This window comes from Pleurodeles waltl, chromosome 8 (assembly GCF_031143425.1).
Source record: "Pleurodeles waltl isolate 20211129_DDA chromosome 8, aPleWal1.hap1.20221129, whole genome shotgun sequence".
Lineage (NCBI taxonomy): Eukaryota > Metazoa > Chordata > Amphibia > Caudata > Salamandridae > Pleurodeles > Pleurodeles waltl.
Window position 1 is genome coordinate 9,358,066 of NC_090447.1, and position 72,089 is coordinate 9,430,154.

Here is a 72,089-nt window from a genome sequence, read left to right on the forward strand (position 1 = left end):
GTAGCTCTGCAATAGACTGGTTACTCCCTTTATCATCCACTATATGGTTACTTCCCTGTGGGGATGTAAACCACCCTGTTTGAAGTTTTTTAGCTAAGCAACAATGTGAAGATGTATTTTCAGAGTTTCTATCAGTAAGTTTTAGTTTAGAGCAGTGGGAATTGTTCACTGAACCTATTTGTAGTGATGGAAATGCCAGACAGGGATGCTGTCTCAGTAAAGCCATAGCTGGGCAAAAACTTTGTCCATATGGCTGGAAGAGAGAACAGGGATGCTGTTTCTCTTGAGTTGGAGCAGGGCAGGGATGCTGTCCTATCAGCTCCACACTAGGGCAGGGATGCTGTCCTAAGTGTTGTGAGGCAGTGCAGAGTTTCTGCACTAAAGTTTCTCTGGGCGGGTTGGAGGGATGCTCCATGTTAACTAAAATGGTGCTCTTTTTCTCACCAATGTTAGTTATCCCACAGAGAGGTACTTCCACCTCAGGGAGTACAGTTTTGCCAACTGATGATTCCCTTGGAACAGGTGCCACCCCAGGAGAGGTTTCTCCCACCACAGGAATGGTATCCTGAATGGTAGGGTGGTTAGGGGATACTGTGATACCCTTTTTACCTGTTGATGGAGAGGGTTCCTGAGTTTTCAGGCCTTCTCTCCTTTGCTTTTTCATTTCACTTGAAATCAGAGGGAACAATTCCTCAGGGATGCCCAGCATGGCTGCATGGGCATAAAACTCTACATCAGCCCAACCTGAGGCCTCTAGGTCATTACCTAAGAGACAGTCTACAGGTAAGCTAGGTGATACCACCACCTGCTTAGGGCCAGTAACTCCACCCCAACTAAACTGAATTATAGCTAAGGGAAGAAACTTAGTGGAGTTATGGACATCAATAATCTTATACTGTTGTCCAATGATGTGTTGTTCAGGAGGCACTAGGTTTTCAGTCACCAAAGTGAAACTGGCACCTGTGTCCCTGTAGGCCAAGGCCTCAACACCATTTATTGAAACTGTCTGCCTGTACTTATCCATAGTAAGGGGACAAGCAGCCAGTGTGGCAAGGCCAATGCCACTAGGTGTGACAGAAACTGTCTTGGGACTGATTACATCAGTTTCCACTATGGACCCATAAGTGAACCCAACTACACCCTTTGCTTGACTGTTGCCAGCAGTCCCACCACTAGTACCACTACTGCTAGGGGCACTAGAGCTTGATGTATTAGTGGTGGTAGGCTCAGGGGGTTTACCTGGACAGGACTTATCCCCTGGCCTATGGCCTCTGTTTTTACACACAAAGCACCAAGGCTTTTTAATGTGTGCAGGTTGGGAAGAAGAGGAAGAATTTGTTTTATCCCCACCCTCTGAAGAGTGTTTAAGATTTGAAGTGGGATCTTTGGTTTTACCCTTATCCCCATGCTTATCTTGAGATTTTTCACCATCTTTCTTCTTATTGCCATCTTTGTCACCCCCTGTATGAACTTTTCTGTTCACCCTTGTTCTGACCCATTTGTCTGCCTTCTTTCCCAATTCTTGGGGAGAGGTCAGATCAGAGTCTACCAGGTACTGGTGCAACAAATCAGACACACAATTATTAAGTATATGCTCTCTCAGGATTGTGTTATACAGGCTTTCATAATCAGTAACTTTACTGCCATGTAACCACCCCTCCAAGGCCTTCACTGCCTGGTCAATGAAATCAACCCAGTCTTGTGAAGACTCCTTTTTGGTCTCTCTGAACTTTATCCTGTACTGTTCAGTGGTTAAGCCATAACCATCCAGGAGTGCATTCTTAAGAACTTGGAAATTGTTAGCATCATTTTCTTTTACAGTAAGGAGCCTATCCCTACCTTTTCCAGTAAATGATAGCCATAGGATAGCAGCCCACTGCTTTTGAGGGACATCCTGTACAGCACAGGCCCTCTCAAGTGCAGCAAACCACTTGTTAATGTCATCCCCCTCCTTGTAAGGGGGAACTATCTTATGCAGATTCCTGGAATCATGCTCTTTTGCAGGATGACTATGGGGAATACTGCTGCTGCCACCATGGATATCTAAACCCATTTTCTGTCTTTCCCTCTCTATTTCTAAAGACTGTCTATCCAAATCCAGCTGTTGCTTCTTGAGCTTCAGTCTGGTTTGCTCCACTCTCAATCTATTGAGCTCCCTTTCCAACAATCTGTCATCAGGGTGGGTGGGAGGGACATTTCTAGATACAGAGGTATGATGGGAATGAACAGAAGGAGACCAGTCCCTTACAGAGGGCACCCTAACAGCTTGGCTACCAGTATAATGTGAGAGCACATCATCAGTATGATGTGATTCAACCTCTGTACCAACTATGCTAGACTGTCTAGTAATGGGCAGGCTAAGAAGTTTCTTTCCTGAACCTTTTCCTGGGGGAGTCCCTGGATCAGATTGAGAACCATTAGCTACTTTTTCTACAGATTGGGCACTTATGGCCTTATCCTGTACTCTAAGCATATTAATTAACAGTTCTAAGGAAGGATTCTTCCCTACACTCAAACCTCTCTCTATGCAGAGACTCCTTGCTCCTTTCCAGCTAAGGTGATCATATGCAAGTTTGGACAGTTCAACTTTTTGGCCTGTGCCAGACATTTTTAGAGAGAGTTAAAGTGATAGACAAAGAGAAAAAAGTTTTCAGAACTTTTTGGAAAGACAGAAAAAAAACTTTTTAAACTTTTAAGAACTTTTTGAAAGTTTAGAAGTACTTTTCAGCACTTAGAAAAGAGTGAAAAGAGGAAATGCAAAACTTTTTGGCTATGTGTATATACACTGACCTTGTTTTGTATATTTTTCTCTTATGAAAAGTACAATGACAAGAGTGGTAAGTAGTCTCAAAGCACTTATCCCACCACTGCACAACCAATGTAGGAGGCTGGACTGGCTTGTAGTGAGTACCAAGGGGTACTTGCACCTTGCACCAGGCCCAGTTATCCCTTATTAGTGTATAGGGTGTCTAGCAGCTTAGGCTGATAGATAATGGTAGCTTAGCAAAGCAGCTCAGGCTGAACTAGGAGACGTGTGAAGCTACTACAGTACCACTTAGTGTCATATGCACAATATCATAAGAAAACACAATACACAGTTATACTAAAAATAAAGGTACTTTATTTTTATGGCAATATGCCAAAGTATCTTAGAGTGTACCCTCAGTGAGAGGATAGGAAATATACACAAGATATATATACATAATAGCAAAAATATGCAGTATAGTCTTAGAAAACAGTGCAAACAATGTATAGTTACAATAGGATGCAATGGGGAAACATAGGGATAGGGGCAACACAAACCATATACTCCAAAAGTGGAATGTGAACCACGAATGGACCCCAAACCTATGTGACCTTGTAGAGGGTCGCTGGGACTATTAGAAAATAGTGAGAGTTAGCAAAATAACCCTCCCCAAGACCCTGAAAAGTGAGTGCAAAGTGCACTAAAGTTTCCCTAAGGACAAAATAGTCGTGTTAGAGGGAAAATGCAAGGAAAACACAAATCAGCAATGCAACAACGATGGATTCCTGACTGAGGGTACCTGTGGAACAAGGGGACCAAGTCCAAAAGTCACAAGCAACTCGGAGATGGGCAGATGCCCAAGAAATGCCAGCGGTTGGTGCAAAGAAGCTCTTACTAGGCTGAAGAACTGTGAATACTGCAGGAACGACAAGGGCTAGAGACTTCCCCTTTGGAGGATCGATCCCACACGCCTTGGAGAGTCGTGCAGAAGTGTTTTCCCGCCGGATGGATGCCAACAAGCCTTGCTACACGCAAATCGTGCGTTTGGCGTTTTTGGACGCTGCTGGGGCCCAGGAGGGACCAGGAGGTCGCAAATTGGACCTGCAGAGAGAGGGGACATCGAGCAAGACAAAGAGCCCTCACTGAAGCAGGTAGCACCCGGAGAAGTGCCAGAAACAGGCACTACGAGGATGCGTGAAACGGTGCTCGCCGAAGTTGCACAAAGGAGTCCCACGTCGCCGGAGACCAACTTAGAAAGTCGTGCAATGCAGGTTAGAGTGCCGTGGACCCAGGCTTGGCTGTGCACGAAGGATTTCCGCCGGAAGTGCACAGGGGCCGGAGTAGCTTGCAAAGTCGCGGTTCCCAGCAATGCAGCCCAGCGAGGTGAGGCAAGGACTTACCTCCACCAAACTTGGGCTGAAGAGTCACTGGACTGTGGGGGTCACTTGGACGGTGTCGCTGGATTCGAGGGACCTCGCTCGTCGTGCTGAGAGGAGACCCAAGGGACCGGTAATGCAGCTTTTTGGTGCCTGCGGTTGCAGGGGGAAGATTCCGTCGACCCACGGGAGATTTCTTCGGAGCTTCTGGTGCAGAGAGGAGGCAGACTACCCCCACAGCATGCACAAGCAGGAAAACAGTCGAGAAGGCGGCAGGATCAGCGTTACAGAGTTGCAGTAGTCGTCTTTGCTACTATGTTGCAGGTTTGCAGGCTTCCAGCGCGGTCAGCGGTCGATTCCTTATCAGAAGGTGAAGAGGGAGATGCAGAGGAACTCGGCTGAGCTCATGCATTCGTTATCTAAAGTTTCCCCAGAGACAGAGACCCTAAATAGCCAGAAAAGAGGGTTTGGCTACCTAGGAGAGAGGAAAGGCTACTAACACCTGAAGGAGCCTATCAGCAGGAGTCTCTGACGTCACCTGGTGGCACTGGCCACTCAGAGCAGTCCAGTGTGCCAGCAGCACCTCTGTTTCCAAGATGGCAGAGGTCTGGAGCACACTGGAGGAGCTCTGGACACCTCCCAGGGGAGGTGCAGGTCAGGGGAGTGGTCACTCCCCTTTCCTTTGTCCAGTTTCGCGCCAGAGCAGGGGCTAAGGGGTCCCTGAACCGGTGTAGACTGGCTTATGCAGAATTGGGCACCTCTGTGCCCAACAAAGCATTTCCAGAGGCTGGGGGAGGCTACTCCTCCCCTGCCTTCACACCATTTTCCAAAGGGAGAGGGTGTCACACCCTCTCTCAGAGGAAGTTCTTTGTTCTGCCATCCTGGGCCAGGCCTGGCTGGACCCCAGGAGGGCAGCTGTCTGTCTGAGGGGTTGGCAGCAGCAGCAGCTGCAGTGAAACCCCAGGAAGGGCAGTCTGGCAGTACCAGGGTCTGTGCTACAGACCACTGGGATCATGGAATTGTACCAACAATGCCAGGATGGCATAGAGGGGGCAATTCCATGATCATAGACATGTTACATGGCCATATTCGGAGTTACCATGGTGAAGCTACATATAGGTAGTGACCTATATGTAGTGCACGCGTGTAATGGTGTCCCCGCACTCACAAAGTTCAGTGAATTGGCTCTGAACAATGTGGGGGCACCTTGGCTAGTGCCAGGGTGCCCTCACACTAAGTAACTTTGCACCTAACCTTTACCAGGTAAAGGTTAGACATATAGGTGACTTATAAGTTACTTAAGTGCAGTGTAAAATGGCTGTGAAATAACGTGGACGTTATTTCACTCAGGCTGCAGTGGCAGGCCTGTGTAAGAATTGTCAGAGCTCCCTATGGGTGGCAAAAGAAATGCTGCAGCCCATAGGGATCTCCTGGAACCCCAATACCCTGGGTACCTCAGTACCATATACTAGGGAATTATAAGGGTATTCCAGTAAGCCAATGTAAATTGGTAAAAATGGTCACTAGCCTGTTAGTGACAATTTGAAAGTAATGAGAGAGCATAACCACTGAGGTTCTGGTTAGCAGAGCCTCAGTGAGACAGTTAGGCACCACACAGGGAACATATACATGCACACCTATGAGCACTGGGGCCCTGTGTGACAGGGTCCCAGTGACACATACATATAGGCCACAAACCTATGAGCACTGGGGTCCTGACTAGCAGGATCCCAGTGACACATAACAACCATACTGAAAACATGGTGTTTTCACTATGAGCACTGAGGCCTGGCTATCAGGATCCCAGTGAGACAGTGAAAACAGTGACAAACACCCTGACATACACTCACAAACAGGCCAAAAGTGGGGGTAACAAGGCTAGAAAGAGGCTACCTTCTCACACTCGTTTAACTTATTTTTTGCTAAGAAAAAAATAGCTAGTGGAACATTAAGTTTGTGTCTGATTTATGCTGCCCCACCATTTTCTCGCCACATCATAAGTCTGGTCTGATTGGAGTTGGGCCAGTGTGCAGTGAAGAAGGCTCCACAATTCCTTCATGACACTGGAGACAATACCTGCCTCCCTCGCATGCCTTTCCCTTTTTGCATCACTGTCAGGGCTGCCCCAGAAGATCATTGATTTACAAGAGTGCCAATACTAATTCCAATGTGTTGCCTGTGTCAAAGATATGAATGTGTACCTACCCATGCTTGGACTGGAAGAGGTAACTACAACTATTGCACCAATGAGTGAGTGATTGTGAGTGGTGATTGATGAATTGCAATGTTTGGTGCCTGATGGGTGATCAGTATTCCAGAAGGTGATTAGCCTTTACAAGCTTAATTAGTGAAAGTCTGCCTGTAGTATCAATGCCTTTTTTCTGGTTCTTCAGAGACCAGATCAGTCACTTTAGTTAACAAACACAGGTCTACACAAAATACTTCTATTCCGTCTCTCTTCTTGTTCTTCATCATCAGTGCTCTACAGGTCTGTCTCACTCGGGTCAGGACTTGAACTGAGTTACTTCGAGTCAGGAGAAGTATGAAAGGACTCAGGGCAGGGCTTCCTCAAGGGCTAGAAGAAGGAAATTATCAACCTCAAAAGAAAACCAGGACTCTGAGGACCTGTACACAGCGATGTGGAATCGAGAGGTATGTTGATTTGGGAAATTCTGCTGAGTGTGTCTATTGCACTGATGACAAACGTGAAATTATACTTGATTTTGCTCTACCTCTGAGTCTTCTTGGTGCCGTCCGCATGAAGCTTACCTTCCTTCTGTCCTTTTCCTTGACTCTACAGCATAGTTTCTGTTTTACTATCTGCAGGCCTCCTCCTCTCCTGCATGAACAGAAGGCCAAGGGTCAGCTCAACACTCCTGCTTACCTACTTGACCAGTTCAGACAGGCACCCAAGAGTGACAGACATTCCTGAGGAGAATGCAGATGCACCCCCCAATTTGGTAATACATTATGATTTTTCTTTTAACAGTCATAATTTTTTAGAACTGGGTGTGTTCAAGTAACTCCTCAATAATTTGACTTTTTCAAACATAGATGACAGAACATTAAGATATCCAATAACATGGGTCTCTGGGACAGAAGGACTGAATGCAATGCTTGAACAGTGTCATACTCATTCCTTCGTTTCCTTTCACAATAGATTGATGATGATGTGCTGCTCATCGCCCTGATAAATATTGTTCTTGTGCTCTGTTTGTTTTTGTCACACTTTCCCAAAATACCCTTCCCATCAATTCATCAAACCCCTTACCCTCTTACCCCAGGCTGTGTGATTTTTTTTATGCCACCAAAATAGATCACACACTTGCTGGGGCGGATGTAGTTAAATGCACCATACCAACTCACTGCGGGATCTTCTACTACCTGAGCAATAACACATACCAGTCCCACAACCTCATTCCTCAACATCATCATTATGGCCTTTGTTATGCCTAACCTTGTTCACTACAGAGCACAGACCTTGAGTACACTTTTCCTGACTTTAGGATTTTGTAACTATGGTTTTTATCAAATTCCATGCTCACCATTGCTGAGAATAACTTACTATTGATTGTTTTTGTTATGAAATGTGGTATTCTTTGAAGTGTCATGGTGATAGTAGTCTGTCCTCAGTCTTTCTTACATATGTATTACCCAATAACTCTGTGATTTTTTTCAGTCTAGTTGCCTGTGATGGATAATCCTTTTGATTGATCATGCAGTTGGACATCTCCTAGGTGGGAGTGGGACCTCGCTTGTTGTGATACCTTCTCTGTTAGCGCATTACCACTACCATAGAGAAGGCACCTTGGGAAACCCTCCAGTAAGGTGTTGAAAGATTGACAGAGGAAGCAGACGCCAGCCATCACTTCATTTATTCAGGTAAGAGAACTATTGGTTGAAGTTGCCTAGTTTCGTTAGTACATAACTACCTTTTACTGCAGATGAGATAAGTAATTGTTTATCTAGGCTTCTGTAGCCAATAGATGGCAGCATACCCTCATAACTGGCATGCACTTTGAGAAGTAGACTAAAAAGACAACCTGACCTAAAACGCCTCAGTGCAAAGCTAAAGTAAAGCACAAAAAGAATTTACAGACATACAGTATATTTCAAGTATATCCCTTTATAACATAAAAAACTAAACCCATCCTCTCCACCCACAACAGGCACACCCCTCACCCACATCTCCCCGATCCCTGAACAATGTCCAAAATAAATATAAATGTCCAAAAAATGCACACAAATGCCCTGCCCAAATTCCTACCCTCTCCACCCACAACAAAACTTCCTCCCACCAAAGCAAAAAATTAAAAAAGGGCTAGAAGAAGGCATTCTCGATGAGGTTCCTCACGTGTTGGATCGGACCTCAAGGCATATCACTCCATGGCCCAAGTTCACCAGCTCATGCAGTACCAGCGAGGGTATAGCCAGTCTGAAAGGGGTGCGGCAAAGGTGGAATGGGGTGGGGATGAGCAGCTCTAAGCTGCTGATGGCGGTGGCATGGCCCCGAGGCTGGAGGTGCAGGTGGTTGACTGGTGGAACTGAGCCTCTGAGGCCCTCTGAGGCATGTGCCTGGCCCTCCTCATCCACCAGCTGCTGGTAGTGGGACCTGGTGGCCTCCAGCCACTGGAGCTGGGGCGATATCTTGGTGGAGGTGTTGGACCAGCAGGAGTAACTATACCAAGTAAGAGAAAAAAAATAAGCAGACAACTTATAAAGAGTGCTCTGTGCAAACACTTATTTTTTTAATTATACAGTTGCACAGTATAAGTACATTGCTGGTCCCCCACGGCTATTGGAATTTTGATGCAATTAGAAAGGTCACAGGGACATGATTTTACCAACACGTGCCTCGCGTAAAAGCACTGACTGGCTGAGAGAAGGCAGCATAAGATAAAAAACAGAGTATTTTTTTGTTTCATAGAATTTCCTAAAAAATTTAAACTGCACAAACAGTGTGTGGAAAAAAGAAAAATAACTCTGGCTAATGAGTAAGGCACTATTCACTTTGGAGTACAAGTATTCTATTCTTGTTGTGCTAAAAATGACAGGAAGTGTGCGAGCTAGTGCATTCGGTACAAATTTGCTGCTCTCTGCAGCCTGCAGCTGGGGCAGCTGCAATGGACAAAAAATTATCTTTGCTTCCAATGGCCCTGCTCTTCTCCGAATGCCTTTCAATTCTACCCTCACTCCAAAGAGGCAGATGGTTAATATGATTAATATATCACACACGTCATCTATAACGTGGATAATCGATATCCTGTCTGCCATAAGTAGACTGTGGAAATAAAACGGTGGACTGCAGTACAGCGAAAGGAACAGGATATTTAGATTTCATTAGGCATGGTCGTGACAGAGTATCCCATCTACAAAACACGAAATCACAGATACTTAATCCCACTTTACTTTCTGGGCTCACCCTCAAACACAAATGATTTCAATCAAACCCATCAAACCCATTTGTGTGGCGGTAAGGGAAGGAAACTATGGACTTAGATTTTGACGGACCTGATATCCGTCTCCGTCGTGAAGGAGTAACCTGTCTCCAAATATCTAAATCAGGCTCCTAGTCGGCTGCAGTAAGGTAAGGTACAAAGGAAAGGTGGGGTAGATACAGTAAAGAATTTGCTACAAAAAAGTGTGGGTGGGGTGGGGGTCACTGATGATCTGGCTAAGTTTAGGCTTAGTCAGTCACTGTAGTTGAAACTGAAAGGGAAACATTTGAACAGGCATAAATTCATTAGGAAGCCATATGCCCACTTTTCCCATGTGGCACATGCCAAAAATGATTTTCCCAATGTTTTTGGTAGGCTAGGACAGAACTTAGGATGAATAAAGGAGTGTGGTATTAGGCTGTGACTGAGTGGGCATTAGGAGGGAAGGTAGAGACACCTTATTTTAATTTTGGTTTGCAATACATTGAAAGCTTTGTAAATGCCACTTCAACAGAAGCAGACATACACTGAACAGAACCATGCTGAAGGCTGGGTCATGGCCCAGGTGTAGTGAAGTCCCATGGGCAGGGAGGTCATATTTGATGATGGGCAGGATCTGTCTCACGTAACAAGAACTGTTGGTATACTTGCAATTGCCAATAAACAAGCAATGTGACTTATCATCACTCGTCCCTGCTGCCACAGAGACTCCCTTCAGCTACCGCTTCATCTGGCTCACTGGTACTGGCCCCAGCATTGGGGTTCTGTGCAGCTAGAAAAAACATTACACACTTTAGATGACAGATACACCTCCTCCTTTTTATTTTGTTAACACAATATAACCACAATATATGACTACAGTTCAGTTTGAAGTACCTTCTCTCCATCTAAAATATCACTTTGGACCGACTGTGATGGAGGGGCAAAGATGTGATGATGACTGTGAGCTATTTGAAGCACAATTAAGGGGTAGAATAAATTGATCAATGAAGGACATATGGTTTTGGTTGGCAAATGCAATACTACTGTTGTCATACTACTTTCTTGCATCGAAACTGCTAGGATGCTGAATATTAATACCATAACCATGACCACTTGCTCATCATTTGAGCATGAGCAAGAAATAGAAAGCTTTCTCAACAAACAAGCGTAGAAGAGCTTACATTAGTCTGGAAACTCTGCAATGTTCACAGTAGACTACCTAATCTATAGTGTTAGTCTTACAGTACCAGTTCACAGGGCATAAAAGTCTGGGTAGACGGACAGCATAATCAAGGAGAAGAATGCCAAGTTTAAGCTACAGATTAGTACAAACAAAACAGGAGGAAGTTAGCTACAGAAACAAGAAATATAGAAAAAAGAATTATGCAGGGAGAGATAACAAGAATAAACATTAAATAGAATGAAGAAGATTTGAAAAACAATCACAGCATAAGGGAAAGAATGAAAAAGTATTGTAATGAGGAGAAGTAAAATAGAGAAATAAATAATAATAACAAGAACTTACTGGGGGCAGCAGAGCCGTCAGCCATTGCGTTGGTGGTGGCGGTGGAACTTCCATCCACCGCGGGACTGGCGGTGGAACCCTCCTCGGGCGACCCTCTGATGCCCTCTTCTTGTCCTTGGGTGCTGGTGTAAGAAATAAAGAGATTACCAAAGTAGATCAGTGGTGCAGTTAATCTCCTAGAAAATATTTGGAGAGGCAAAGGCAAGCACAGTAATATGTTGACATTGTACTTTTCTGAATCTATTCCTTATTTCTGATACCTCACCTAAGCCCAATTCCAAATTTCCTGAACTACATTTGGAAATACTAACCCATTGCAATGAATGACCTTTGCTTTGCAAATCGCAATCCCCTTTGATGGGCCAACTAAGTCAGTTTCCCTTTTCAATGCATAGATGCATACTACACATCACTGGGAGATTGCTTGGGACTGTATAAGCTATATAAAAAAGAATCACATAGGGAAGGCTAACTCGCTAGTTATATTACTACAACTACCACACTACCACTATCTTAGTGACAGGAGAACAGATGAGTCAGCATCTTTCTAAATAATCAGCCCAAGTGAGTGCCTACACCAATAAGCAGAACTAGATAACATCGAGCACCTGGCTCGCTCAATTTGGATCACATCATATTCATAATGTTACGTGAACTTAACTTATCTCTGAGTGTGAAAATAATGGCATTGTAGGACACAGCAAAATTAGTAATGATTTCTAGTACTCACCAAGCCCAGCAACCAGGACTCCCAGCCGGTTAAGCAGCTCGTGCTCCAGGTTATTAGCCCAGCGGTGCATCTGCTGCCACTGGATGATCCAACCCCCAGTACATCAGCGAACGCAACAACGCACCCTCACCCATAGTAGCTGATGCTCCTGCATGCCGTACCGACTCCCAGGCAGAGGGATGGTGGCATTGCATGGAGAAAATGTAGCATTGCACAAAAAACTAGTGTGGCCACCTTCTCCTCACTAACTATGTTGTGAGGCTACACCTGCTTGCCACCTCTGCCATGCTCTGGCATGGCACTGGGCAGGAATAATAATAAAAAAGAAGAGAGGAAAGAGAAAAAAAAGAGAGGAAGAGACTAGGAAGTTAGAAGAAAACAGAAAAAGTCACAGAAAATAAAAAAGGCAAAAACGTTAAATACACCAACACAAATACACACACTAAGGAAATCAATGTACAACAGGAGAGGATAAGTAGAGCAAAGTAAGGATGACAAAGATATAGTATAGACTGAAAAGCAGGCCCAGCACCATGCACAGAACAGGAAAAACAAGATGGGTGCATGCACGGGTGACTGCGTGGTGCAGTTAGCACTCATGTTGCACCACAGAGAGCACTACTCGCATCAATCAGCGAGAATGGGCGGTTGAGCACAACTCCACTCGTTTGTGTGGAACGAGGTGGAGTTTGTGGAGTTTTTTTACACTCTGCGGATATCTGCATATTGGAATTCTGTGAACTCCATCCACCCTTCTGCATTTTATAGTGTGGGTACCTGTGGCTTTGAGCACACAAGCTTAAACAAAGGAACAAATGTCAAAAATGTATAAGTACCAAAACAGCAAAATAGGAACTGTAGCACAAAATAAATCTGACACCAGTTTATTAAAAAATATCTTATTTTTGTTAAGTTTTAGTCCCCAAAACAAACAAGTACACCAGAGGCTTCTGGAGATATAGATGTTTAGGTACAACTTAAATTACTCAGAAAGTCAACAAGCTTTGGCAGCTGAAGCAGTTAGCAGAAATTACGGATTCCTTGTGAAACCTTTAAAAAGTTCTACTTGGGGACCCCGGCCCACTTTGGGTGACCAATTCCACAAGGAAGCAGGCCAAGGAGTCCAGGAAGGATTTATAGAATGGTTTCCTTGTCACTAAAGCAGTCTTAAGTCCAGTTCCAGGCCTATGGGTGAAATGTCATAGACATCAATGGAATGGTACTGATGAAAGGTATACAGGATTTTGAAGATGCTGTAGGATGCTGTGTGGTCGACAGGGGTGTTCCAGGGGCGACTCCTCAGTCCACGATCTTGGTAGGGTACTGGAGCTTTGGTCATGGGGGGCGATTTCCCATAAAGTTGTGTTGGGCCCAGCAAAAGTCCAGTTGGCAACTGAACAACTGGGCTTCGGTGACTACAAAACTTTCCTTTCCCCTTGGTAAAGGCTAGGGTTCGTTTAGGGTGACGAAATTGCACTTTGTTGACGCTCCAGGGTCCAGCAGACTCAGGTGCACCTTTTAAGCATTGGGGCTCAGTCTCCCATGCTTCAAGTTGTTGGTCAGTAGTGGTCAAGACTAATGACTTGCCAAGGCAGGCTTCTTCTTCTTCTTCTGAAACTGTAACAGGAAGTCAGCCAACTGTCTCTTGGAGTCATCATTGCTGTCTGGGGCTCAGAAGTTGAATTTTCCATGCAGTGGGAACTACAGACACAGTCCTCTCTTTGCTAGCTTGAGGAACAGCAGGAAAAGCAGGTGCAGTCCATTGGGGCAGCCTTTCTTGCCAAGTCCAAAAAACAGCAGGGCAGCCGTTCTTTGTTCTTCTCACCAGTACAGATGTGATCTGAGATCTGTGTGCCACGGATACCATATTTATGCACAGAAAGTGCCCTCAGGGATGTGGCAATTACTAGCCAATGGGCCACTAGGTACCTTCCCACCTGATGACAATTTCCTGCAATGTGTGGCATCTAGCTATCCCAGGGTGCACTAACCTGCTTGTTCCCAAAATGGCAGAACCCCTATGTCTGTGTAGAGATTGGAAGCCCAGCCTAGAGGTGTGGTTACCTGATGACATCATGCAGAGGAAATGTGGTTTGGCAATTATTTTCCTCCTCTCTGTCCCTGACACCAGCCTACCTATCAGATTATAAGAGCATTCTTTCATCTTTCATATTTTAAAAAGGGAGTTTTGGACTTTGTCATGAGTTTTAATTGTAAATTCGAGTTAGTAGTAACAAACTGTTCTACAAGTGTGCAGTGGCAGTCTGGGAGACATGTCTTATTGTGTCACACTCAGTATGGCACAATAATATCTTATGCAAAATGGGTATAAGCCAATCAAATATACACTTTTAGGGTCTGAGCACTGGCACTGTGGCACTGAGGTCTGGTTAGGAGGCTATCTGTCCAAGACTTTAAGGGTGATTATGTTCAAAAGAGTCATTTTGTTACGGTTGGAAAAGTAAAGTTTGGAGGAACGATGGAGAGAAGGGGCACTAGGGAGAGGGGCGGGAGTGTGTACTCTGGTGATGCTACAGAGGGAGAAGTGTTAGAGGTGAAAAAGGGGATATGGTGAGTGGGAGATGGAATGGTGTCAGAAGTTGAGTGATAAGGGCAACTGGGGCTCGATGGACATGCAGGAAAGCACCAATGAACAAACGAAAGACAAGAGCACAACAGGGCAGCAAGAGATAAGTGCTCCAAGAGATCTGAAAGCTTCAGGAGGAGCAGGAGTGGGCTGGAAAGTGAGTATCCAGATAGATGGGTGTATCTATGGGGACACAGAGAGTACATGAGGGATGAGGTGAGTGGAGAGAGGGCCAGAAACATATTGAGGCATCTAGGGGTAGTGGAGACTTTTGAGTAATAAGTATGTAGATAGTGTGAAGCGAGATGTGGGAGAAAATAAAGTTACTAGATCACAGGACGATGGAGATGGAGGATGTGGAACGAGCAAAGGTGAAGGCAACAAGGAAAGAGATGGGTAAAAGGGTGGCAACACAGGGGAATAGTGGCATGACAGTGCAAGCTCAAGAGGTGGCAAGTGGGGGAGGAAGACAAATGTCCAGTAAGCAGGACGAACAATGAAGAAGAACAAAAGGGAGTGACAGAATAACATTGGAGAAGAGTGACAGACAAGAATGCCGAACATGGGTGTGGCAGACCCAATGGATGGCACCTACCTAGGACCACAAAAGACAAAGTTTGGGTTTTCAAATATGTAGATGTATTTAAACTAACACGTAGGAAGTGTAGGTATAAGGAGGGGTCAGAAGCTGAAGAATATTAGATAGCCTAGCAACGAAGGGTGGCAACAAATATGGATACATGGATAGCAGCATTTCCCACTTACACGTGCATAATGTGCGTAAAGTTTCCTATGTCAGTATGGCAGGGCAGTTCGACAGGCTGCCCATGTATGACTTGATTGTGTCACCATTGGGGGTGACACCAAAGAATGCAAAAAAGAGAATTCTGTCTCACAGAGCTAGTAAGAAAGTGTGAAAAAGGGGAGAGCTGGGCAATGCGGACATCTGGATTTGGTACTTCATCCCAAAGATTCTCAGGTGGCAGGGATCCATTTTGAGGGACGTTTCTGTGTGAAGAAGGCAAGTCTGATGGGGTGATCAATGTCCTGTGCCATATTCAATAAGTTTAGCTTTTTTTTTAGAATTGCTAGTAGTTAAATTGGATCAGCTGATGTTCTACTTTGACAATTTCCTGGTGGTAAGGAGGGCTGGAGGAACAAATGAGTCTAGAAGGTTGATGAAAGCACTCCAGATGGTGACCAAGATGTTTGGCATCCCTTTGACTTCAGAAGAGTCTGAATGACTAAGCAGATGTATCACATTCGTTGGTATAGAGCTTGATTCAGTTGATTCAGGTGAAATGTTGTCGAGATAGTTTTGGAAAGAGAATAATGAGACTCTTTCAACAGATTTTGAGCCACTTAAATTTTGTGTGCAAGATGGTGGACCCAGGACAGATTTTTTGCCGAAAACTGACGCTTGCCATATAAAGGGCAACAACGCCACACGAGAGAGTGCAAGTAACTCAAAGAGAATGGCAGGACTGTGAATTCATTTTTTGGATAACGACAATGGGTGGACCTTGTAGCTGCAGAATAGTTGGGCAACATGAGCAGTGGAAGTTTTTTCATATGCGGCAAGAAGAGGAGGATATGGGTTACTTTGGGAACGTTACTGGCATGTGGCAAATGACAACATGAATGGAAGTGCAGAACCAGCATGGCATCACATTTCTGGAAGTTTTACTGGTGGTGGTGGCGAGGGGGCTGCAAAATAATAAAGTGACCTTATTAAGTGACAATGAGGCAGTGGTGAATGTGATAAAACGATTGATGGCTTATCTGTAGCTGATGTGGAAATTGGTGCTAATAGGCTGGAGTTGAACACAGTGTTCAATTTGAAATGATGTCCTGTCACCTTGGCTGTCATTGTACCAATGAGGCTGCTGGATTTGGGTGGCAGCATCCTGTGAATTGTGGGGAACTGAGTTTGATCCCACAAAATGTGAAGACTGTCGGCCTAATCCTTTTCTGGCCAGCTAGCAGTGCCTCACCATTGCCCAAGAGCAGAGATGGTTTGTGGCAACCGGTCTCATGACACATGACATTGTGACTTCTCAGGGAAATTGTGGTGAATTAGATCTCATCCTTTTCACTCAGTTACATTTGTTTCACACATGGAAAGACAAACAGAAGCAGGGAGTGGTTCAGTAAGGTATGTTGAATCCACTGCATCTTAGATAAAATAATATGAACTGCAATAATTAAGATGAAAAAACATACTAAAAGCACGATGGTGACAAGAAAAGTGAAACACAAGAAAAGTTCTACTGTACTGTCACTATCCGAGATGTGTTATTCCTACCTATGCCGCTAATGTTTTATATTAGGGCACAGCAGGTTAAACCTTAATCTGCCCTGCAGGACCTCCCCAGCAAGATATCATACCCCATACCTGAGTATGACAGTAGTGAAGGAGCCTGTCGTCTATTAAGACACCATTCCCATATAGGCCAGGGAACCGGTAGTCTTAATAAGCAGCTGTAACGAAATCAGACAGCATGCGGTTGTGGTCATCCGGCAATCCTGTCTCATCACAGTTTAGAAGAAAGCACAGAGTGCAAACATGTCATGCTAACAAATATAAATGCTTTCCTAGGCAAAAGGACAGCAAGATAAAGAAAAATAAAACATCACCACAAATGTGATTGTTTCTAAAAGAATAAAATAAATTAAAATGAGACATAACTAGGCTAAAGGGCAAAGGCAGCAGGCCAAGTTGCTAAAATAACATGCCAGCACACATTACGAAAATGGCTCCACAACAGTCCCAGATGTAGTAAGCTTTTACGTTGTCTTTGCATCACGCATGGTATAGGAAGCTGGCTCTGTATATACTATAACAAAATGAGATATAGTGTACACAGAGTCCAGGGGTTCCCCAGGGGCTTAACAGAGGCTAAAGTAGATAATACTGATGCTCTCTTTTGTGGCAGTGTGGTCGAGCACTTAGGCTTATCAGAGGGTAGTGCAAAGCATTTGTTGTATACACACAGACAATAGAAGAAGCACACACTCAATGACTTAACTCTAGACCAATGGTTTTTATAGAGAAAAAATTACTTTTCTTAATTTATTTGTAGAACCACAAGATTCAAGTTGCAGGTAAGTACTTTAATAGATTTGTTTTTATACACATATATCAATAATACTTTGTTTGAAATCTATAAGGTATAAGGTTTTTGAAATATTGGCAATTATTTGTTTTAAAAGTTGACAGTGCAATTTTCAAAAACAGTTGCTGGAGGAAAGAAAAGTTAGTACGATTTACAGGTAAGTACTTGACTTACAGTTCCATTCTCTGGGGGTTAGGAAGTCCACAGGATGGAGTTCAAGTTAACCCCAAACATCCACCACCAGCAACATGGGGCCGGTCAGATGCAGAGGTCAAAGTTGAGGCAAATTTGACATGGGCCCCTATGGAGACTTGGGGCACTCGGAATCAGGCCTGCCTGCAGGTAAGTATCCGTGACTTCGGAGGGCAGACCTGGGTGGTTTAGAGGTACACTGGGGGGGCACACATAGGCACCAAACATACACCCTTATTGGTACTGGGACAGCCGGGTGAAGGGCACAAACAAGGCATTGGGTTTCCGATGATTCTCTATGAGAGGACCCCAGGGGTCACTCAGGAGCTGCAGGCGAGATCCAGGGGGTCGACTCGGGCAAACCACATGCTGGACAAGGAGGAGAACTGACTGCCGAACTAAGCTGCACCGGAGGTCGGGTTCTCCAAGGCCTGGGGGCTGTGGGTGTAGTGGTCTTTTAGGCATCAGATATCTTCGTCCGGAGCTTTCACTGTCGGGGGCGTCCTTGGGATTCCCTTGTCAGGTGTCATCGTGGAGGAGTGAAGAGGCCAAACCCAGGGTGGGCACTTGCTCGCAATTGCCTGAGGATCCTCTCTAGTTGGTTGGACCACCTGGACTCGGGCCGTGGGCATTGGGTGCAGAGTGGTCAAGACTCACGCATTCAGAGTCTGGAGTCCTTGGGTGTTGCTTCTTCTTGGACAGGGCTGCTATCCACTGGAGTACATGGGCCTTTTAGGGGCAGGACAGTCCTCTGGAGACTGGCAGAGGTTGCTGGTCCCACTGAATGTGTCACTGTTCTTTTGCAGGTTCTTTGAAGCAGGAGACAGGCCAGTAGGGCTGAGGCCAAGTCAATTGTCGTCTTCCTTCTTCTCTGCTGGGGGTTAAGCTAAGCAGTCCTTCTTCTTTCTTGTTAGGTCACCAGGAATCTGGTGAGCTGGGTTCAGGGAAGCCCTTAAATTCAAGATTTAGGGCCGTTACAGGGGTCAGAGGGCAGTAGCCAATGGCTACTGCCCCTGAGGGTGGCTACACCCTTTTCCTGTGCCCACTCTCTTGGGGGAGGAGGACACAAACCTAACCCTATTGGTCCCTACTCTCCAAACCAAGATGGAGGATTCTGCAGGGAGGGAGTCACTTCAGCTCTGGACACCTTAGAGGTGGTCCCAGCTGAAGTGGTCACTGCTCCTTGTTTCCCTAAGTTTCCAGCCGAACTTGCTGCCAAAAGTGGGGCTTTGCCCGGGGGCGGGAATCTCCACTAGCTGGAGTGTTCTGGGGCACTGTAACATGAGACCTGAGCCTTTGAGACTCACTGGCTTGTGTTATAGTTCCTGCAGCGGGGAGGTATGAAGCACCTCCACCCAGTGCAGGCTTTGTTTCTGGCCTCAGAGAGTACAAAGGCCTTCACCCCATGGGGTCAGAATCTTGTCTGCTAGTGGCAGGCTGGCATAGACCAGTCAGTCCTACACTAGAGGATTAGGTAAAATACAGGGGGCATCTCTAAGATGCCCTCTGTGTGCTTTATAGAATAAATCCACACTGGCATCAGTGCGAGTTTATTGTGCTGAGAAGTTTGATACCAAATTTACCAGTATTCATGAAGCCATTATGGAGCTGTGGAGTTTAAAATGACAACTCACAGACCATATACTTAATATGGCCACACTGCACTTACAATGTCTAAGAATGGACTTAGACACTGTAGGGGCATATTACTTATGCAGCTATGACCTCACCTGTGGAATAGTGCACCCTGCCATAGGGCTCTAAGGCCTGCTAGAGGGGTGACTTACTTATGTCACAGGCATTGTTTTGTGGGCATGGCACCCTGAGAGGGATGCCATGTCGGCTTTGCATTTCTCTCCCTACCAACACACACAGCCTGCAATGGCAGTGTGCATGTGTCTGGTGAGGGGTCCCTTAGGGTAGCACAACACATGCTGCAGCACTTACGGACCATCTCTGGCTACAGGGCCCTTGGAACCACTGGTACATTTTACAAGGGACTTGTCTGTGTGCCAGAGGTGTGCCAATAGTAGACACAATGGTACAGTTTTAGGGCAAGAACACTGGTGCTGGGGCCTGGTTAGCATGGTCACAGCACACTCTCAGTCAATTCAGCATCAATATAAGGCAAAAAGTGTGGGGGGTAACTGCAACAAGGGCCAGTTTCCTACACATGGTGACAGAAGGACAAACCTTCAGGCTTCAGTAAAATTTGCAAAGCCACTCAGGGGTGGCATGGCTTTGTAACAAAATGTAACACGATGCATTACATTAGAGTTGGAGCTGGTGGGCATGCCATTGGTGGAACATGGACGTTGCCATTAATCCAGTCACGGATTTGAAGCAAAGGTTTGTAAACCTGGGATTGCGTCAGACTAGTGCATCTCTGAGAGCATTTCATAAGAAGGAGAAAAATATATTTTCTTCTTGTTATTTCCTCTTTGGAATGCTTTTGTGTGGGAAGTTCACCTTAATCATGGTGCAAGAGTGCCTGCATTCGATTTAGGCAGCACACAGTGTGCCAATGCTGGAGAGAGCAGAAAGCTCTGCAAATATGGAGCATTTCTGTTCTCTCTCTTTAATACAATCCAAGTTCCCTTGTTGCGCTGTGTTTCATGAAATATCAAATAATCCCCCAAGTGTTCAATACTAAGGGTGGGGGATGGATATGTAGGGATATGCATTAATGGGAACAGAGATTGGGCTACTAAACATGCCTTGTCCCTGTACACAGATAACACAATGGGGTATTAGATCAGTCCCACTGTTTTCAGTGCTGTATGTGCTGACTATTCTAGGGGATTTTTGGAGAGGCTCCATGGATTTTGGAGAACCCAACTAAATCATGTATGCTGCCCGTGGGAGGAAAAGATGTGGTGCAGGATTGTTCATACTGACGATGGTCGACCTCAATGTATGAAGTGTGTCAGAGAGGGCTCATTCTGGGTTGGGCGTTCCTGCTCTTAGGCAGGACGGGGGACCGTGTTGAAGATGATCCTGCCACCTCGCTGTGATCAGATGTCTTTCACTGCATTTTTTGAAAGTTTCAAGAGAGATTTGGAAGTATTGAGATAGTTTGCCTACTTCACTAGTCTCGGTGAGAAACAGACTGCAGTCAGATACCTTGAAGCTGTCCCATCAAAAGGAATGTTTGAGTCAGACAGATTTAGGGTGATATTACATATGCTTGTAGATGTCCCTAATCAAGAGAACCCGCTGCTGTCCCATTCCCAAGGAGCAGCTAAACTGTGCCATTTGTTGATGCCAAAGTGTGATTTTGACCCTGAGGTTTGCTCTTTGGCTGTACATTGTTTAATACCTAAGAACTGGCCATGTCTACGATTCTGAAGAGCATCCCGTTCGTACCACATACTGTGAGTGTACACGTAATGCCCGATGAGGGCCGCGGGGGGAACCTCAAGGCCCTCACAGTCTCAACTGACTTTCCGTATCTAGCAGGAGCCGGCATTGCTCCTGCCTATAGGGGGTAACTAAAACAGGCTGCTCCATGTGGGCAGGAGCACTATTTAGATACGTTTCCCTGCCCGCAACGCTGCAGGCAAGGAAACAAATCTAAAGTCCTATCCCAGCGGCAGAAACATTTTCATTCTCCTGCCCACTGGGATTGGACTTTGTGTTTGCTACTGCTTGGCAGCAGATCTGAAATTGCTCCCTCCAAGCGAGAGCAAACACAGGTTTCCCTGCCCATGCCAGTGCAGGCAGGGTATTCTCAATGTCCCTGGGGTAGGCACCCTGGGACCTAGCATATGATCCAGCCCAGGAGGATGGGCTCCCAAGGGCCATCAATGGCTCAGGGAGGGGGCTGATAGAGTATCTTGACTGCCTACCTAAATATAAGTGTACCTTGACTATATACCTAGAGTACAAGGGTACCTTGACTACGTATCTAGAGTACTAGTATACCTTGACTACGTACCTAGGGTACTAGTGTACCTCTATCTATTTACCTGCAGTACAAGTGTACCTTGACTACATACCAAGAGTACTAGTATACCTTGACTACATACCTAGGGTGCTAGTGTACCTTGACTACATGGGAGGGCTTGAGAAATCAAGTTCAGGTTAGTCATTGACTCAGGTGCTACTTACTCTCAACTCTCCCTTCTGTTGCAAGATAAAATTACCACTACTTCCAATCCCTGGACTGGCTGAAGGACGGTTGTATCTATTTGGACCACAATTGCTTATATGGTGGATGTTAGACATGTGAATTATTTACCTTTCAGGTGTGAAAACCCTAAGACTGTTATCTTCATCTCCTGTAAATCTCTTCAAGGTCTCACTAAACCCTCCAGAAGGAAGGAAGCACAGATCTCCACTGGCTAAAGGCAGCTTGGAAAGGACATACCCTTCTTGAGGTGATGGTAGGACAGCTGCTAACGTGCAGTTCTGCACCTGTCCCATCTGAAGAGGCAGTGAGGGTGGTAAGCCCCATAACCTCTGTTTCTATACAAAGATTCCATGAACTTGTAGGTACTACACGGGCGTCCTCTTTGCTGCCTCCAGCTGCTGACAAGTTCCACACAGTGGAATGAAACTGTCCTACCTGTCATCCCTGGTGACTGCTCCCAACACTGCAATTACAAATATTGGGTGTATTTTCTAATCTACATTTCCTTATGTAAATGTTCCTGTCTTCCAGTACAGTGAACAAAGCAGCATTTCTTTGAAATCTTTCATCTGTGATGTAAAAGGGCCACTGTTCCCAGCAGGACGGAAATGTGGAGGTTTCCATAGTTCACATGAGCTACATATAGAATATGGAATGTCAAACCCAAGGGTGTTCCCGTATTAACCGGATGGTGAATCAATCGTGCTCGCAGCACCTCGCCTAGTCTTATGAAATTATTGTTTCCCACACTCACATGGCCTTCTGGCGTCTTCCACACCTGCAGCTCTCACGCATGTTCCTGGTGGAAAGCTGGTCCCACCCCATTCTTGGACAGCACTTCCTCATTTATGATGTACACACCCTATAAATGCGTGTCGACCTGCAGACTCCCAGCACCTGCTGAAGAAGGCTGGAGAGCGAGGAGGTGGACCTTCATCACATTTGGATGGCTCAGCCTGAGCACAGAGGTACAGTACAGGAGAGGATTCTGTTCCTCCAGTGACCAGGATGCTAGATCTTGGAGTGCAGTGGTATCTGGTGTGTGTACAGGATGGTCCATTGTGTAGCCTTTTCCTGACATTGAGTTCAAGGTCACAAATGCATGGTTGCAGCCTCTGATCTACTAGAGTGGAGGTCACTATGAAGACATTTCAACATCTACAGGTAGTTTTGGGTGTCCATCCCTGAAGGGGGATACTTTTTCATACTGCATTACTCTAAGTTAGATCACCCCTCTTGTAGATGAACTTAGAGATGGCCTCATCAGCTTGCTTGTTGTTTCTCTCAGACACAGTCCAGAGTCCCTGTATCCATGCTGAACTGTCTGCTTAACTCCACCTTATGTCTACCCAAGAGAGTGCTCAACCACCACCTTTGAATTCATACCTCTAGCCTTTTTCTAAATGTTTGAGCCTGTTCACTTTAAGGACATTGAAAGAAAATAGGTATATCCCCAGCACACGTAACAAGATGTGCATGTACACACGTTAACACAAACATGCATGCATGTGTACCAACATATGCATGTGGACACACTAACATACTCTCTCTCTCCCTCATATATCCCCTTTCTCTCTAACATACACCTCTCTCTATTCTGGAAGCTGAGACACCTTCACCTGATAGTGAACCTCTGTCTGGTTGGGAGCTTCTTAGCTGAAACTTTAGAGTCAATTCTTTGTGTTAACACTATCATGTGAGCCCCCTTTGACAGCCAAAATGTGAATAGAGTTGGCAAGGATGGTTCAGTGGGCCCATGATCTGCTCCAGGGCTCTCTGTGTAAGCCTGATGGGAAGACATATATCCTTTCTCTTCTTTGGTTCCCTCAGGTCTCCGGTTTGGTAATAGAGTGTGTGCTTCCGAGTTTATGTAGTGTCTCAACACTCTGGAGATAGTGCTGCGTACTCAGTGGAGCTGTTTCTGTAACTGGTGTTTCTGTTCACCCCTCATTTGTATTACAAGAGAGTTGCCATGCTCTGTTAGCGACACCCTAGACTGCTTCTTAGAAGTTGCTTTGCAGCTTTGTTCACCTCTATGGCTCCTGTGGACTCTTTCCTGGGACATTGCACACCATGCCATCCTCTGGGCACCTGCTGTGCTGGTCAGGCTGCTGCCTTATTCCATCTTTTATCTGACAAGCTGCACATACCTCACAGTGCCAAGCAAGAGGTATGTGTCAGTCCTCGGTGGGTGTAAATGGGAACAAGCACCTATCCTCGTCAGCTGCTTCTGCCCCTCAGGAAGGTCAGCATGTGGTGTGCATGCCTTCTGCGCACACTCGCTGAGCAGAGTGCCATTGGTGCCACAAATGGAATGAGGCCACTGCATCCCACCCAAGAGAAAGTTCTGGAGAGGAGAACGCCCTGTTTAGGTGGTAACTCTGGAAGAGCATGCACTCTAAGCCAGGAACCCATGACTGTCTGGAAAATCTATTAAATTGAGTATTAAAAACACATTTGTGCAAAATGAGAATAGCTGAAGTCAAATGTCAATGAGGTTCCCTACTTCTTGCCAGAAACAGGAGTCTGACCTACATTGAGGGCTGATCTTGTCTGTGAATTGTAGCAGTGAAACCAAGAGATGTGAAATGCAGTCCCAGCTTCCAATGGCAACATTCTTTGATCCAGGGGAACACAACACAACCAATATGTGCCAAACTCTCCTTATCTGCATAGACTGGTAATTCCTTGAACAAGGCTGAGTCTGTGGGTCTGTGCCGTACCGAAACACATACTCAGTAAATACATTCAGAATATCTCAGGGAAGGGCTTTTTCACTAATATTTAGTACTTTAGAGACATTTACTGAGGCATACAGTGATTAGACTGAGAAAAGATGATCCGAGCTCTGGAGAAGTTGGAGATCTCTGATAGAGATGAGGAGACAAGCCTTGGGGTAGGAATTAAGTTACCATTGTGTTGGGAGGAATGTATGGTACACACCACAAAGGGCCTTAGAGTATCTTAGAACTGGGGATCTTCAGTGTTGGCCAGCAGAGGAGCCTTTGAGAGGGATTCTAGAGGAGTGTCTTGAGGGTACAGACTGTAGAGGGTCTGAGGAACTCACAGCCTCAAGCATGTGTTGACCTCTGATATGAACAAAGAGATTAGTCTGATTGTGGGACCCAAAATACACAGAGTGTGACAGATGCAGATCAAAGGGGTTTGGGGTCATTTCAAACCAAACAAGAATTTGAGAATACTGATAAATAAACTGGTGGCAGAATTCAGTTTCAGCTCTACGTAAGTGGAGACTCCGGACATGAGGATGGTATCTAAATGTAGGAACCTAAACAAGGGAATAGATGCCGATATATGGAAGAAAGACCAGTGCTTGACGGCATTGAAATACGTATAGGAAGAAAATAGCAGATCTAGAGGTGCTTCTTTTTCTACCCTATTTCTTCTCACGTCTAGGGTCCATGCGGAGAAGCTTTGCTCCTCCTTTTGGTTTTTACCAGAGTCTTCACATCTCAGGTGTATTCCTGACTCTTTATCCAGACCCATATCTTTTTTTATCCTCCACAAACTTCACTATTGTATTTTGTTCTCCTGGTGTCTGTTATGCAGCTCACAAGTCCATGCACACTACAAAAACAAGATTGTTTATGATCAAAAGACATGGGTGATTAATGCCATCAAGTCAATGTGAGGAATGAGTCAGGTCAAAGCAGGGAGAAGTAACAAACCCAGGCTCCTCTGAGGCTGGCTCCCATCACTGACGCAATAGTTGTATTTATGAATCTAATGCTGTTGTTGTATTAATGCCCTCCTTTGCCGTGCCAACATAACTTAATCAAAATTATGCCCTTCATATCAGTGTAACATGGAATTCATTAAGTCTTTTTCCCTCCCCAGGCATAACCTAGGTCATCAAAGATCTTCGGACACCATGCTGACCTCTTTTGTGCTGCTCTCTGTGCTCCTTAGTGGGGTCGTGGGCCAGTTCCCCACGGCCTGCACTACTGCCCAGGCCCTGAAGGACAGGCGCTGCTGCCCCCAGTGGAAGGACGGCAGCATGTGTGGGGTGGACTCAGGAAGAGGACGCTGCATGTTCATGCATCAGACGTATTCAGAGAAGAGGAGCTACACTCAGCCGAACGATGACCGCTTAGACTGGCCCCATGAGTTCTATGACAGTGTTTGTGTCTGCAATGGGAACTACGCTGGCTTTGACTGTGGAGAATGTAAGTCTGGCTTCTGTGGAGCCAAGTGCACTGAGAAGAAGACCATCATCCGGAGAGAGATCCGTGAGCTCTCGCGTCAGGAGAGATTGACATTTTTCAGTTACCTGAGCCTTGCTAAGTTGAAAACAAGTGCAAGATATAAAATTCTCATTACTGGCAACAGATATGACAGAAACACCTTCCGCTTCGTAGAAGCCTCTGTCTATGATGTCTTTGTCTGGATGCACGCTCACCCCGTTGCCCCATTCCTACAAGATAATATGTTCGATATGACAATAGACTTTGCTCATCGAGGCCCCATCTTCCTTCCTTGGCATCGGTGGTATCTCCTCTTCTTTGAGAGGGAAATACAGATTCTGACCCACGACTATGATTTCGCGCTTCCGTACTACGACTGGAGCATGGAGGGCAAGACCTGCAGCATCTGCACGGATGACATGATGGGCAAGAGCGATAACCAGGGTTTGCTGACCTCTTCTTCGTACTTTGGCAACTGGAAGGTAAATACACAACTTTGCCTGTTTGCTTATGAACTTTCAATGATGAATGTATGTGCCCAGGAATGTGTGTACTGGTCTGCAAGCTATGAAGTGGTGTATAATACAGGGGGGTACAAAGTGGGGAAAAACAATGTGTGCATACAATGGGATGGTTTTCTGCACTGGTGTTCATGTTGGACACTCAACACAGTGCTCCTGCACTGCAATACACAAGTGCCTCTTGACTGGCAGAGACAATCAGGAAAACATTTTATTTATTGAGTTACAGGGGCATGTTTCCCTGAAGAATGCACACACACACACACGCACAAGAAATCCACACTATAGTTTCAAAAGACTTTAATAATATACATTAAAGACCAGATTTAGTGCAGAGGATATAAAAAAGCAGACACACAAATTACAGTAAGTAAAATAAAAACAATACATATAGATGACATGAAAATTGGCAACATATTTGCCTACTAGGTGGCAATCTTTGGATAAAAGTGCTGTGTACTTTTCTTGATATTTCTTCTCTCTCTTTAACCTCTTGATTCCATATTGTTCTTTTCCCCTTTCCTTTAAACATACTGCCCTTATGCTTGTTCTCAAGCAACACTGGGTGTCCTCTAACCTGTGACCTTTATCTCTTCCCATACTCTTACTTGGAATGCAGTGTGCATTGTCAGCCCTCAATCTTTCTCTACTCCCATCCTTTAATTCTTTCTCTGTAGTACAGGTTTTGGCCACTTCTTGACATGGCAGTATTTGACAATAAAATTACAAAAATTCAATCAGAAGAACTGAAGTTATGAATTTCTAAAGTGTGTAGTAAAAACTAGCACCTAAAATATCAAAGCACATAGCAGAAATCTAGATGTTCAAGACTAGGTAAAAGTAGAAAAATATGTAATAGAGCACCATTCGGACACAGGACGTTCATTGGGCCCATTCAGTGTTAACCTCCTGACTTAGAAGAAGTATCAAGTAAATTGTTCTGAGAGGGCAAAGTTCAGTGGGGCAAGGCTTCAGGCGGTGTCTGAGGAGTGAGTGGCATCATCACGAGCCTCTAGATGAAGTCGCAGAGAAGATTCCTACATTCAGGCTCAGGCAAAGCAGTCCTTCCATGTACTGCAGCAGTCTGGCAGACTGCACAGCAGGTCACAACAGCAGGCCGTCCTCTGAGAGTCCTTCTGCAGGTCCAGTAGTGAACCGAAGAGTAGTTCTTAAGGCCCTATTTTTATACCCTGGTGCCCTGCTCATATAAGGTGGGAGAAGTTTCCAGAAAGGTTATTTGAAGTTCTAGGAATTTCCTGCTTACCTCCCCTGGGTCCTAGCTGGCTTCACTGACAATACAGGGTTGTTAAGGCTATGGTGAGGAGACTGGGCACAGCTTATCCAGGTGTAAGTGGGACTATTCTTAGCTCCTCACTCCCTATCCTGCTAGTGAAAGGCCAATCAAGCTCTGCTAATTCCACTACTGTGTGACTGTCTGGCTTGAATTCACCAACTCTCAACTGTCAATTACATCTTAAGCGGGGGCTGAGGGCAGGAAAATTCCAACTTTCCAAAAGTGGCATTTCCAAACTTGCAATGATAAATCAAACTTTACCATTTAACTTTACCATTAAAGGGGGTTTACCATTACAAGTTCATAGGCACCAAAAATGTCATAGCTACATCATCTGGTTTAGGAATTACAGTTTATGTAAAGTAGTAAGAAATCCACAATGCTATCCTATGGGAGAGGTTGGCTCTAAAAAACCTAAAAAGTACACGTCGTAACCTTTTGTTACATAGCACCCTGCCCTATGGGCTACCTAGGGCCTACCTTAGGGATGACTTATGTGTAATAAAAGGGGAGTTGAAGGCTTGGCAAGATGTTTTAAATGCCAAGTCAACATGGCAGTGGGGCACTGCCTTCAGGCTACAATGGCAGGCCTAGGAATGGTTTTAAAGTGCTACTTAAGTGGGTGGCACAATGAGTGCTGCAGGCTCACTGGTAGAATTTAATATACAGACCATAGGTATATAGTATACCACTGTACTAGGGACTTACATGTAAATTAAATATGCCAATCAGGTGTAAGCCAATTGAATCAAGTTTATGGGAGTGAGTACAAACACTTTAGCACTGGTCAGCGGCGGTGAAGTGCACAGTCCTGAGGCCACCGAAAATGAATTTCAGCAGAAAACTTGAAGCAAAAATGTAAAAGGTTTGGGGGTGACACTGCAGATACAGCCAGACCAACACTCTTCATTTCTTACTGATTGAGTACCGTTACATTTAATGACAGAGAGGGATAGTGTCCTTCTGAGACTGGAGATGATGGAATGTCATTCATCAAACATAGGAATGTTCACAACATGTTGTCAGTAAAGAATCTGTAGAGCTGTCTGATGGGCCAACATTGCCAGGAACCAGCTCATCTGTTTATGGACTGATAAGAGCCTCTATATCTCCCATGAACCTACTCAAGCATTATTGGTATTTTTTGAGGCAATGAACAGCTGTTAATTGCTTACGGACATGACTTGAAGGTGAAGCCTCACTGTGAGGGGCAAAGGCTGCCAACAGCTTTTATATTTGGCATTGCTATTACACACACATGCATACACACAACATACATATGCATAGATATAGACACACACACACCCACGCAGACAACACACACACACACATGCACACAACCACACACAGGCACACACACACAAACACTATCCCAACCTCCTTCATGGCCCTGCTGCAGTATCAAAGGGAAACACAGGCAGTAGGAATATTCTAAACTTCCTAATTGTTGGGGGTCGTCTCAGCCTTTGATAGAGGCTGATGCCTAAGTATTGCCTAAAAAAGTCCAATAATCCTATTGGTCTCAGGGGCCTTTACATAGAACATCCTCATTTCAAGTAAATGGCTTTCAGTCTTTCCATTTGCACCAGACTGCAGCACCGGGAGTGAGTGGACGTAATGCCAGCCAGTGTGGGAGCTGCTTTTCAAGTAGGTCACTGAATGTGTGGAAGAAAAGATCCTTGACACAGATGATGCACAGGAATATCATTCCACATTCATTAATGCAATAATCAAAGAGTGTTTGAATATTGAAGGCACTAATCATTGATAATGAAAAGGTGTACTGTAGCATGCCCCTCAGAAAGTTCTAACAATATTGTTTTTTGTATATTTTAGTTATCTAACATTTTTAGTTGTCCCATTTAAATGTCCTGCAAGGGCACTTTATAAGTCCTCTATTACATATAAAGAGATTCTTGTCTCATATGTACTAAATGTCTAAACACCTGCCTTAGATGTGCCTCTTCACGTAGGGTTGCAACACCGGTGTTGAGGTAAGCCTTCCGATGACGTAAACAGCTTGAGTTGAAATATGTGGCAGAGACTCACAAACTACCATAAAGAAAACCAACAAGATGCAAACAACAATATACAGCGTCTTACATTATTCTATATCCCACTGAACACATTGAAGCATTCCTTTTGGACAGATACCTGTTAAGTGAGTGAAGTTTTGTGTTTCTGTTACAAGGACATCCCCAAAAAAGTGAGATTGTAGGGACATGTTTTCCTACAACTCCTATTTCAAGTTTAGGAAAGGAAGCACTCTCCTTGCACACCTGAAAACTATCTCCTCTTGCTGGATACCGGTGGAGGGCTGACCAGTCACCTGATGGGAGCAGCCCAGGGACTAGATGCGTCAGATTTCTTGTGCTACCCTATGATCCCCTAACAACACCATGGATGTGCTATATTTACAACAGAGAGCTCCATGGTGCACGTTTAAACGGATGAGTCAGAAATTCTGCATCAGTTCTGCTTGGCTTTCCCAGTGGGAATGCCTACTCTGTATTTATTATACCTGGTGCAGTTATAATGTGATGGAGGGCTTTCGAAACTTGCACATTGGGACCAATGCATCAGTTTGTAAATATGGAGCAGGGTGATGCACTGCTAGTGCCACTCCTGTGTCAAGAACAATTATACAGCGGCTGCTCAAAGGATTTGTAAATGAGGCCCTCAGTGTCCTGGGCCAAGCAACCAATGACAACATGGAGGTCTGAGAGGGAGGCTGCAAGCTCGAAAGGCCAACTCTGTCTGGGCAGCTGCCTCAGACATGCCATTATTGCATTTGGCACCAAAGAGACTGTGCATTGTTCTCTTTTTGTCTGAGTTTGATGGACACCTAAAAACAAGTTCCACAGCTCATTTCACAAGCAGGACAATGCTGACTCCACTTTGTGTATTCTCTGGGCTAGAAGGTCTGCTCCAGTGGCTGTAATGTTGGGTTGGTAACAGTTGTTAGAGGGGTGAGGACAAACTAGCATGGACTGTAAATGTAATCTAGGCATCTCCCCTGCATCTGAAATGTATTTATCGACTCAGACGTGCCTGCACCTGCTATATTGCTTCTTAAAGATGAAGATGTATACTGACCCCTTCCTACAGGTGAGGATTAAACATGGAGGTCTCCTGAAGCTTTGCTGGACTGATGTTTGATGACCTTGTCTGCATGGAAGCCCCCATCAAATCCAAGAAGTCCTACAACATGGGCATGGAGTGCCACGTAATCCCTGTACACTAGAGACTGGTCCAAGCACTGCCCAGTATAATCCTTTACAGATGAGTTGAGTAACTCAGCCTGGCAAGCACCCTCTTTCTCTTTACCAATGGATAAATCTTGGTCAGTCCTTCTACTTGCCCTTTCCTGGTGCCATTGTGTTTCTCATGATACAAGCCCATTTCAGCCTAAGTGCTCTTTGGTGGCACAGTCAGCTGATGCTCTGCTGTCAAAGTCTGCAATTTCTCATCTTTATATGGGATAAAGGACCCCTGAGGTTGCGGGTGGGAGCACTGACAGCTTATAGGAAACTCCAGTCTTACCTCTTGGATCCCAGTGCTCCAGGTCCTCATTTGATTTATGAACAGCATAGCATTTGGGATCAATTAGTAATTAAGAACTTCATATATTGAATATCACACATTTGTTTTATTTTGCTGTTTTGTTTGAAAGGTGTGATTTAACTTGTTTGGTTATCATTTTTTCCTGTACATATTTAATTTATAATGTCTTATTAAACCATTCTTTCATACAAAGTGACAACTATTCTATCTTTATTGCAATAGTAAAAATATATTCTCAATATTCCAGCCAGATATGGTGAACTAAGCTTCAAATGCTCGGCGTGGGTACCGTAAAGTAAGGATATTTGCAAACTTCACTCTCCACTGATTTTACAAGGTTAGCTCAGGGAACAAAAGTTGGAACCTGCACAAATAGCACACATGAAATTACCACAGGGCAAACACCACCCGTCTTTCAATTGCTATTTGGGGAAAATGGAAGAGTGCATCCAAAATGGAATTAGTCTGGTAGTTGACATAGAGGCCTAGAATTAGGCACACAACTCTGCTGTGTAACTGAATATGATGAGACTCCTGTCTCTGACCCCTGAAGACCCTTTCCAGGCACTTTTAAAACCAAAACAAAATGCTATGCAAGCACACACCCTTGCTCAAGGATTTTAAAAAGCCCACAAGGACTGTTGATCAGAGAATTATAACTTTGTGGCCTTGTTTTTTATAAGATCACCACAAGGTCTGCAGAGATCAGTCTTTGGGTGGCGGCATTGTATAGGAGGTATGCAGTAGAGTAAACACCATTCTGACATGGACTGCCTCAGACATACCATCCTCTATTCTCACCATAGAGTTTCTAACCTCACTTCCCTCCATTCCATTTCCAGAGTATGTGCAGCGGGTTCAGCTACCCTGAGAAGTACTGTACGGTTGCTGAAGATAAGTGCAGGATGGAGCCTATACACAGGAACCCTGGTGCAGACCCCAGCTACAGCCAGATGCCCTCCACTAAGCAAGTGGAGGATGTGCTACAGTGGAAGGACTATGACACACCTCCGTACAGTGTCAGTGCCCAGCGCAGCTTCCGCAACGCTCTGGAAGGTAGGTGCAATACAGTTTTTCACAAATATCTTGGTTTTGTGTGAAGTATCTCTTCTTTCACACATCTGATCAAAGGATGGATGGAGGAGTTGGCTTGAAATCATATGTTTGAGTCTTTACTGATATCTACAGAATAAATGTGGTGAAAAGATGAAAATTGCATCAGATCTCAAGGTGCCATCCTACAGCTGACCCTGGAACCTATACCTGCGGAGGCAGTTCCCAGTGCTACAAAAAATGCGACAGAACTCTTAGCTGCACTGAATCTACTCTGGAGCATGACCGGCTGTTGAGGTTAAAGCCATGCTTCACTGCTCCACCTTGAGGCTACTGGGGGAGCAATAGAAGGGAAGGTGGGGGGACATGCCCTGATTTGGTACTGAGTACCTCCCCAACATGTTGAAAAGAGCTAGAATTTTGGCCTCAAGCTCAATAGCCTCCTGTGTGAGAAGCAGTGACAATGTCACGGCTCCTGCTAAAAATAGACACGCTTATACTTCAACTGTGCAAAAATTGAAGCAGAAGCAAACAACAAATACCACAAACTGACCAAAATCTCGAATAATGATCCTCACCATTGGCCACACTTTTGTTGTAGCCTTTCCCTTGGGCCAATGGCATTCACTCTAGGGCTTTGCAAAATTATTATCAGAGGTATGTGAATTCACACCTGTGTGACATTTAGCACATCTCCATGGGTGGTGAAAAATGTACCACGCCTACTTCACTTGTGACATTTTGTACTTAAAAAAAATAAAATAAACACATCATTTCCTTGACTTCACTCAGTGTTCAGAATTCCGAGCTGCCCTGGAAGTCCCAGTGAGGACTCATTTGTAGCTTCAAGCCCTGTCAGGGCTTTCAGAGGCCATATACATTCTATCTGTCACTTAGTGTACACAAATACAAGAATACTTCATGCTTTGGCAGACCCCAGGTAAGGACCCCGGAAACTGGCAGCCACCAGATTAAGCAGCTCTGACCAGGCATGGGTCTGAGCTCTGGCTAGCCCTGGAGTGGAAGCCTCCAGTCCTAGGTGCCATTCTCCAGCCTTCATGTCTCTATAGGCCTTGGATGGGGTCCTTTAGGCCCAGAAGGTCTCCACAGCTAGACTGGTTTAAGAAGTTCTGACTGGCCACCTGGTCAGAGCTCACTGAGGCAACCCCAAAACTCTTTAACTTAGGCCTAGATTGAACTCCAGGAATACAACCCACAGAGCCCCTGGCATGGGTAAAATGAATCATTGTCATAATACACAGTGTGACCACACAGCCCTCCTTTAAGCCCAGGCATCTGGTCGCTCCTAGCCCTGATATTTGGTTACTCTATAGGAATGCCCAGATGGCCGGACTGCACTGGAAACCCTGATGGGGATATATGTGACACTCTGACCCCAGCCAGGGCTCCAGTAGGTCCTACTAATTTCCTCCAACAGCACCCCATGTCACTCATTGTGTCTGGATTACAGGATAGGCAGATGGCTTTCCTCTTGATTATTAGGGACACCATTTTAAGGACCCGATTGCTGCCTGGACCTTTTCCCTGGGTGCTGCGAGGGATTGTTCTGGCCTGCCCAAAAGTCCCAGGGGTCTGATTCCGTGGCTGCCTGCCAGCCATGACAGATAGACCATTCCTATGATTCTACCTTCTTGGACACCATGCAGGGATGCAAATCTCACATCACTGTGCAGGGTGGCCTGCTCGGGTGGTCTAGAGAGGACTGTACTTTGAGCGATTGGACTCTCTTGGCCTGTTTAGGAATAGACTGTTTGGTCTGTCTCAGCTGTTGTTTCAAGCGGTGTAGTTTCACTCTACCTGGACTGTCTGACTTGAGGGCCTGCCTTTCATGGGGGTCTTCTCAGGGAACAAAGGCCTAGCAGCCTGGCAACTTGTGTTCCCCAGTGGTCAGACCAGAGTGGCTGAGGTCAGATAATTCTTGATGCCACATGGCTCTTCTGGCCCCACGAGCAATGGCATTGCCTTTTTCCACACACCCAGCATTTTTTTTTCAGAAGATGAGAACATCTGATCTATGGGGTGGCCTGGCTGCCCAGATCAGCCAGCCTGTGTCTCACTCAGGCCGCACATAACTTCTCCCTCCCATCTGTCATTTTAGAACAGGCTGAATCTACCAGTACCAGGGTGATCCCCCTCTCCCTCCAGCTCACTGCAAGCACCCAGGGGCTCTTGCAGGGGGCTTCAGAGAGGCGCAAAGTTCAATCTTGGAAGGGCACACAGTTCCTCTTCTTGTCCAGCAGGTTCATGTGTAAGTACACTCCACCAGTACAGAGAAACCTTGCATGGTTCATTAATTCAGTTATGGACCATTTGAATGTCTGCCCTTTCAGCTTTTAATGGTACTTTCTGTGCTTACCATTGTAAGCACAGGTAATTAGGAATCAGTGTTAAATTCCAGAGAGGGAGCCTGAGAAATGGCTACCACATCCGAGGAAAGTAGAAGGCATGCAAATTACTCACTTCCAACTTGGGGAGGTAGTGATGAAAAATAACAATGCTGAACTGTTTTGATGTTCTGAAATCAGTATAAGTACAATTTAAATACTTTATCAGGATCCATTGGAGGGAATGTCTGGTGGATGCAGCCATGTAATTCCAGCTAGCATTTATATTAAAAGTTGCTGCAGCTAAAATGCTCAAAATTGCATCTGGGACAGTCCGCCGTGAGGTGAGCTACCACCTTTTTTTTGTTGGTCCTCATTCACAAACTGCGAAGGGGGTCACTTCAAAGAGGTTTTGCGCACAGGTTTCTCGGAATGCCTAGGACGACCTGTCTTGCCTCTGTTCCCACCTTCAGCCAATTATATTGCATACTGCATACTGCAAGAGCATGCCATTACTCCCGGCAGAGCATGTAACCATTGGAACAATCAAGTTGTAGAAGTTTTAAACCTGTCTCACTATTGATTGAGCCATCTTTTCAATGGATTCCAAAACCTATTTTTCTTGTTCTCTTCTCTGGAGTCCAATTTTAAATTATACACTAGTGAGTCCTTCCACTCTATAAAAAGAGGGGGGAGGAACTGATCCATTTTTTACAGATCTCTCTCCAGGCCGGTAATAACATTTAATTTAGCATCATCGCTTTTACTCGTTGGCGAGTTATGCAGGCACCCAAAAATAATGAACGGAGCGCTTACCTAAAAATTTACTTGAAAGGTCTAAGTTATTGCTTCCCCAACCTTCTCTCAAAATGTTCCAAGCTGAGGACATTCCACAAACATATGTGGATCATCAGTGGGGGTCAGCCCGCGTTTTTTACAGCTAACCGGCATGCACTGCCCCATTTTGAAAAGTCTTGCTGGAGACCAAAAGGCTCGCTTTGCAAATTGTAAACAAGTGATTTCTCCTTAAGGCAGCGGGTTCAACTGTGTCATATAAAAGAGACATAGATACTTGCCATAAATTATTTGCCTGTGTTCCCGGTAATTGTTCATTCCAAATTTCTTCTGTGAGGGTAAATTCACTGTCCGCACTCTCCATTATCAGCCAGTACCACCTGCCACTTCTTTCTTCAAAGGGATTGTCACATGTACTTGATCCTCCAGATCGTTTGAACCCTCTAGCTCCTCCCTCACACTTTTCGCCCAACTTGTTATCTGGAGGTTTTTAAACTTAGAATGTTTACCCCCAACTCCCTATTTAGATTTATATATGACCGTATTTCCCCATTATAACAGAAATGACTCCATTCTAAGAGACCTGCATCCTTAAAAGCGGTGGCCAGAATGTCACTGGTCCAGCCAGGAGAGCCTGGTGAATCCCAAACTGGAGCATTCCCGCTGTAGTATGGCAAGTTAGTGACCCTCCTCACCACAAACCAAAGCCTTGCTGCATCTTAGAGTACCTTAAATCTCACTTCTTTGAAACATTTTGGATCTCCAAATGTATATAGATACCCCGACTGCCATCCATCATTTATCTCTATCATTACTTTAAATATCCTCCCTAACTCCGAACATCCAGGTTCATTCAGCAAAAACTTTGCATTTTTCAAAAAGAAGGCCCATGCATAACTTTGCACATCTGGTAAAGCCAACCCCCCCTTTTCTCTTTTTTTCTTCTCAACCTTTTCCAGGCAATACGGACACCCTTTGTGGCCCAGATAAAACACTAATTTTCCCCTGAAGCTTCTTTAACCATTCCTTATTGTACATTAACGGGACTGAGTAAAAAATAAATGTCAATTTGGGTAAGATTGCCATTTTGATTAGGTTCACCCATCCCACAATAGTAAGAGGGAACTTCATCCATTTCTTCATTAACTGGTCAGTATCCCTCAATAGTCTCATAAAATTTGTTTCTGCCAACTTATTTATATCATGCGTAATAGTGATCCTCAAATATTTTACCTCCTTTTTAGTAGTCAACCTACCAACATTCATATTCCAAGTCATAACCTCTGTTTTTTCCATTATTGACCTCATATCTAGAAATGTTCCCAAATTCCACTATCACTTCTTCCAGGGCTAGTTTAGCTTGAATTAAAAGAGCTGTATAGACCAGCAAATCATCCGCATGTAAAGCAACCTTTCTAGATACATTTCTGCATGTAAATGGGGTTATTCTCTGATCACTTCTAATTCGGCATGCCAGAGGGTCAACATACAGATCAAAGAGTAATAGGGAAAGGGGAAATCCCTGTCTCATTCCGCTTTCAATCTTAAAGAAGGGGGTTAAGGAACCATTAACCAAAATTCTTGTGCCTAGGTCCTGATAAATCTTTTGTAACACCATTGTAAAGTTTGTACCCAGGTTATAGCTGTCACATAGAGTAATTAAGTAGCTCCAACTAACTCTATCAAAAGCCTTTCTAGCATCAACTATTACCGCCGCATGTGCTGGCGAGATCATTTATGCCTACCATGCCCTGAGTCATCTCATGCGTATGTCTTCCTTTTAAAAAAACCTTTCTGGTCTGTGTGTATGACCTTTCTCACAACTCCCCGTATTCTGTCTGCCAGGATTTTTGCAAAGACTTTATAGTCACAATTGAGCAATGATATCAGACGATAAGAATCACATGTTTTGGATCTTTACCTAGCTTTTTACAATTATTGTGATAATGCCTTCCTTCCACGACAGAGGGAGAATACCACCATCTAAGATATCATTATACAGCTCTGCAAAATATTTCTCTATGCCACTCCCCACGTCCACTCGCCCATCCAGGCCGGGTGCTTTATCCAATTTACCAGCTTTTATAACATGCTCCACTTTCATCATCTTAATCAACTCATTCATCATTGATTTTTCTTCCTCATTTAGTGAAGCTAAATTTAGCTTTCCTACCCACGCCTTTGCTGACTCTGGTGGCACCACTAGATCGTCTGTATATAATTCCTTAAAACAAAACTAAAACCCTCTCCTACCTCCTTCCAACTTCTCTTCACCTCTTCTGAGTTCTTACCCCGAATTTCTGTCACCCTATTTCTAGCTAAATATGTTTTTGTATTCCAGGCCAGCATCTTGCTACAATTCTCTCCATACTCAAAGTGTGCCCCCCTATTAACCTCATATGTCAGCCTAGTCCTTCTATCTATTACTACTACGAAATCCTGTCAAACCACCTGGTCTTCTATACGTAACTGCTCACTTCATCGTCCTCCAGGACTGAACATGACAGCCTCTGATCAATTTGGCTTATCCGATTTTCTAAAGTACTAACCTCATCCTTGTAAGCTTTCCTCTTAAACGAAGCAGCCCTTATCAATCTTCCCCTCAAGAAGGCTTTGAACGCATCCCATGTCAATGCTAATGAGGTTGACCCCCTATTGAGACAAAAAAAAATCTTCTGTTTCTACTCGTAACTGGGCTACCATATCCTCATCTAAAAATATCATTCTGTCTAACGTCCATCTACTGTCTCCCCCATTTACTGGAAGCCTAATCTCCTAACTGATCGCATAATGGTCCGATAAATAACCCCCTACATGCATTACTTCCTCCACACTGTCTCTTAAGCCTTCATCTATTAATATATAACCAATCCTCAACTAGGGTCTATACTTTTTATTACTGTAGGTATAGCCTCTCTTAAGCCCCGCCTTATCTTTCCAAACATTACAAAAGCCAAATGGAGTCATCATGGAGTGTACCTGAGCCTGCATCTCCTCATTAATACATGATCTATTACGTGAGGACCTATCGAGCTCATAATTCAGCACTACATTAAAGTCCCCCATCCAAATTATAGGGTCCTGATATTATCAATGGGGCAACATCATCTCGATTAGGCCCGTAGTAACCCACCAGTATAAAGGCAGAATCATATACCCGTAACCTACCTACTACCCACCTCCCTGATTTATCTACTGCACCCTCTACAAAATAAATACTGCAGGGATTCTTAATTAAGATAGCCAACCCATTGCTGCCTCCAGCATTATTAGAGCTTACTACCTGTTGTACTCATTTATGTCACTTAAATACATCCAGACATTCCTGCTGAGATAAATGCGTTTCCTGTAAAGCCAAAACATCCGCAGTGGCATCTTTTATATACTGCAGAAGCCTCCATTGCCTACTCTTGGAAGGAAGTTCAGGGCCTTAACTCTCATCATCCTGGGTTGCATCCACGCCTGTGCTTATTGCATCTCTCCCCTCCCTGGTACTCCACCCCTCCGAGGGCCTATTTGTATTATTTGTTTTTCCTTTTCCCCTTATGCTCCCCACCCTGTGCTTCCCACGCCCACCTTTCCCACCCCCTCCCATGTCAGCCCCACCCCTTACTGCCCTGGGAACACTCATTGTGACTCTACAGACCAGGCGTCGCCATCTAGGAGGAGGGGACCGTTCCGGACTTTGACTCAACGGTTGGCTAAAAGGAGGGGATATATATGGGACTGGCAGCATTCTCTAAACTCCTAATTAGGTCATCCACCTCGCTGCAATCCCTAAAGTTATACATTTTGTTGTTTCCCATCACTCTTAGGGATGCCGGGCACCTTAGTTGGGCCGTTGCCCCCAACTTCTTTAATTAATCAATTATTTTCCCCATCTCCCATTGTTTGTTTAATGTTACACAAGATCCGATCTAATCTCAAAAGGTACCCTGCCCACCGAAAGCATTTTCTTCTTTAATGCAGCTGCTAAAATGAGTTCTTTAATTAAGTAGGTATGGAAGCAGAACAAAAGTTTCCTGGGTTTATCCATTTTAGGGAGCATTTTTGCTGAGACCCTGTGTACTCTTTGAATTTCTTTTGCAATGTCAACATCTAGCTCTTCAGGAAGGACCTCTATTTTTATTAGTCGAACCACTAAACCTTTCAGGTTGTCCCCTTCCAGCCCCTCAGCAACTCTCGGAAATCTCAGATTGTTCCTCCTTTGGTTATTTTCCAGGGATTCCAACTTAGCTCTCTTACTTTCAGGCTTTGACTCTCTTCCTTATTCTCTTCCACTACGATCTTCAGATCTCCTACTTCCACCTCTAAAACAGAGGTCCCCACTAACTCATCAATTTTCTTGCCGAGATCTTCACAGAGATTTCTAATTTCTAGCTAGTTGGCATTTGAAGTCTTAAACTCTCCCTTCAGTTCCATTGATAAAGAATGCACTGAGCATTTATGTAATAAAGTGAGTGGCACAGACTTCAGAGTTCTTTCTTCTCCGGGGATCTTCCTCCTTTGCTGGTTTCTCTCCCTTTTCTATGTCCCCGTACTGACCATCCTGCAACCCCTCCTTCTCTGGTCCTGGCTCTAAAGAGCTATTCTGTACCCTTGCAGAGATATCTGTATGCTTGTCCGGTAATTTTTCTACCAGTTTAGGTAAGACCAGGGTCGGTCCAGGTTCAACATTGTATAAACTCCTGTTTTCTTGTCCACGTTGAACCAGCTGAACTGGTTGGTTCAGCAAACTTTCTCTCACCATATCTCCCTCCGGAGCACCGTCCTGGCTACCAGCGTGAGTCATTTCTTGCCCCACCCTTTGTGCTGTCTCCTGACAAGTTGGCACTCCAGATACTCCAGGAAGGATTCTAAAATATGTTCTCAGCGACAGGGTAACCTTCACTTTCATATTACTTGCAGAACCCAACTTATCCAAAGTAGCCTTACTTTTGGGTTTATTCATATTCTGCCCACTTTTATTCCTTGCTGCCTTTTTCTTTGGAGGGGACTCGCACCTCACTACTGTGTTCTCTTTAGCTGCTGCCACTATCTCTGCCCTTCTACCACTTCTTAGTAAATAGGCAGGGGCTTTATTAACATTGCTAGCTCCCCTGGGCACCACCGTTCCTTCTCCTTCCCGCGTACCCACGCTCTCCTCCACAACACCATAAAAGCCTTGAGTTCTACTGGTAGCTCCGGGGTGCACCGCAATATTAGGCAAACAATACACACCTCCAAACTCACTTTGGTGCACTTGCTCCTGCTCTTGTCTTTGATCTCTTTCTGTTTTAGTTGACTGATGAAAGCCCACACCAGCTGCCTCTTCTGTTGACTCTGCTTGCTCTGACACTCCTCCCCCGGAACGAAATCCATACTGCTGCTTTCCTTCCACATTGGAGGTCAGCAGAAGCTCTAGTCCACAGCGTGGTTCACCCTGCTCCACAGAGATGGCGCGTTCCCTCTAGCGCGTCTCCGCAATCTCTCACCGACCTCCACTGCCTCCTCTCACTGTCATTAGCACAATCGGATTCTTGGATCGCCTGCTGTCAGCCTTCGGTGAGTCACTACACTATCCTTTCACTGCGGGTCCATCTGCGCCCTCCCACAGCGAGCCCCTTAGCCAGCCGCTATGTTATCCCTCACTGTAAACCTCTGTCCAGTCCGAGCTACCACCTGTCTTCATTCCTGCCTCATGGCAGCTTCCTGATACTCTTGACTGAGAGTCCTGGGTGTTGGAAATGTTTAATTTGAAAAATAGTAGTATTCAAAGCAGCCCGGTCGCTGAATATTTAAGCTAGAAATAAAGGAATAGCACTCCTGGTTGGTTGGTTGGTTTTCAGAACTGGGCCAATGAGTAAGAGGGTCAGGTAGGAACATTCAAATTGTGCAACTAGAGATTAAATAATTGGACCGCTGGAAGATGGTACAAAGTGAAAGCATTGCCAAGAGTGTCTTCATTAACACAGAACGATACTCAGAGTTTCGGAGACAATCAGATACCATCATAGTTCCGACCATGAATGATGGCAACTAGCAATCCAGCAGTGTTGTTCCAATGTCCGACTGAACTGCTTCCAGGAAGCGTTTGGGTGCTGTGGGCAGCAGGGTTGCACAGCTGGAACTTTAAGGCATATGGAAGGCCACCTGCAGGAGAGGAGTCTTTGGTTTGACTTGACTCAACACAGAAAACCGTAACTGGCCCAGATATAGAATGGATTGACGGATTAAAAGCTGTTTCTCAATTCTGTCCACCGGTTAGCATGTTGGTTTAAAAAAAATCATGTGTCAGCTAAAACGTCACCAGTGCAGTGATGTTTCATTCTCTAGAAATGTCACCAGTGATGATGCTTAACCTCCCACTTTTTGCCTGGTATATAATGTGGTTTCAAAGTTGTTAGTGCCGTAAGCCCCTGCTAAACAGGTTCTCACAGCCAGATCTCTTTTCCAAAACTGTTGTGGAGCATTGGCAAAATTGGCAACACCTTTAGCTGCCACTATAAGCCCCTAGAAAATGGTACTTAGGTGCCCACAACATGGGTTACTAAGGGTAGGCTTTTTAGGGCAGCAGCACAGATTGTGCCACCGTCAGGGACTCTGGATCCAAGTGCACTCAGCACTGCCATTGCAGGCTGAGTGTCCTGGTGCAATGCTAAAATTAAAACACGACATTGCACACAGCCTGTGTGCCCTGTATGCTACTTACTGCATGGAATATAAATAAACCACAGCTCTGGCAGGCCTTACAGCCCTAAGGCATGGTGCATTGTAATGCATGTGTGGGCATAGGTGCATGAACAATATGCCCTTACTGTGTCCTTGCCAAACCTGGGACATAGTAAGTGTACAGAGAAGCCATTTTAAATGCATGTGCTGGACACTGGTCAATACGAGTTTCACAGCTAAATGATGGCCACTCTGAAACCTGTGTTGTTTGGTGTCTAACTCAGAACAAAAAATCCAAACTGGTACCAGTGGATCTATTACAAAATATACCCAGAGGCCACCTTAGATTTGACCCCTGCAAGCTAACTAGCCTTGGCATGGTTGCTGGCTGATCCCAACCATCCTTCCACCACCAGACAAGATTCTAGATCCCTGGGGGTAGGGCCTTTCCTCCCACAACCTGAAAACAAAGCCCTTCCTGAGCAAAGGTGTTACATCTCCTTCCCCAGGAATGTGCATTGCCCTACCTGCGAGCTTCAAAGGGCTTGCTGCCCTTGAAACTTGATCCACAGACCTGCTGCTAGCAGCAGATAGCCACGAGTGATGGTGGGAATATGCACAAAAACTAGGGGGAGTGGCCTCTCCCAACAGGAAGTGGGTGAAGCATCCTCCACTGTCCACCATCAGGGGCACCCCTAAATGCCCCCTGAATGCAATATTTAGTGTGCATCCCCATACCTACAAATCAGATTCGATGGACACAAGAAGGCCAGTGACAAAGAAGACCCAAGGCCCAAGAACAGAAGTCCAGCTGCAAGAAGATAAAGGAGCCAAACCCTGCCTGCTGCACTTAACAATAGCCCTGAGGGGTTGACTGGACATTGGACAGACTCTAAGAAACCCCAGAGGACCTCCAACCTTCTAAAGATTGCCAAGGACCTCCCTCTAGAGTGAAGGCATCACTCCCAGCAAGTAAAAACCTCAAAGTCCAGTTCACTGACCAGCCGCTGACCAATGAACTGGACAGAGCAGCCCAACTAAGTTCCACCTGACAGACCCAGAGGACAAATCCTGCAAGTATGCCAAGTTTGGTCACACTGTGACCTCCAGTGGCTAAACTGTGAAATAGCCAGCGGTAATGGACCTCCAAAGTCAGACATCCAGAAGAAAAGCCCACTCTATACTTTGTGAGGACCAGAAGCAAGCACCATTTAAGGGACTTTGGGACATCCAAGAACCACCCTCAGAGTGGCCCTGCTGACCTGTAATCCACGCTAATAGTGACCTGTCCGTTGGTCCCAAATGCTCCTTTATGCACTGGTCATGGCTGACTAATCCGACCTGCACCAAGCATCCCTGGCCCTTGCATCAGAGAACCAGCTGTGCTGTAGGGGTCCCCAATCCCTTGTGATCTCTATACTCCAAGGGGACCCCCAGACTCCCCTTTAATTCCACTGGTGTAGTGCATTTTCAAATGGTCCCCCTCACCTGTCCTGCACCAGCTCCAAGACCCTCAGCCGCTGCTCCCACTTGAACCGGGAACCACCTGAACTTCTGTGGCTGGACCACAGGACATCTCGACAAACACAGAAGGTGACATTTGTGAAATAATTTCCTTATTTTATATGCATTTTTTAAGTTTTCTCCCATTGAATCCCATGGTGCACAGTCACGCACAAAATACTATTTTTGCTAAGCTTCGAAAAATCGAAACGTAAAAAGTTCTTACTCATTTTGATGATCTTGGTCTTAAAAATGTTATGAAGATCTGAAATATTTTTATAAATTGGTCTTGAGTTATTCTTTTGAGTGTGTGCCCACATTTATTGATACTGTGAGTACAACAAAACGGCTCAACCAAGCTACCACAAACAATACAGCATTAGGTGGTATAGTTTACACCCCTGGATACCAAGGGGTGGGAGCCAGTCTCCAACAATGCTTAATTCTCAAGGCCGGTCCAGCCAATGGACAAGTATGGGTGTGCCAACTCAGTGAGCCTTGTCACTAGCCAAGCAGGTCTAATTCAAATTTCACACAACCCTAATTCAATTGCCACTCTTGCATGAAATAACTGTGTTCTTTACTGGTGACCATTTTACATGGTGAACATTAATAAAATCTAATTGTCCCTACTTCCACCAAGCAGAGACTTTGTAGCAGAAATTATGGTTAAATGAATCATAATTATCATGAATCATGATTCTACGAGCCTCAACAAACAGAAAATTAGTTTCAAATGTTAGTGTTTCATTTATTCCCCTTTTTTCTCCTTTTGAGTAATTGTGTTCTCATATGTTCCTCATCATCTCATAATATAAGGTCCATCATGTTTTTGTGTTCAAAGGATTTGTTGATCCATCCAGCGGTACGGAAAGGAGGGGGAGCTTGCACAACTTGTTTCACCTGTACATGGGCGGATCGATGACCCAAAGCACCCTTGCCAGCAACGACCCCATCTTCCTTCTGCATCACACGTTCATTGACAAGTAAGTCGTAATCAGTAGTTTAAAAATGTCTGAATGACTGGTAGAAAAATACAGATGTGACAGCTACTGATTAAAAGCCATTGAGAAAGATATGAAAGCAAAACAGGCACCAGTGTAGGAACCACATGGACATAGCTCCCACACCCCCCTCCTCCTTCTCATTGTTATGTCTTCTAATGAGTGAATGAGTCTTGCCCTGTTAACAACTCAATCTTTTGTTTCTGCAGAATATTTGACCGGTGGTTGGTGAAGTACAACGGCAGCAGTGAAATGTACCCCAAGAACAATATATTTGGGCACGGCCCTAATGAGTACATCATACCCTCCATGCCCCCTGTGAGAAACAAGGACTATGTGCAAAAAGCAGCAATTTTTGGATACGAGTATTCTAATTATCGTCCTCCTTCTAACATGTCTTCAAATTAAAAACACCAAGGATAGGACAGTGCAAACAAGAAGATCCAGGTGTGCAGCCCTGGACGAGGCAGGGTTTGTTTACAGTTTAAGAGAGACATGGGACAAATTCAATAATAAGCAGTGCATTGGTTTGACTGCAGTGGATTGGTTTGACTGCAACAGAAACATTTAATCCACAGGATTAGAAGGTGAGGACAACACCCACAATTTGAGGAGTAGAAGTGGCTAAGCATCTTTGTCCAATCAATTTCCTTGCTCCTACCAGTGGACTGATAATTCCCTCTCCAACCGTCCTACTGAAGGTAGGACAGGAGACCCCTCTTGTGGAATTACTCACATGTCCTCATATCAAGAACTCCAACCTCCTTCCTTCTTTGGATATGCATTTGATGGGACATTTTTTGCCGGTTCTCTGCTAGGGTCTGTTATTAAAGCATCTACCTCATCACCTGCTCTTACCTCAGATCCTGCTTTTACCCAAGATATGTAGGGCAGGAGACCTCTCTCAGGTGACTTACTCACATGTCCATATATCATGACCTCTGACCTTCTGCACTCTTTGGAAATGCACTTGGTGGGTGTTTTTCCTGGCAAATCTCTTCTAAGGCCTGTGATTAAAAGCTCTATTACTTTTACTCCAACCTCAGATCCCAAGATGGAAGGGAGTCCCAGATCATTAATCGTTCCTTCACCCATCCTATTTCATGGACATTCTTCTCTCACCAGTTAGTAGGGGAGCCTTTCTTCCAGAACCTCCATACTCCCTTGACAGGACCCCTTAAGACCTGGAGATGGCATTCACAATAAAGTAGATTTAACACTTATTATTGTTACAGTAACTTACAATCAGAGAACTGCATGCTTAGAAGGCCTCCCTGGCACAGAGGATCTTGGTGTGCCACCATAATGTCGGCCATCTTCTGTAGGAGCTGCAGTTCATTCAAGTATGTGTTTCATTGCCCTAGCAGTTCCCAGTTCACATTCACCACCACCTCCCAAGCTCAGTGCTAAAGGATGATCTTTAACAAAATGCACTAATAAATATTGTCAATGCATTTTGAGTCTGTCTCAAGAATAGTCCTTATTTACTTAGCATTACAAGGCACTGCTCAGCGCCTCCTTCTGCACAAGCTCATGATTGCTCATCTTTCTAGTGTAAAGTTATAGAATGTGATGTCATAACTGAGTCACTCAACACATACTTTGTGTCTCTTCAATTAACTAACCTTTGTAAAATGATTGTATTAACTGTATTATTTGATCCACTGTTGCTGTGTGTGTGTGTGGTGTACATATATATATATATAATTATATATAGTATGCATTAAGTGTCATTAACTTAATCAGTAAATGACCACTTCTAAAATGAGTGGCTTTTCTGCTTTTTATTTTAGCTTGCTCTTCCTCCTCTCTAGTCTCCTTCATCACTTGCCACACTGCATATTCTCAGTGTTTCCTTTCTGACTGTTTGACACATGCAGCACCCTGTGGCACCCCACGGATGTTCACTAGATAAGTCAGTGAGGGAATGGAAAGGGCAGAGTGATAAATACCATCAAGCCACTTACTTACACATTGAAGCTCTACAACAGTTGACAAGTTTGACCACTTTGTCCAATATTCACGAGAGCCTTCATTGAGCTTAGGGGTGGGCGGATCTCACGGAGTTTCCCTCATTAGAATTCCATGGACCACATGAAAACTCTTTGAGATTCAGCAAAGTTTTGCGAATGGGCAGAAATCGGTATGTCACAAGGCTTGCGCTGGTTTCTAGTGTCGAGGGCTTGTTCTGTGCGAACTGCATCATGTGGCACGCCGGAAGATGCTGCAGACATTCTGCTCAAGTGGCAGCTTTTTCATTGTGAACAGCCATGACCACTCGCATTGGGAAAACCATGCCCAGTACCTTCTTAGTGCCTGAAAATTGTCCTAGGGACTCCAATTCTTGCTGTACAAATGACACTTTATGAGGCACGCTTGAGAAAAATCTCAGCCACACGGCAGTTGGCGGAGTTTTGCCAGAACTCCACGTTACAAGCATAACGCAGAGTGGGCAAAGCTCGGGAGTCTCTGCCAGCAGAGCAGAATTTATCACCCATCCCTACTTAAAACAAGGATAAAAGAAAGCTTGAAACTGTTTAATGTTTACCAATCCGCGTTCATTTCTGTTGCAAATAGCACATACCTCCTAAAATACTTTTTTCTTATAGAGAGAATAATTCCCATATTATTCTTGTCCAGGTATAGAGCATTTAAACATTTTGTTTTTTTTTAAAGATTTCATCCTTAATTTGTATCCTCATTTCTTGGTTAACCAGACTGTTGATGGAGATTGCACTAGATGATCATCTTCTACCTAAAGATGCAGCTGGTACTCACTAGGCCTGGGTGAAACTTCAATTACAACCCTGTAATTTGCATCATTTGGGGAATTTTGCAAAACAGTTATAATGCAAAATCCCTGAAATTACACTGTGCCACATAATTTCACACAATTACGGTAAAGCAAATAGCTTGAATTTCTCATATCTCCAGAACTCAATAAGAAAGAGAAATGCTGTTCTGTAACCAAGGGTAGTTCAATAAACAATCTCTTTCTATAGGCGTACATTCTCAAACATTATTTTCAAATGTACAATGTCCTTATCTGAAAAAGGAAGCATGACACACTAATGTATCCTCTGATTATTCCAAATTATTTTGTATTGTATCTGACACCTTTATTCATCAAGAATAGAGGCCTTTATTCATCAAGAATAGAGGCACTGGTGCCCTGTAAAGCACATACATTTAAAAATACATAGCACAATCTTCATGGACTTGAGCAGCCCTGCTGTGGAGGAATTAGTACCACCCACCTGGTACTTGTAGGAGGCTGGCCTGGTTTGTAGTGGGTACCAATGGTACTTACACCCTATACCAGGTCCAGTTATCCCTTATTAGTAGAGTGTAGAAGAGTTTTAGCAGCTTAGGTTGAAAGAGGTAGCTATAGGAGAGCAGCCAAGGCTGAACTAGGAGGCATGCAAAGCGCATGCAATATAACTTATATCATATAGGTACTATATCATAAGAAAGACAATACTTATAGTTACTAATAATAAAGGTACTTTATTTTAGTGACAACGTGCCAAATATATCTCAGAGGATATACTCCCTTAGGAGGTAAGTAACATACACAAAATATACACAACTAACCAAATCAGGTAAGTAAAACAGTCAGAAAGTAGTGCAAACACTGTAAAATACAATAGAAGGCACTAGGCCTAGGGGCAACACAAGCCATATACTAAGTAAGTGGAATGCGAACCATGAATGCACCCATAGGCAAGTGTAGTATGTAGAGGGTCGCTGGGAGTGTAAGAAAACACCAAGGTTGTAAAGGAGACCCCACCCCAGGACCCAGGAAAGCAGGAGTAAAGTACTACTATTCCCCAAAACTCACTAAAGTCGTGATAAAGGATTTTGCAAGGACCACAACAGACTGCAAAGCACTGAAGATGGATTCCTGGACTTGAAGACTTGTAAAGGAAGGGGACCAAGTCCAAGAGTCGCTAAACCACTAAACCCCAGAGGAAGGTGCAAAATGACTGCCTCCAGTTGGAAGAAGATGCTGGTTTTGCCCCAACGAAAGGAGGTAGGAGGTTCTGCTTTGTGCAGAAGATGTTCCACGGCGGGCTGGTGGATGTAGAGTTGTTTCCTTAGCAAAATACCGCAAACAAGCCTTGCTGCCTACAAGAGTCGCAGTTGAAGAAAAAGGGTGCTGCCCGGGCCCTGGAAGGATCAGGATGTCGCCACTCAGGAGGGGAGACTGAGGTGGCCCTCAGCAACGTAGAGAGCCCACTGGAAGAAGGGAAGCATTCGCAGGAGTCCTTGAACACTGGTTCAAGAAGACTGAACACGGCGGTCGTCTCAACCCTACAAAGAGAGGTGTCACAACACTGGAAGTCAACTCAGGGAGCTGAGCATCGCAGGACGGAGTCCTGGGGACCTAGGCTTGGCTGTACATGCAGGATGTCTTGGAAATGTGCACAGAAGCCCTTGTAGCTGCAGATCACACGGTGCACAGGATTACTGTCTGGGGAGGGGAGGCAAGGACTTACCTCCTCCAAATTCGGACAGTTGGACCACTGAACGGTCGGGGTCACTTGGGCCCACCACCTGTGTTCCAGAGGCCATGTTTGTCAGGATGAGAGGGGACCCAAAGTAATGGTGAGGCTGTAGTTTGGTGCCTGCTGGAGCAGGGGGAAGATTCCGTCCACCCACAGGAGATTTCTTTATGGCTTCCAGTGCAGGGTGAAGGCAGGCAGCCCCCAGAGCATGCACCACCAGGATACAGTTGAGAAAGCCGGCAGGATTAGGCGCTACAATGTTGCTGGTAGTCTTCTTGCTACTTTGTTGCGGTTTTGCAGGCGTCCTGGAGCAGTCAGCGGTCGATCCTTGGCAGAAGTTAAAGAGAGAGATGCAGTGGAGCTCTGGTGAGCTCTTGCATTCGTTGTCTGACAAAAAAACCACAGGAGAGACCCTAAATAGCCCTCAGAGGAGGATTGGCTACCTAACCAGGTAACAGCCTATCAGGAGGGGCCTGTGACGTCACCTGCTGACACTGGCCACTCAGAGGCCTCCATTGTGCCCTCACACCTCTGCATTCAAGATGACAGAGGTCTGGGACACACTGGAGGAGCTCTGGCCAACACCCGTGGGGTGGTGATGGACAGGGGAGTGGTCACTCCCCTTTCCTTTGTTCAGTTTTGTGCCAGAGCAGGGACTGGGGTTCCCTAAACTGGTGTAGACTGGCTTATGCAAGGAGGGCACCATCTGTGCCCTTCAAAGCATTTTCAGAGGCTGGGGGAGGTTAACCCTCCCCAGCCTGTAACACCTATTTCCAAAGGGAGAGGGTGTAACACCCTGCTCTCAGAGGAAATGCTTTGTTCTCCCTTCCTTGGACGGGGCAGCCCAGACCCCAGGAGGGCAGAACCCTGTCTGTGAGGTGGCAGCAGATGTAGCTGCAGTGCAAGCCTCAGAGAGCTGGTTTGGCAGTACTAGGGGTCCATAGTGGAGCCCCCACGATGCATGAAATTGGCTCTCCAATACCAAAATTGGAATGCGGGGACAATTCCATGATCTTAGACATGTTGCATGGCCATATTCAGAGTTACCATTGTGAAGCTACATATATGTATTGACCTATATGTAGTGCACGCGTGTAATGGTGTCCCCGCACTCACAAAGTCCGGGGAAATGGCCCTGAACTATGTTGGGGCACCTTTGCTAGTGCAAGGGTGCCCTCACATTTAGTAACTTTGCACCTAACCTTCAGCAAGTGAAGGTTAGACATGTAGGTGACTTATACGTTTTTTAAGTGCAGTGAAAATGGGTGTGAAATAACGTGTGCATTATTTCACGCAGGCTACAATGGCAGTCCTGTGTAAGGGTTTGTCTGAGCTCCCTATGGGTGACAAAAGAAATGCTGCAGCCCATATGGATCTCCGGGAACCCCAATGCCATGGGTACCTAGGTACCATATACTAGGAACTTATAAGGGGGAGTCCAGTGTGCCAATTAAAATTGGTAAATGTAGTCACTAGCCTATGGTGACAAATTTAAAGGCAGAGAGAGCATGAACACTGAGGTTCTGATTAGCAGAGCCTCAGTGACACAGTTAGTCACTACACAGGTATACACATTCAGGCCATAAACTATGAGCACTGGGGTCCTGGCTAGCAGGATCCGAGTGAGACAGGCAAAAACAAACTGACATACATGTAGAAATGGGGGTTACATGCCAGGCAAGATGGTACTTACCTACACACACTCCATGCGGTAAATTCCCAGATAAATAAGGTTGAGGATGTTTAAAAATCACTGAATTAGTTAACAGCCTAAGCCTCCTCTTTTGATGACAAAACTCCATATCCCATGAAAAACATTTACCCCTTATAGCCTCTTTTAGGCTCTTTTTAAATGACAAGGGTTGTTGAGATAAAAACGAGTCAACATCTAATTCAAGCAATTGCATAGCAAGGTAGAAATTTTAAAAAAACTGATACTTTTCTCTTTTACCAAATATGCTAGATGTCTTAGGGTAGAACCTGCCCTATGAGCTAAACTGAAGGCCCTCCGAATGACTGCAGCTAGGCCCTGTGAATTAACACTGTTTATGCCAAATTCAAGCCTTAAGGCTTCCGCGGATACCGAATTATTACCGGAGACCAGGCATCTTAAGATCCGTCCTTCTGTCTTATTTAAAAACTCCAGTTTGAAATTTCAGTTCCTTCTATGGCACACAGAAGGGTGGATGGGATTTTTGCTTGATAAACAGATAACAGATGAGAAAAACGCTGCAGGCCCACAGCATTAAAAAAAACAATATACAGTGAACCTGAGGCAGAGCCTTGTTGACATTATTACTTATATGGTCTCCATCACTAAGAGAACTGGATAGAGTTTTTTCCCAAAAAACAGTAGGAATTCACCCGCTCCAACCTCTGCTGACCCACCGGCCATACGAAATTAATTTTTTTACGGAATTTATTCCCTAAGAAACATACCACTTGGGACTTTGACACATTGATTTTTAAGTGATGCTGCTTAGAACAATCATTCAAGGCAGCCAGGCGCCTATTTAGACCTTTCGGCGTAAGATCAAGCACCACTATGTCATCAGCATAAAGGAGGCAAGGAATCGGATTGCCTCCAATTTTAGGTGCAAAGCCTTGGGAATCACTAATACGGAGGGCAGGTCATGAATATATAGGTTTTTGTGACAAATTCAGCCGACAAACCGTGCTCTCCACCCGAAAGTACTTTACACCATGTTGAAGAGTGCAGTGCTATAACTAAGCGTAACAGATTTATGGGAACACTCAATTTAGATAATTTATACCAAAAAATCTTACGGTCCACCATGTCAAAAGCTGTTGAGAAGTCTATGAAAGCGGCATACACCACCCCACCTCTAATCAGAACATACCTTTCATTTATGGTTTGCATTAATAGGATGTTATCCAAATTATTATGTTCCTTCCTGAAACCTGCCTGTTCAAAAGGGAGGATCGAGCTTTCTTCAACCCAAGAAGTCAGATGCACAAGTATGATTTTAGCAAAGATCTTACCAACAACATCCAACAGGGCTACTTGCCGATAATTTATGGATGAAGTTCTATCACCCTTTTTATACAAAGAAACTATGATACTCCCAGTCCAAGACACCGGAATTATGCCTTTTGAAGAACAGGAATAGAATACCAGGTTAAGAATCCTTGCCCACAGCGAGAGCTCTTGTTTAATTACTGCCATTGGGACCTCATCTGGGCCCATTGCTCCAGATGCCCGCATCGACCACTGAAGGCATCATGCTCCAGCCAGTTACCAGTCTTGAGGTCCAATTCACCTAACTCAACTTCCCTGTTTTCCACAAATAAGCAGAGGATGTAGTCTCTCCATTCTACCTCAGCTATAGGAGGGGCTGAGGGAGATTTACGTGACCCACAGCCTTCAGAGATAAGTGACCAAGTGTTTCTAACCATGGCCGCTTCCCTCAAGGCAATCCATCTCTGGTCTGCCTCCTCCTTCCTTATTCCAATCTTTGTTCGCACTCTTCTCCTCCTAAGTAGGGAAATTCTTCTACTCCTCTCCTCAGATTCCCCCCATACTGCCGCCTAACCAGTCTATTGATTCCCCTATTCTATAGAAGAGGAGAAAGCCTTAATTTCTTTTGTGGGGGGATTAATACGTTTTAACTGGTCCCTCTGAATTATATTTCCCATAGAGTTAGAAAAGTAATTTAACACATCTTCATTCCAATCATCAATATGTCTTGTGGCCCTTTCAAGCATTTCTTTTACAGAGTTTTCACAGGAGACCAGTGGATTCTACCTGTTTTCCCATTAAAATTAATATTATAACCCTTAAAATTCCATGTCTCTATTGAGGACAGTTGGAGTTTTAGCGTGAGGCTCAGGATCTAATGGTCACTAAATGGCGCATCAATAATTGTCATGTCCTCCACTAATTGGTCTAAGGAATAAGAAGCCAAAAAATAATCAATGATGGAACTACTCAGATGAGATTTATGGGTGAAGGCTGCTGGGGAGTCCGAATGAAATCGATCATTTAAAATTATGCAACGATGTTCCCTCAAACCTTTTAATAAAATATACCCCCTTTATCCATCCTAATTTTAGGGGGAAATAGGATAGGAGGAATGTTAAGCACAGATTCCTTCTCAATATCACAGAAAATGGAAAGAGACAGATTAGAGATTTTACAATTTAAGTCCGATATCAATACTTCATACACTTTCATGTGAAATTAAACAAAGCAAGTTGGACAATTTTTGTAACTCTTTGCTTGGTGTGGCTTTGATGGGAGGGGGAGTTTGAAGGGAAGGGGGATGTTAGTGTTTGTAGACATTGTTTAGAGGTGAGGGAGACTAGAATTTGAATCTGAATTTGAAGGAAGCACTCTTCTGGATATTGTGTATTTGTAGCTGGACCCGTGGTGCTTTGGGTCAGCCGGCATTCAAATCTTAAACTTTTAAACTTTTAACCAATTTTTTAATAATTTTTAACACTTGAATTTTTAAAGCTGGTCGGTTTTGAGGGAGGGAGCAGACATTTTTCCCTCTCATAAGCGGCCTGCCATCTTGGGGGTTGACGGTCTAGTTGACCGCAACCCAGAAGAGACAAAACCGGTCCCGGCGTCCGCACAGCGGACGCGTTCAGTGGGCGCGCCATCAGCGTGCCAAAGGCGCACCAAAGGCAAGCCCGTCTGCGCCTGTCCGCGCTTGGACGGGGCTAGGGGCAAGTCCCTCTAGCCCTAGAAGATGGTGAGTTCCGCTATTTCATATACATCGGGGGAACTTAGGGATCTTATGAAGAGTCAGGGAGGCGGCTGTTGTATATGTCCCAGCTTAGCGTTGGGGGCTTAGACATGTCCCTCTTGTGAATGGACCCTGCAAGAACCAAGAGGCTCGGATAAAGGGCATCCCAAACAAAGTTTGACTATTCAGTTGATAAACTGCCGCTCTTTGCCGGCACATAAGCTAGATATAAATCTTCTTTTGAGTGAGAAGTCTCCGGCCGCCCTCTTCCTTACTGAAACCTGGCTCCATGAGGGTTCGGGTCCGGAGTTAGCACTTGCACTACCCAAAGGGTATGTTATTGCAAGAATTGATAGAGATAAAGGTAAAGGAGGGGGCATAGCTGTCATCTTTAAACAAGGCCTTCTCTTTAGTTGCTGTCCTTTGGACCTCTTAGAATGCGAAGGGATGAGTTTCTCTTTAACCTTCAATCCAACTTTTACATTTACAGGAATCCTATTATATCGTCCACCGGGACCCTATGAAGAATTCCTTAACATATTACCAGAGCGGGCTGCGGAATTAATCTGCAAAAAACTAATTTAACGGTGTTAGGAGATTTCAATATCCAAGTGGATAATTTAGAATTGACGGCAACTAAGCGTCTGGTGAATGATTTGGAAGCGTTAGGATTACATCAATTAATCAGTGGTCCTACACAGGAAAGAGGACACACAATAGATTTCGTATTTAGCAACCTTTCTTCGTTGTGTGCTCTACCCCCTGGTCCTGTAGCATGGTCTGACCACTTTCTAATCACATTAAAAATCAAGCTGTCCAATCATCACAGCTTTCATCAGCCTTTAAACAGGAAGGTTAGGAAATGGCACAGTTTGAAGGTAGTAGAATGGGTTAATATACTAACCAGAAGTAAAAAAGATTTTATGAGGGACCTTCAGATGGACTCCACCCTTTTTAATGACTGGACTTTTAACAGTCTTGATATGGTGCTGCCCTATAAAGCTCCCTCTGGGCAGAAGAATGCAGTCAAGGCCCCATGGTTCTCCCCTCACTTAATGACATTGAAGAGAAATTGTAGGAGGATCGAAAGAAAATGGAGGAAATCTTTACAACAGGCAGACAGGGAAGAATATAGAGGCTCAATCAGGCTGTTTCATAGTGAGATAAGATTAGCTCAAGCAACCTATTATGGTGATAAAATTGAAAAGGCTGCAGGCTCTCCAAAAGAAATATTTTGTGTTTTGAAGGAGCTGCTTTACGTCCCTATTGGCCCTGAAGCAACGGGATCTTCAGTGGAACATAGCAACAGGTTTTCCTCCTTCTTCTTACAGAAGAGCAAGGATATTTATAAAAATTTCCCAGGTGAAGATGGGGTAAGTTCTGTGCAGCCCATTGAGAATAAGGAGGGCGATAAGGTGTTACAGAGCTTTCTCCCCATCTCTGAAGAAGGTGCCCTTGGGCTTCTTAGTAAACTAAAATCTGGGTCCCCTTTACATCCCGCACCTCCTCATATAGTTATGCAGGGAAGAGTAGCCACAATACCGGTGATAACGGAGCTATTAAATAGCTCCTTACAAAGCGGCAGGGTACTGAATCATGGAAGCATGCAGTGGTAAAGTTCCTGCTAAAGAAACCCAATTTAGATGGAGCCGAACTTAAGAACTATAGGGCAATTTCTCTTATTCATTTATGGCAAAATTAATAGACAAGCATGTCAACACTCAAATATCTGGATTTTTGGAAGAACCTAAGATTTTACATTCAACACAAATGGGCTTTAGACCTGCCCACAGCACCGAATCAGCTATGATGGCGGTCACGGAAGAAGCTAGAAAACGGATGGATCTGGGACAGGTGACAGATGTAATAATGTTGGACTTAAGCGCTGCATTTGATACAGTCAATCATGGACTACTAATTCAAATAATCAAAAAAAGTGGTATCAAAGGCCTGGCGCTTAAATGGTTGAGCTCTTTTCTTCAAAATCGATGCTTCTAGGTTTTAGATCGCTCTTTTTTTTCAGACCAGTTCTGACTTCAATGAGGAGTGCCACAGGGCTCATCTTTGAGCCCCACTCTTTTTAGTATCTACTGTATATGACGCCCATGGCAGATGTTGTGGAACCTTTCGGGGTATCCCTTGTATCATATGCGAATGATACGCAGTTGGTAGTTTCTTTCTCCTCTAATAAGGATGTTGATAACTCAGTTTTACCGGCCTGCTTACAAGCGGTATCCTCTTGGATGACAGATAGCGGGCTTCAACATCACGAAGAAAAGACTGAAATAATGTTTTTGGGAAGGTTGGCCAAGCCAGCAAAGAATATTTTGCCAGCAATACATTTAGAATACCTACCTCCACCGAAAGACCAGATTAAAGCATTGGGAGTCTGGTTGGATACCAAACTAACTTTAGACTATCAGGTCAGGAGAATCTCAGCTACCTGTTTTGGAATACTGAAGTTACTTCGTAAGATGATTGGTTTGCTTCCGCCCGTGGCCAAAAGACTTGCAGTACAGGCCCTTATCTTATCCAGGTTAGACTACGGTAATAGTCTCCTCCTGGGTTCTCCAGGGTATGTGGTCAATAAATTACAAGTAGTCCAAAATGCGGCGCCCCGATTATTGTTTAATTTGCCTAGGTTCACGTCGGCTAAGAAAGCTTTGATTGCTTTGCATTGGCTCCCAGTGGGGAAAAGAATTAAGTTGAAGGCTTTGTGTATTTTTCATAGAGCTCTATATAAAGGGGCTTCTCATCAGTTAAAAACATCTCATTCTATGCACCTATGAGGGTCTTAAGATCGTCTTCTAAAGCCTTGGTAGTGCTCCCTAAAGTAAAAAGAGCTTCTTGGGGAGGAAGATCCTTGAAGTACCAGGGAGCCAAACTTTGGAACTCTCTACCATCTAACATTCGTATGATGAGACATTAGAATAAATTTCGGACGGCCGTTAAAACATGGCTATTTTAACGCCAATGCAACATTATTCCTCCTATTGTGAGGCGGTACTATTCCTCCAGCTTGTTTAATTTTTGGTTTGATTAGCGCTACGAAGCCTCCGGGTAGTTTGGCGCTATATAAAACTCAGTATCATAACATAACATAACAATTACGCATATGCAGTAACATCGTATCATGCTCCTTATCAAGGGGAATATAAGCATTTACCACAAACACAGGCAATTTCCTACAATCCTCCATTGTTGGATTAATTCTAATTATCTGATAGGATTTCTTTGGGACAGAAATATTTTCAAACTCTAATTTGAACTTATCACTTAAAACATAGCGGTACCCCCTTTTGCGTGCCCCTTCCTAGAAGGCTGTGCCTTTTGACAAAGGACTGTGTACCCTGGGCAAGAGGGATCAGTTACACACCAGGTCTCTTGGATGCGGATTAAATCCGCCTGAAGAGAGCAGATGTAATGTCATTTTCCCATATGTTTCTCTATTACCGCAGCATTCCAAGAGACCACATGAAGTTTATGGTTGAAGACCGTGTTGTGGTAATTTCCCTTTAGCCCGAGTACTGTTTAGGGCCCCCGCTAACCAACTCCAGTTATCCTGCTTAGGACCCCATAAGAAGAAGGGGCATCTTCAATGAGCTGCACCACTCTTCCTACATGGAGAAGAGAGATCTTAACATTTTCCAGGGAGGAGGCGGGAGACTCTCGCGCAAGAAGTAAGTTAGTTCTGTTCATACATGTAACAGTGGGGGACTGCAGTCTAATCAAATGAGAGTCCTTTCTTTTAACTGGAACCACGTCTATGCCTCCATGCTGCAGTTGTTCACAATTCACTAAAATCAGATTCACAATCGTTTTAGAATAAAACCAGACTTTTGTCTTTACAGAACCAAAACCTTGCATTAGAAATACGTGAGTGATATCAGTACTTTCAATTAATTTTAACTCAGGTAAATCTCTAAAGCAAGAAATTAAAAGAGAGCAATTCAGAAGTAAATTCAAATCAAACAAAACAGAAAACTCAAGATATAACATTATCTCAGATTGCCGGGAGATGTTTTCCATCTCAGAATTAACACCCCCAACACCTAAAGGGTGGCAATTTAAATTTGAAGTCACTGAGTTTAATTTCCTGTTATAAAACGAATCGGCATATGGATTTAGGGAGGACAAGACTCTCTTTACAATTGGTAGATCATCCAAATTTTCCGAAGCAGGACCCCATAGGGGTACCAGATCAAGTTCTTCTCCGGACGGAGGGGATCCTACATCTTCCAAATCTTCCAAGTCTTTGAGCCTATCCTTCCTTGGGACCTTCTTATTAGCTACCTTAGGAGAGAGGGTTCCTGTAGGTACCTGGACATCAAACTTCACCTTTCTTGGTATTTTTTAGGAGATTTGCCGTTTAGCCTTTCTTCACAGATTTTTCCCTTTTAATTACATCACATTCAAACTTGCTTCCAAGGCACCCGACGATGTACTAGAACTACTGCACCCCAACTTACAGAGGGCTTCCTTTGTAGCCATTGGAACGTTCTCAACCAGGGTTGGCCCATCCTTCTTATGGCCTGTCAGAGCTTTTAATGTTGCCAAGAGAGTGTCTTGAGAATGATCAAAACTATTTATTGATTTTTCATGAAGCGCTAGGATGGAAGATAATATTCTCTCTAAGCTTATAACAGACTCTGAAATTACTATGTGTTGGGCTAAAGGTACACTTAGAGAGTTCTCAGGAAGCATAAAATCAGGAGTCAATTAACAAAAAACTGGAGACAAAGAAGGATCTAAAGGTGTACTAAGAATAAGCCTCAGGCCAGGAGGATTGACTTTTCCATCGGAGGACTGGGTCACACTATGAAAGGACAGGCTCTGTACATCTTGTGCTCCATTCACCTCAATGTCCAGCAAGGTTAAATCCCCGGTATTAGTGGGGAGTCCCATATTGGTAAGGTGGAAGTTCGGATTCTCCAAGTCCCCCCCCAGTGATAGGCGGCATACTGATCAGGGGGAGTTAGAGCCACACCCTTTCCAGAGTCATCAGAAACATTAGAGTTTACGTTAGCGTCATCCTTAGAAGGTGGCTCATCACGTAGCTCCTTTTGAAGAAAAGGAAGGATGGTCCAAGAGTTTTTTGTGTTCAGATGAGAAATGCTCTTGTTTCTCAGGGGATTGGATTTAGTATTTTTACATGCCCGGTTAAGTAAGAAAGCTCTACCCAATTGGAGACGTTTAGCCATCATATCCAGGGAAGGAACTACCTTGAGGAGTTGGCCAGAGCTTCTACCTCACAGCCCCTATTTGAAGTTCTCTCAGTCACTTTATAAGCTTTATCAACACTTATTCAGCACCTTAATTCCCGACTTACAAGATTTTGTATGCTGGAGTAGACCAAGAAAGAGCAAAGTAGAGCAGAGTTGGAGCTCTAGGTTGAAACCGTGTGGGCTAAAGTCAAGAAAATAAGTGGCGCATCAGAATTGTCAATGAGCAGATGGCGTGGGGGCTAGGATGTGGAAAGTAGATAATTAAAAGGGTTTGATGGAAATAATACAAAACTTCCGCCTCTCCACCCTCAATTCACCACTCCAAATATTTCTAGAGAGGTACTAGAGAAGTACGGCAGGGGTACGATGGTCCTGAGCCGTCCTAAGCCGTCGTCTTGCTTCTCAGGCCACTGACCAGCTGCTCCCAATAACTTTTTAATACATTTTAGATGCCATTTGATGTCTTTTTTGTCTTTTATTGTCTTTGTCATTTTTGTCTATAATTACCTTTTGTTTGTCTTTTGTTTTGTACTTATACTGCCGATTTACCTTGTCAGATCCTCCTGGTAGGGCCACAGCATCCCATGGGATGCCCTGAGGTCCTCACCCATCCTCACCAGTGAATTCAGTGCTAATGCCGAGCTGTGAAGGCTGATTCTCCGTGTGCAGGCCCCCAGGACCCAGAGCTCGCTACCAGTTGCCCTCAGCTGCAACTTCAATTCAGGCTCAGACCACCAACCAAGGCACCGGTCAACCGGCACTCCGTCGTAAGCGGCATCTGTCCTGAAAAGCTGGCCACTACTGCAGCTGTTGTTGAGATAGCGGGCGGGACTTTTTTCTGGCTTTTACGGCTCCGTTTCTGCCGCCACCACTACCTGCGGCTCCTCTCTGGCACCATATCCGTCTCTCACAGTCTCCCGAACTAGCAGTACGGTGGTGTCAAGACTCAGACTCCCCTCTCAGGGCAAGGAACCTGGAAAAGCCTCAAGGCTGTCGCTGTCGCTGCTGAACTGCGACCTTGCAATCTCGCAAGAGCCTCCAATTTCCGCTCCCGGGGTAGGATTTCTGATGTTCTACACTTGGCGTTATAACCATCGCATATGGGAGGGAGGCAGCTATGACAAAATGCTGGACTGACATACTGGAAGCAGTTCTAACATAAGGCCTTCTAACCATGGCATATGGGAGGGAGGCAGCTGTGACAAAATGCTGGACTGACATACTGGAAGCAGTTCTAACAGTAGGCCTTCTAACCATGGCATATGGGAGGGAGGCAGCTGTGACAAAATGCTGGACTGACATACTGGAAGCAGTTCTAACAGTAGGCCTTCTAACCATGGCATATGGGAGGGAGGCAGCTGTGACAAAATGCTGGACTGACATACTGGAAGCAGTTCTAACAGTAGGCCTTCTAACCATGGCATATGGGAGGGAGGCAGCTGTGACAAAATGCTGGACTGACATACTGGAAGCAGTTCTAACATAAGGCCTTCTAACCATGGCATATGGGAGGGAGGCAGCTATGACAAAATGCTGGACTGACATACTGGAAGCAGTTCTAACATAAGGCCTTCTAACCATGGCATATGAGAGGGAGGCAGCTATGACAAAATGCTGGACTGACATACTGGAAGCAGTTCTAACATAAGGCCTTCTAACCATGGCATATGGGAGGGAGGCAGCTGTGACAAAATGCTGGCCTTGGCATACTGAAGGTAACTTTTGACATAAGTTGCACATAAGGTCGGATTTACAAGGAGAAACACAGGGGTGCGCTGCATTTGAAAAGTGCAGCATGGCGCTGAAAATATTGTCGCATTTCTGTGCTGCGACACATTTTTATAAATCCGGGCCATGGTATTTGCACGGCCTTAATGTCAAAATTCTGGTGCTGGCATATGGAAATTATTATTTGTGTAAGGGGATAACCAGGGCATTTAGTGGGCCTCACATATGCAACACCGATCACATACTTTGAGAATAAATGGGGCCAACAGCAGGAGCTTCAGCATGAAAGAGGCCCCTCCCAAGCCTGCGGGATTTGCTCTGATCTATGACATCTGTGCTGGAAAAGGCGGGATTTTGTTTTAGATACATCATTTCTGGGAGTACTACCGGGCCCTGAACCCTTGCTAGGAGAGCTCGGGCTGTCCTTCAGAGGAAGTGTTGAGAGTTTGCTCCACACTGTAGGAGGCTGGACTGGCTTGTAGTGAGTACCAAGGGGTACTTGCACCTTGCACCAGGCCCAGTTATCCCTTATTAGTGTATAGGGTGTCTAGCAGCTTAGGCTGATAGATAATGGTAGCTTAGCAGAGCAGCTTAGGCTGAACTAGGAGACGTGTGAAGCTACTACAGTACCACCTAGTGTCATATGCACAATATCATAAGAAAACACAATACACAGTTATACTAAAAATAAAGGTACTTTATTTTTATGACAATATGCCAAAGTATCTTAGAGTGTACCCTCAGTGAGAGGATAGGAAATATACACAAGATATATATACACAATAGCAAAAATATGCAGTATAGTCTTAGAAAACAGTGCAAACAATGTATAGTTACAATAGGATGCAATGGGGAAACATAGGGATAGGGGCAACACAAACCATATACTCCAGAAGTGGAATGCGAACCACGAATGGACCCCAAACCTATGTGACCTTGAAGAGGGTCGCTGGGACTATTAGAAAATAGTGAGAGTTAGAAAAATAACCCTCCCCAAGACCCTGAAAAGTGAGTGCAAAGTGCACTAAAGTTCCCCTAAGGACAAAAGAGTCGTGTTAGAGGAATAATGCAGGAAAGACCCAAACCAGCAATGCAACAACTGTGGATTTCCAATCTAGGGTACCTGTGGAACAAGGGGACCAAGTCCAAAAGTCACAAGCAAGTCGGAGATGGGCAGATGCCCAGGAAATGCCAGCTGCGGGTGCAAAGAAGCTTCGACTGGACAGAAGAAGCTGAGGTTTCTGCAGGAACAAAAAGGGCTAGGGACTTCCCCTTTGGTGGACGGATCCCTCTTGCCTTGGAGAGTCGTGCAGAAGTGTTTTCCCGCCGGAAGGACGCCAACAAGCCTTGCTACACGCAAATCGTGCGTTTGGCGTTTTTGGACGCTGCTGGGGCCCAGGAGGGACCAGGAGGTCGCAAATTGGACTTGCAAAGAGAGGGGACGTCGAGCAGGACAAAGAGCCCTCACTGAAGCAGGTAGCACCCGGAGAAGTGCCAGAAACAGGCACTACAAGGATGCGTGAAACGGTGCTCGCCGAAGTTGCACAAAGGAGTCCCACGTCGCCGGAGACCAACTTAGAAAGTCGTGCAATGCAGGTTAGAGTGCAGTGGACCCAGGCTTGGCTGTGCACGAAGGATTTCTGCCGGAAGTGCACAGGGGCCGGAGTAGCTGCAAAGTCGCGGTTCCCAGCAATGCAGCCCAGCGAGGTGAGGCAAGGACTTACCTCCACCAAACTTGGGCTGAAGAGTCACTGGACTGTGGGGGTCACTTGGACAGCGTCGCTGGATTCGAGGGACCTTGCTCGTCGTGCTGAGAGGAGACCCAAGGGACCGGTAATGCAGCTTTTTGGTGCCTGCGGTTGCAGGGGGAAGATTCCGTCGACCCACGGGAGATTTCTTCGGAGCTTCTGGTGCAGAGAGGAGGCAGACAACCCCCACAGCATGCACAAGCAGGAAAACAGTCGAGAAGGCGGCAGGATCAGCGTTACAGAGTTGCAGTAGTCGTCTTTGCTACTATGTTGCAGGTTTGCAGGCTTCCAGCGCGGTCAGCGGTCGATTCCTTATCAGAAGGTGAAGAGAGAGATGCAGAGGAACTCGGTTGAGCTCATGCATTCGTTATCTGAAGTTTCCCCAGAGACAGAGACCCTAAATAGCCAGAAAAGAGGGTTTGGCTACCTAGGAGAGAGGAAAGGCTACTAACACCTGAAGGAGCCTATCAGCAGGAGTCTCTGACGTCACCTGGTGGCACTGGCCACTCAGAGCAGTCCAGTGTGCCAGCAGCACCTCTGTTTCCAAGATGGCAGAGGTCTGGAGCACACTGGAGGAGCTCTGGACACCTCCCAGGGGAGGTGCAGGTCAGGGGAGTGGTCACTCCCCTTTCCTTTGTCCAGTTTCGCGCCAGAGCAGGGGCTAAGGGGTCCCTGAACCGGTGTAGACTGGCTTATGCAGAATTGGGCACATCTGTGCCCAACAAAGCATTTCCAGAGGCTGGGGGAGGCTACTCCTCCCCTGCCTTCACACCATTTTCCAAAGGGAGAGGGTGTCACACCCTCTCTCAGAGGAAGTTCTTTGATCTGCCATCCTGGGCCAGGCCTGGCTGGACCCCAGGAGGGCAGCTGCCTGTCTGAGGGGTTGGCAGCAGCAGCAGCTGCAGTGAAACCCCAGGAAGGGCAGTCTGGCAGTACCAGGGTCTGTGCTACAGACCACTGGGATCATGGAATTGTACCAACAATGCCAGGATGGCATAGAGGGGGCAATTCCATGATCATAGACATGTTACATGGCCATATTCGGAGTTACCATGGTGAAGCTACATATAGGTAGTGACCTATATGTAGTGCACGCGTGTAATGGTGTCCCCGCACTCACAAAGTTCAGTGAATTGGCTCTGAACAATGTGGGGGCACTTTGGCTAGTGCCAGGGTGCCCTCACACTAAGTAACTTTGCACCTAACCTTTACCAGGTAAAGGTTAGACATATAGGTGACTTATAAGTTACTTAAGTGCAGTGTAAAATGGCTGTGAAATAACGTGGACGTTATTTCACTCAGGCTGCAGTGGCAGGCCTGTGTAAGAATTGTCAGAGCTCCCTATGGGTGGCAAAAGAAATGCTGCAGCCCATAGGGATCTCCTGGAACCCCAATACCCTGGGTACCTCAGTACCATATACTAGGGAATTATAAGGGTGTTCCAGTAAGCCAATGTAAATTGGTAAAAATGGTCACTAGCCTGTCAGTGACAATTTGGAAAGAAATGAGAGAGCATAACCACTGAGGTTCTGATTAGCAGAGCCTCAGTGAGACAGTTAGTCACTACACAGGTAACACATTCAGGCACACTTATGAGCACTGGGGCCCTGGGTTACCAGGGTCCCAGTGACACATACAACTAAAACAACATATATACAGTGAAAAATGAGGGTAACATGCCAGGCAAGATGGTACTTTCCTACACACCCCCCCCCCAAACGAAGGACAATAGGACTAGCCATTACCTGATGAGTCTTCATTGTCTAAGTGGAAATGTCTGGAGAGTCCATCTGCATTGGAGTGGCTACTCCCAGGTCTATGTTCCACTGTATAGTCCATTCCCTGTAGGGATATGGACCACCTCAACAATTTAGGATTTTCACCTTTCATTTGTTTTAGCCAAAGTAGAGGTTTGTGGTCTGTCTGAACAATGAAGTGAGTGCCAAACAGGTATGGCCTCAACTTCTTCAGAGCCCAGACCACAGCAAAGGCCTCCCTCTCAATGGCAGACCAACGCTTTTCTCTAGGGGTCAACCTCCTACTAATAAAAGCAACAGGTTGATCCTGGCCCTCAGAATTAAGTTGTGATAGGACTGCCCCTACTCCTAATTCAGATGCATCAGTTTGGACATAGAATTTTTTAGAGTAACAAGGGCTTTTCAGGACAGGTGCAGAGCACATGGCCTGCTTCAGCTCCTCAAAAGCTTTCTGACAGCTTGCTGTCCACAATACCTTTTTAGGCATTTTCTTGGATGTGAGGTCATTAAGAGGGGCTGCAATGGAGCCATAGTTCTTAATGAACCTCCTGTAATACCCAGTGAGGCCTAGGAAGGCTCTCACCTGAGTCTGAGTGGTAGGGGGAACCCAATCAATAATAGTTTGGATTTTCCCCTGAAGTGGTGCAATCTGTTCCCCACCAACAAGGTGTCCCAGATAAACCACCTTACCCTGCCCTATCTGGCACTTTGAAGCCTTGATAGTGAGGCCTGCCTTTTGCAGAGCCTCCAAAACTTTCCATAGGTGGACCAGGTGATCATCCCAGCTGGAGCTAAAGACAGCTATATCATCCAAATATGCTGCACTGAAAGCTTCCAGCCCTTGTAGGACTGTGTTCACCAACCTCTGAAAAGTGGCAGGTGCATTTTTCAAACCAAAAGGCATTACAGTAAACTGGTAATGTCCTCCAATGGTAGAAAATGCAGTCTTAGGTTTAGCATCTTCTGACAATTTGATCTGCCAATACCCTGCAGTCAAATCAAAAGTGCTTAGATACTTGGCAGATGCCAGTGTATCTATAAGCTCATCTGCCCTGGGTATAGGGTGAGCATCAGTTTTGGTTACCAAGTTGAGACCTCTATAGTCTACACAAAACCTCATTTCCTTCTTTCCATCTTTAGAATTGGGTTTTGGTACCAGTACCACAGGAGAAGCCCATGGACTGTCAGAGTGCTCAACCACTCCTAGTTCCAACATTTTCTGAACTTCTTGCTTTATGCAGTCCCTGACATGGTCAGGCTGCCTATAGATCTTACTTTTGACAGGTAAACTGTCTCCAGTATCTATAGTGTGCTCACACCAAGAAGTGGTGCCTGGCACAGTAGAGAAGAGTTCTGAAAATTGTCCTAGGAGATTTATGCAATTGTCTTTCTGCTCAGCAGTAAGACAATCAGCCAAAACTACACCTTCCACAAGAGCATCTTGATCTGTGGAAGAGAAGAGATCAGGTAGAGGATCACTGTCTTCTTCCTGTCCCTCATCTGTTGCCATGAGCAGGGTGAGATCAGCCCTGTCATAGTAGGGTTTCAGGCGGTTGACATGGAGCACCCTAAGGGGACTCCTGGCAGTGCCTAAGTCAACCAAGTAGGTGACTTCACCCTTCTTTTCAACAATTGTGTGGGGTCCACTCCATTTATCTTGGAGTGCTCTTGGTGCCACAGGCTACAAGACCCACACTTTCTGCCCTGGTTGGTACTGAACCAAAACAGCTTTCTGATCATGCCATTGCTGCTGGAGCTCTTGGCTGGCCTGAAGGTTTTTACTGGCCTTTTTCATGTACTCAGCCATCCTTGATCTGAGGCCAAGTACATAATCCACAATGTCCTGCTTAGGAGCTTTTAAAGGTTGTTCCCAACCCTCCTTTACAAGTGTGAGTGGACCCCTAACAGGGTGTCCAAAAAGAAGTTCAAAGGGGCTGAAGCCCACTCCTTTCTGGGGTACCTCCCTGTAGGCAAAAAGGAGGCATGGTAGAAGGATATCCCATCTCCTGCGGAGTTTTTCAGGGAGTCCCATAATCATGCCTTTGAGAGTTTTATTAAATCTCTCCACCAGTCCATTTGTTTGTGGATGATAGGGTGTTGTGAACTTGTAAGTTACACCACACTCCTTCCACATGGCCTTTAAGTATGCAGACATGAAATTGCTTCCTCTGTCTGATACTACTTCCTTTGGGAAGCCCACCCTGGAAAATATTCCCAGGAGGGCCTTTGCCACTGCAGGAGCTGTAGTGGTCCTTAAAGGAATAGCTTCAGGATATCTTGTGGCATGGTCCACTACCACCAAGATAAATCTATTGCCTGAAGCAGTAGGAGGGTCAAGGGGGCCAACGATGTCAACCCCTACCCTTTCAAAGGGAACCCCGACCACAGGCAGTGGGATAAGGGGTGCCTTTGGGGTGCCACCTGTCTTGCCACTGGCTTGACAGGTTTCACAGGACTTACAAAATTCCTTTGTGTCCTCAGACATCCTAGGCCAATGAAACAATGGTACCAATCTGTCCCAAGTTTTCATTTGACCCAGGTGCCCAGCTAAGGGAATGTCATGTGCCAGTGTTAGGAGGAACTTTCTGTACTCCTGAGGAATCACTAATCTCCTGGCAGCTCCAGGTTTAGGATCCCTATGCTCAGTGTACAAGAGGTTGTCCTCCCAGTAAACTCTGTGAGAGTCACTGACATCCCCATTAGCCTGTTTGACAGCTTGCTGTCTGAGACCCTCTAATGTGGGACAGGTTTGCTGTGCCACACTCAGCTCCTCTCTGGCAGGCCCCCCTTCACCCAAAAGCTCAGCAGTGTCTGCTTCCAGCTCCTCTGGTGTAGGTTCTGCACAGGGAGGGAATTCTTCTTCCTCAGAAGTTGAATCCACTGTAGAGGGAGGGATAGTAGGAAGTGGTTTGCTTCTACTAGCCCTAGCTTTAGGGAGCACTTGGTCCATTGTTCCAGGATCCAAGCTTCCCTGTCCTTTTTGCTTTTTGGCCTGAGCCCTTGTCAAAGCAAAAATATGCCCTGGGATGCCCAGCATTGCTGCATGGGCCTCCAACTCCACATCTGACCAAGCTGATGTCTCCAAATCATTCCCTAATAGACAGTCTACAGGTAAATCTGAAGCTACCACAACTTTCTTTGGACCAGTTACCCCCCCCCAGTTGAGATTTACAACAGCCATGGGGTGGCTTTGTGTTATGTTGTGAGCATCGGTTACTTGGTACTGGTGTCCAAGTATGTGTTGTTCAGGGTGCACCAGTTTCTCAATCACCATTGTGACACTGGCACCTGTGTCCCTGTAGGCCTGGACCTCAACACCATTTATTAGGGTTAGTTGCTTGTACTTCTCCAAGTTATGGGGGCAAGCGACCAAAGTGGCTAAATCAATAGCCCCTTCAGAGACTAAAGTAGCCTCTGTGGTCTCCCTAATCAGACCAACCCCAACTAAATTACCAAAAGTGAGCCCAGCTACTCCCTTGGATTGGCTATTAGTAGGTTTGCTCCCACCACCACTGCTATTAGTAGGGACACTAGGTGTAGCAGTAGGGGTTGTAGTGGTAGGAGCTGTGGTGCCTTTCTTTGGACAACTGGGATCTGTTGTCCAATGGCCTTTTATTTTACATAAATAGCACCATGGTTTCTTTTCCTTGTTCTGATTAAAGGAGGATTTGGACCCACCACCCCCACCAGAGTGTTTTTGTGGGCCTGATGAAGACTCATTTTTAGATTTGTCCCCACCCTTGTCAGAAGAATTACCATCCTTCTTTTTGTTGCCATCTTTGTCACCCCCTGTATGAACTTTTCTGTTCACTCTTGTTCTGACCCATTTGTCTGCCTTCTTTCCCAATTCTTGGGGAGAGGTCAGATCAGAGTCCACCAAGTACTGGTGCAACAAATCAGACACACAATTATTAAGAATATGCTCTCTCAGGATTAAGTTATACAGGCTGTCATAATCAGTAACTTTACTGCCATGTAACCACCCCTCCAAGGCCTTCACTGCCTGGTCAATGAAATCAACCCAGTCTTGTGAAGACTCCTTTTTGGTCTCTCTGAACTTTATCCTGTATTGTTCAGTGGTTAAGCCATAACCATCCAGGAGTGCATTCTTAAGAACTTGGAAATTATTAGCATCATTTTCTTTTACAGTAAGGAGCCTATCCCTACCTTTTCCAGTAAATGATAGCCATAGGATAGCAGCCCACTGCTTTTGAGGGACATCCTGTACAGCACAGGCCCTCTCAAGTGCAGCAAACCACTTGTTAATGTCATCCCCCTCCTTATAAGGGGGAACTATCTTGTGCAGATTCCTGGAATCATGCTCTTTTGCAGGATGACTATGGGGAATACTGCTGCTGCCACCATGGGTATCTAAACCCAACTTCTGTCTTTCCCTCTCTATTTCTAAAGACTGTCTATCCAAATCCAGCTGTTGCTTATTGAGCTTCAGTCTGGTTTGTTCCACTCTCAATCTATTGAGCTCCCTTTCCAACAATCTGTCATCAGGGTGGGTGGGAGGGACATTTCTAGATACAGAGGTATGATGGGAATGAACAGAAGGAGACCTGTCCCTTACAGAGGGCACCCTAACAGCTTGGCTACCAGCATAATGTGAGAGCACACCATCAGTATGGTGTGATTCAACCTCTGTACCAACTATGCTAGACTGTCTAGTAATGGGCAGGCTGAGAAGTTTCTTTCCTGAACCTTTTCCTGGGGGAGTCCCTGGATCAGATTGAGAACCATTAGCTACTTTTTCTACAGATTGGGCACTTATGGCCTTATCCTGTACTCTAAGCATATTAATTAACAGTTCTAAGGAAGGATTCTTCCCTACACTCAAACCTCTCTCTATGCAGAGACTCCTTGCTCCTTTCCAGCTAAGGTGATCATATGCAAGTTTGGACAGTTCAACATTTTTTCCTGTGCCAGACATTTTTTAGAGAGAGTTAAAGTGATAGAAAAAGAGAAAAAAGTTTTCAGAACTTTTTGGAAAGACAGAAAAAAAACTTTTTAAACTTTTAAGAACTTTTTGAAAGTTTTAGAAGTACTTTTCAGCACTTAAAAAAGAGTGAAAAGAGGAAATGCAAAACTTTTTGGCTATGTGTATATACACTGACCTTGTTTTGTATATTTTTCTCTTATGAAAAGTACAATGACAAGAGTGGTAAGTAGTCTCAAGCACTTATCCCACCACTGCACAACCAATGTAGGAGGCTGGACTGGCTTGTAGTGAGTACCAAGGGGTACTTGCACCTTGCACCAGGCCCAGTTATCCCTTATTAGTGTATAGGGTGTCTAGCACCTTAGGCTGATAGATAATGGGTGCTTAGCAGAGCAGCTTAGGCTGAACTAGGAGACGTGTGAAGCTACTACAGTACCACCTAGTGTCATATGCACAATATCATAAGAAAACACAATACACAGTTATACTAAAAATAAAGGTACTTTATTTTTATGACAATATGCCAAAGTATCTTAGAGTGTACCCTCAGTGAGAGGATAGGAAATATACACAAGATATATATACACAATAGCAAAAATATGCAGTATAGTCTTAGAAAACAGTGCAAACAATGTATAGTTACAATAGGATGCAATGGGGAAACATAGGGATAGGGGCAACACAAACCATATACTCCAGAAGTGGAATGCGAACCACGAATGGACCCCAAACCTATGTGACCTTGTAGAGGGTCGCTGGGACTATTAGAAAATAGTGAGAGTTAGAAAAATAACCCTCCCCAAGACCCTGAAAAGTGAGTGCAAAGTGCACTAAAGTTCCCCTAAGGACAAAAGAGTCGTGTTAGAGGAATAATGCAGGAAAGACCCAAACCAGAAATGCAACAACTGTGGATTTCCAATCTAGGGTACCTGTGGAACAAGGGGACCAAGTCCAAAAGTCACAAGCAAGTCGGAGATGGGCAGATGCCCAGGAAATGCCAGCTGCGGGTGCAAAGAAGCTTCGACTGGACAGAAGAAGCTGAGGTTTCTACAGGAACGAAAAGGGCTAGAGACTTCCCCTTTGGTGGACGGATCCCTCTCGCCTTTGAGAGTTGTGCAGAAGTGTTTTCCCAACGGAAGGACGCCAACAAGCCTTGCTACACGCAAATTGTGCGTTCGGCGTTTTTGGACGCTGCTGGGGCCCAGGAGGGACCAGGAGGTCGCAAATTGGACTTGCAGAGAGAAGGGACATCGAGCAAGACAAAGAGCCCTCACTGAAGCAGGTAGCACCCGCAGAAATGCCATAAACAGGCACTACAAGGATTCGTGAAACGGTGCTCGCCGAAGTTGCACAAAGGAGTCCCACGTCGCCGGAGACCAACTTAGAAAGTCGTGCAATGCAGGTTAGAGTGCCGTGGACCCAGGCTTGGCTGTGCACGAAGGATTTCCACCGGAAGTGCACAGGGGCCGGAGTAGCTGCAAAGTCGCGGTTCCCAGCAATGCAGCCCAGCGAGGTGAGGCAAGGACTTACCTCCACCAAACTTGGGCTGAAGAGTCACTGGACTGTGGGGGTCACTTGGACAGTGTCGCTGGATTCGAGGGACCTCGCTCGTCGTGCTGAGAGGAGACCCAAGGGACCGGTAATGCAGCTTTTTGGTGCCTGCGGTTGCAGGGGGAAGATTCCGTCGACCCACGGGAGATTTCTTCGGAGCTTCTGGTGCAGAGAGGAGGCAGACTACCCCCACAGCATGTACAAGCAGGAAAACAGTCGAGAAGGCGGCAGGATCAGCGTTACAGAGTTGCAGTAGTCGTCTTTGCTACTATGTTGCAGGTTTGCAGGCTTCCAGTGCGGTCAGCGGTCGATTCCTTATCAGAAGGTGAAGAGAGAGATGCAGAGGAACTCGGTTGAGCTCATGCATTCGTTATCTGAAGTTTCCCCAGAGACAGAGACCCTAAATAGCCAGAAAAGAGGGTTTGGCTACCTAGGAGAGAGGAAAGGCTACTAACACCTGAAGGAGCCTATCAGCAGGAGTCTCTGACGTCACCTGGTGGCACTGGCCACTCAGAGCAGTCCAGTGTGCCAGCAGCACCTCTGTTTCCAAGATGGCAGAGGTCTGGAGCACACTGGAGGAGCTCTGGACACCTCCCAGGGGAGGTGCAGGTCAGGGGAGTGGTCACTCCCCTTTCCTTTGTCCAGTTTCGCGCCAGAGCAGGGGCTAAGGGGTCCCTGAACCGGTGTAGACTGGCTTATGCAGAATTGGGCACATCTGTGCCCAACAAAGCATTTCCAGAGGCTGGGGGAGGCTACTCCTCCCCTGCCTTCACACCATTTTCCAAAGGGAGAGGGTGTCACACCCTCTCTCAGAGGAAGTTCTTTGTTCTGCCATCCTGGGCCAGGCCTGGCTGGACCCCAGGAGGGCAGCTGCCTGTCTGAGGGGTTGGCAGCAGCAGCAGCTGCAGTGAAACCCCAGGAAGGGCAGTCTGGCAGTACCAGGGTCTGTGCTACAGACCACTGGGATCATGGAATTGTACCAACAATGCCAGGATGGCATAGAGGGGGCAATTCCATGATCATAGACATGTTACATGGCCATATTCGGAGTTACCATGGTGAAGCTACATATAGGTAGTGACCTATATGTAGTGCACGCGTGTAATGGTGTCCCCGCACTCACAAAGTTCAGTGAATTGGCTCTGAACAATGTGGG

At 45.3% G+C, this 72,089-nt stretch overlaps 1 protein-coding gene across 1 annotated transcript; it reads left to right on the top strand.

Moving 5' to 3' along the window:
• Positions 1-22,694: 22,694 nt before the first annotated feature.
• LOC138249667 (tyrosinase-like) lies at positions 22,695-46,219 on the top strand. The gene is made up of 5 exons (XM_069203626.1): positions 22,695-22,792; positions 25,683-26,511; positions 32,251-32,464; positions 44,600-44,741; positions 44,969-46,219. Exons 2-5 carry the CDS (start codon positions 25,717-25,719, stop codon positions 45,165-45,167), a joined length of 1,350 nt encoding a protein of 449 aa, XP_069059727.1. The 5' UTR covers positions 22,695-22,792; positions 25,683-25,716; the 3' UTR covers positions 45,168-46,219.
• Positions 46,220-72,089: the final 25,870 nt, after the last annotated feature.

What these genes read in the sequence shown, in the direction of transcription:
- LOC138249667 (XM_069203626.1), top strand. Translation starts at nt 25,717, where the DNA reads ATGCTGACCTCTTTTGTGCTGCTCTCTGTGCTCCTTAGTGGGGTCGTG. An exon ending in CGTACTTTGGCAACTGGAAG is followed by an intron (nt 26,512 to 32,250) that starts GTAAATACACAA and finishes TTCCATTTCCAG; the next exon opens with AGTATGTGCAGCGGGTTCAG. An exon ending in CTTCCGCAACGCTCTGGAAG is followed by an intron (nt 32,465 to 44,599) that starts GTAGGTGCAATA and finishes TTGTGTTCAAAG; the next exon opens with GATTTGTTGATCCATCCAGC.